We start from the raw sequence: 72,089 nt of genomic DNA on the forward strand, positions 1-72,089 counted from the left end.
ATTCTTTAGATTCTTTAGATTCTTTAGATTCTTTAGATTCTTTAGATTCTTTAGATTCTTTAGATTCTTTAGGTATTTTAGAGTCTTTAGATTCTTTAGATTCTTTAGATTTTTTAGATTCTTTAGATTCTTTAGATTCTTTAGATTCTTTAGATTCTTTAGATTCTTTAGATTCTTTAGATTCTTTAGATTCTTTAGATTCTTTAGATTCTTTAGATTATTTAGATTTTTTAGATTCTTTAGATTCTTTAGATTCTATAGATTCCTTAGATCCTTTAGATTCTTTAGATTTTTAGATTCTTTAGATACTTTAGATTATTTAGATTCCTTAGACTTTTTATATTCTTCAGATCCTTTAGATTCTTTAGATTAGTTAGATTCTTTAGATTCTTTAGATACTGTAGATTCTTTATATTCGTTAGATTCTTTAGATTCTTTAGATTCTTTAGATTATTTAGATTATTTAGATTCTTTAGATTCTTTAGATTCTTTAGATTCTTTAGATTCTTTAGATTCTTTAGATTCTTTAGATTCTTTAGATTCTTTAGATTCTTTAGATTCTTTAGATTCTTTAGATTCTTTATATTCTTTAGATTCTTTAGATTCTTTAGATTCTTTAGATTCTTTAGATTCTTTAGATTCTTTAGATTCTTTAGATTCTTTAGATTCTTTAGATTCTTTAGATTCTTTAGATTCTTTAGATTCTTTAGATTCTTTAGATTCTTTAGATTCTTTATATTCTTTAGATTCTTTAGATTCTTTTGATTCTTTAGATTCTTTAGATTCTTTAGATTCTTTAGATTTTTTAGATTCTTTAGATATTTTAGTTTCTTTAGATTCTTTAGATTCTTTAGATTCTTTAGATTATTTAGATTCTTTAGATTCTTTAGATTCTTTAGATTCTTTAGATTCTTTAGATTCTTTAGATTCTTTAGATTCTTTAGATTCTTTAGATTCTTTAGATTCTTTAGATTCTTTAGATTCTTTAGATTCTTTAGATTCTTTAGATTCTTTAAATTCTTTAGATTCTTTAGATTCTTTAGATTCTTTAGATTCTTTAGATTCTTTAGATTCTTTAGATTCTTTAGATTCTTTAGATTCTTTAGATTCTTTAGATTCTTTAGATTCTTTAGATTCTTTAGATTCTTTAGATTCTTTAGATTCTTTAGATTCTTTAGATTCTGTAGATTCTTTAGATTCTTTAGATTCTTTAGATTCTTTAGTTTCATTAGATTCTTTAGAATCTTTAGATTCTTTAGTTTCTTTAGATTCTTTAGATTCTTTAGATTCTTTAGATTCTTTAGATTCTTTAGATTCTTTAGATTCTTTAGATTCTTTAGATTCTTTAGATTCTTTAGATTCTTTAGATTCTTTAGATTCTTTAGATTCTTTAGATACTTTAGATTCTCTAGATACTTTAGATTCTTTAGATTCTTTAGATTCTTTAGATTCTTTAGATTCTTTAGATTCTTTAGATTTTTTAGATTCTTTTGATTCTTTAGTTTCTTTAGATTTTTTAGATTCTTTAGATTCTTTAGATTCTTTAGATTCTTTAGATTCTTTGGATTCTTTAGATTCTTTAGATTCTTTAGATTCTTTAGATTCTTTAGATTCTTTAGATTCTTTAGATTCTTTAGATTCTTTAGATTCTTTAGATTCTTTAGATTCTTTAGATTCTTTAGATTTTTTAGATTCTTTAGATTCTTTAGATTCTTTAGATTCTTTAGATTCTTTAGATTCTTTAGATTCTTTAGATTCTTTAGATTCTTTAGATTCTTTAGATTCTTTAGATTCTTTAGATTCTTTAGATTCTTTAGATTCTTTAGATTCTTTAGATTCTTTAGATTCTTTAGATTCTTTAGATTCTTTAGATTCTTTGGATTCTTTAGATTCTTTAGATTCTTTAGATTCTTTAGATTCTTTAGATTCTTTAGATTCTTTAGATTCTTTAGATTCTTTAGATTCTTTAGATTCTTTAGATTCTTTAGATTCTTTAGATTCTTTAGATTCTTTAGATTCTTTAGATTCTTTAAATTCTTTAGATTCTTTAGATTCTTTAGATTCTTTAGATTCTTTAGATTCTTTAGATTCTTTAGATTCTTTAGATTCTTTAGATTCTTTAGATTCTTTAGATTCTTTAGGTTCTTTAGATTCTTTAAATTCTTTAGATTCATTAGGTTCTTTAGATTCTTTATATTCTTTAGATTCTTTAGATTCTTTTGTTTTTTAGATTCTTTAGATTCTTTAGATTCTTTAGATTCTTTAGATTCTTTAGATCCTTTAGATTCTTTAGATTCTTTAGATTCTTTAGATTCTTTAGATTTTTTAGATTCTTTAAATTCTTTAGATTCTTTAGATTTTTAGATTCTTTAGATTCTTTAGATTCTTTAGATTCTTTACATTCTTTAGATTCTTTAGATTCTTTAGATTCTTTAGATTCTTTAGATTCTTTAGATTCTTTAGATTCTTTAGATTCTTTAGATTCTTTAGATTCTTTAGATTCTTTAGATTCTTTAGATTCTTTAGATACTTTAGATTCTCTAGATACTTTAGATTCTTTAGATTCTTTAGATTCTTTAGATTCTTTAGATTCTTTAGATTCTTTAGATTCTTTAGATTCTTTAGATTCTTTAGATTCTTTAGATTCTTTAGATACTTTAGATTCTTTAGATTCTTTAGATTCTTTTGATTCTTTAGATTTTTTAGATTCTTTAGATTCTTTAGATTTTTTAGATTCTTTAGATTCTTTAGATTCTTTAGATTCTTTAGATTCTTTATATTCTTTAGATTCTTTAGATTCTTTTGATTCTTTAGATTCTTTAGATTCTTTAGATTCTTTAGATTTTTTAGATTCTTTAGATATTTTAGTTTCTTTAGATTCTTTAGATTCTTTAGATTCTTTAGATTATTTAGATTCTTTAGATTCTTTAGATTCTTTAGATTCTTTAGATTCTTTAGATTCTTTAGATTCTTTAGATTCTTTAGATTCTTTAGATTCTTTAGATTCTTTAGATTCTTTAGATTCTTTAAATTCTTTAGATTCTTTAGATTCTTTAGATTCTTTAGATTCTTTAGATTCTTTAGATTCTTTAGATTCTTTAGATTCTTTAGATTCTTTAGATTCTTTAGATTCTTTAGATTCTTTAGATTCTTTAGATTCTTTAGATTCTTTAGATTCTTTAGATTCTTTAGATTCTTTAGGTATTTTAGAGTCTTTAGATTCTTTAGATTCTTTAGATTTTTTAGATTCTTTAGATTCTTTAGATTCTTTAGATTCTTTAGATTCTTTAGATTCTTTAGATTCTTTAGATTCTTTAGATTCTTTAGATTCTTTAGATTCTTTAGATTATTTAGATTTTTTAGATTCTTTAGATTCTTTAGATTCTATAGATTCCTTAGATCCTTTAGATTCTTTAGATTTTTAGATTCTTTAGATACTTTAGATTATTTAGATTCCTTAGACTTTTTATATTCTTCAGATCCTTTAGATTCTTTAGATTAGTTAGATTCTTTAGATTCTTTAGATACTGTAGATTCTTTATATTCGTTAGATTCTTTAGATTCTTTAGATTCTTTAGATTATTTAGATTATTTAGATTCTTTAGATTCTTTAGATTCTTTAGATTCTTTAGATTCTTTAGATTCTTTAGATTCTTTAGATTCTTTAGATTCTTTAGATTCTTTAGATTCTTTAGATTCTTTAGATTCTTTATATTCTTTAGATTCTTTAGATTCTTTAGATTCTTTAGATTCTTTAGATTCTTTAGATTCTTTAGATTCTTTAGATTCTTTAGATTCTTTAGATTCTTTAGATTCTTTAGATTCTTTAGATTCTTTAGATTCTTTAGATTCTTTAGATTCTTTAGATTCTTTATATTCTTTAGATTCTTTAGATTCTTTTGATTCTTTAGATTCTTTAGATTCTTTAGATTCTTTAGATTTTTTAGATTCTTTAGATATTTTAGTTTCTTTAGATTCTTTAGATTCTTTAGATTCTTTAGATTATTTAGATTCTTTAGATTCTTTAGATTCTTTAGATTCTTTAGATTCTTTAGATTCTTTAGATTCTTTAGATTCTTTAGATTCTTTAGATTCTTTAGATTCTTTAGATTCTTTAGATTCTTTAGATTCTTTAGATTCTTTAAATTCTTTAGATTCTTTAGATTCTTTAGATTCTTTAGATTCTTTAGATTCTTTAGATTCTTTAGATTCTTTAGATTCTTTAGATTCTTTAGATTCTTTAGATTCTTTAGATTCTTTAGATTCTTTAGATTCTTTAGATTCTTTAGATTCTTTAGATTCTTTAGATTCTTTAGATTCTTTAGATTCTTTAGATTCTTTAGATACTTTAGATTCTCTAGATACTTTAGATTCTTTAGATTCTTTAGATTCTTTAGATTCTTTAGATTCTTTAGATTCTTTAGATTATTTAGATTCTTTAGATTCTTTAGATTCTTTAGATTCTTTAGATATTTTAGTTTCTTTAGATTCTTTAGATTCTTTAGATTATTTAGATTCTTTAGATTCTTTAGATTATTTAGATTCTTTAGATTCTTTAGATTCTTTAGATTCTTTAGATTCTTTAGATTCTTTAGATTCTTTAGATTCTTTGGATTCTTTAGATTCTTTAGATTCTTTAGATTCTTTAGATTCTTTAGATTCTTTAGATTCTTTAGATCCTTTAGATTTTTTAGATTCTTTAGATTCTTTAGATTCTTTAGATATTTTAGTTTCTTTAGATTCTTTAGATTCTTTAGATTCTTTAGATTCTTTAGATTATTTAGATTCTTTAGATTCTTTAGATTCTTTAGATTCTTTAGATTCTTTAGATCCTTTAGATTCTTTAGATTCTTTAGATTCTTTAGATTTTTTAGATTCTTTAGATTCTTTAGATTCTTTAGATTCTTTAGATTCTTTAGATTCTTTAGATTCTTTAGATTCTTTAGATTCTTTAGATTCTTTAGATTCTTTAGATTTTTTAGATACTTTAGATTCTCTAGATACTTTAGATTCTTTAGATTCTTTAGATTCTTTAGATTCTTTAAATATATTAGTTTCTTTAGATTCTTTAAATTCTTTAGATCCTTTAGATTCTTTAGATTATTTAGATTCTTTAGATTCTTTAGATTCTTTAGATTCTTTAGATTCTTTAGATTCTTTAGATTTTTTTGATTCTTTAGGTTTTTTAGATTCCTTGGATTCGTTAGATTTTGTAGATTTTTTAAATACTTTAGATTCTTTAGATTCTTTATATTCTTTAGATTCTTCAGATTCTTTAGATTCTTTAGATTCTTTAGATATTTTAGATTCTTTAGATTCTTTAGATTCTTTAGATTCTTTAGATTTTTTAGATTCTTTAGATTCTTTATATTCTTTAGATTCTTTATATTCTTTAGATTATTTAGATTCTTTAGGTTATTTAGATTCTTTAGATTCTTTAGATTTTTTAGATTCTTTAGATTCTTTAGATTCTTTAGATCCTTTAGATTCTTTAGATTCTTTAGATTCTTTAGATTATTTAGATTCTTTAGATTCTTTAGATTATTTAGATTCTTTAGATTCTTTAGATTCTTTAGATTCTTTAGATTCTTTAGATTCTTTAGATTCTTTAGATTCTTTAGATTCTTTAGATTCTTTAGATTCTTTAGATTCTTTAGATTCTTTAGATTCTTTAGATTCTTTGGATTCTTTAGATTCTTTAGATTCTTTAGATTCTTTAGATTCTTTAGATTCTTTAGATTCTTTGGATTCTTTAGATTCTTTAGATTTTTTAGATTCTTTAGATTCTTTAGATTCTTTAGATTCTTTAGATTCTTTAGATTCTTTAGATTCTTTAGATTCTTTAGATTCTTTAGATTCTTTAGATTCTTTAGATTCTTTAGATTCTTTAGATTCTTTAGATTCTTTAGATTCTTTAGATTCTTTAGATTCTTTAGATTCTTTAGATTCTTTAGATTCTTTAGATTCTTTAGATTCTTTAGATTCTTTAGATTCTTTAGATTCTTTAGATTCTTTAGATTCTTTAGATTCTTTAGATTCTTTAGATTCTTTAGATTCTTTAGATTCTTTAGATTCTTTAGATTCTTTAGATTCTTTAGATTCTTTAGATTCTTTAGATTCTTTAGATTCTTTAGATTCTTTAGATTCTTTAGATTCTTTAGATTCTTTAGATTCTTTAGATTCTTTAGATTCTTTAGATTCTTTAGATTCTTTAGATTCTTTAGATTCTTTAGATTCTTTAGATTCTTTAGATTCTTTAGATTCTTTAGATTCTTTAGGTTCTTTAGATACTTTAGATTCTTTAGATTCTTTAGATTTTTTGATTCTTTAGATTTTTTAGATTCTTTAGATTCTTTAGATTTTTTAGATTCTTTAGATTCTTTAGATTCTTTAGAATCTTTAGATTCTTTAGATTCTTTAGATTCTTTAGATTCTTTAGATTTTTTAGAATCTTTAGATTCTTTAGATTCTTTAGATTCTTTAGATTCTTTAGATTCTTTAGATTCTTTAGATTCTTTAGATTCTTTAGATTCTTTATATTCTTTAGATTCTTTAAATTCTTTAGATTCTTTAGATTCTTTAGATTCTTTAGATTCTTTAGATTCTTTAGATTCTTTAGATTCTTTAGATTCTTTAGATTCTTTAGATTCTTTAGATTCTTTAGATTCTTTAGATTCTTTAGATTCTTTAGATTCTTTAGATTCTTTAGATTCTTTAGATTTTTTGATTCTTTAGATTTTTTAGATTCTTTAGATTCTTTAGATTCTTTAGATTCTTTAGATTCTTTAGATTCTTTAGATTCTTTAGATTCTTTAGATTCTTTAGATTCTTTAGATTCTTTAGATTCTTTAGATTCTTTAGATTCTTTAGATTCTTTAGATTCTTTAGATTCTTTAGATTCTTTAGATTCTTTAGATTCTTTAGATTCTTTAGATTCTTTAGATTCTTTAGATTCTTTAGATTCTTTAGATTCTTTAGATTCTTTAGATTCTTTAGATTATTTAGATTTTTTAGATTCTTTAGATTCTTTAGATTCTATAGATTCCTTAGATCCTTTAGATTCTTTAGATTTTTAGATTCTTTAGATACTTTAGATTATTTAGATTCCTTAGACTTTTTATATTCTTCAGATCCTTTAGATTCTTTAGATTAATTAGATTCTTTAGATTCTTTAGATACTGTAGATTCTTTATATTCGCTAGATTCTTTAGATTTTTTAGATTCTTTAGATTATTTAGATTATTTAGATTCTTTAGATTCTTTAGATACTTTAGATTCTTTAGATTCTTTAGATTCTTTAGATTCTTTAGATTCTTTAGATTCTTTAGATTTTTTAGATTCTTTAGATTCTTTAGATTCTTTAGATTCTTTAGATTCTTTAGATTCTTTAGATTCTTTAGATTTTTTAGATTCTTTAGATTCTTTAGATTCTTTAGATTCTTTAGATTTTTTAGATTCTTTAGATTCTTTAGATTCTTTAGATTCTTTAGATTCTTTAGATTCTTTAGATTCTTTATATTCTTTAGATTCTTTAGATTCTTTAGATTCTTTAGATTCTTTAGATTCTTTAGATTCTTTAGATTCTTTAGATTCTTTAGATTCTTTAGATTCTTTAGATTCTTTAGATTCTTTAGATTCTTTAGATTCTTTAGATTCTTTAGATTCTTTAGATTCTTTAGATTCTTTAGATTTTTTAGATTCTTTAGATTCATTAGATTCTTTAGATTTTTTAGATTCTTTAGATACTTTAGATTCTTTAGATTCTTTAGATTCTTTAGATTCTTTAGATTCTTTAGATTCTTTAGATTCTTTAGATTCTTTAGATTCTTTAGATTCTTTAGATTCTTTAGATTCTTTAGATTCTTTAGATTCTTTAGATTCTTTAGATTCTTTAGATTCTTTAGATTCTTTAGATTCTTTAGATTCTTTAGATTCTTTAGATTCTTTAGATTCTTTAGATTCTTTAGATTCTTTAGATTCTTTAGATTCTTTAGATTCTTTAGATTATTTAGATTATTTAGATTCTTTAGATTCTTTAGATTCTTTAGATTCTTTAGATTCTTTAGATTCTTTAGATTCTTTAGATTCTTTAGGTTCTTTAGATTCTTTAAATTCTTTAGATTCATTAGGTTCTTTAGATTCTTTATATTCTTTAGATTCTTTAGATTCTTTTGTTTTTTAGATTCTTTAGATTCTTTAGATTCTTTAGATTCTTTAGATTCTTTAGATTCTTTAGATTCTTTAGATTCTTTAGATTCTTTAGATTCTTTAGATTCTTTAGATTCTTTAGATTCTTTAGATTCTTTGGATTCTTTAGATTTTTTACATTCTTTAGATTCCTTAGATTTTTTAGATTCTTTAGATTTTTTAGATTCTTTAGATTCTTTAGGTTCTTTAGATTCTTTAGATTCTTTAGATTCTTTAGATTCTTTAGATTCTTTAGATTCTTTAGATTCTTTAGATTCTTTAGATTCTTTAGATTCTTTAGATTCTTTAGATTCTTTAGATTCTTTAGATTCTTTAGATTCTTTAGATTCTTTAGATTCTTTAGATTCTTTAGATTCTTTAGATTCTTTAGATTCTTTAGATTCTTTAGATTCTTTAGATTCTTTAGATTCTTTAGATTCTTTAGATTCTTTAGATTCTTTAGATTCTTTAGATTCTTTAGATTCTTTAGATTCTTTAGATTCTTTAGATTCTTTAGATTCTTTAGATTCTTTGGATTCTTTAGATTCTTTAGATTCTTTAGATTCTTTAGATTCTTTAGATTCTTTAGATTCTTTAGATTCTTTAGATTCTTTAGATTCTTTAAATTCTTTAGAATCTTTAAATTCTTTAGATTCATTAGATTTTTTAGATTTTTTAAATACTTTAGATTTTTTAGATTCTTTAGATTCTTCAGATTCTTCAGATTTTTTAGATTCTTTAGATTCTTTAGATTCTTTAGATTCTTTAGATTTTTAGATACTTTAGATACTTTAGATTTTTTAGATTCTTTAGATTCTTTAGATTATTTAGATTCCTTAGACTTTTTATATTTTTCAGAACCTTTAGATTCTTTAGATTCCTTAGATTCATTAGATTCTTTAGATTCTTTAGATACTTTAGATTCTTTAGATTCTTTAGATTTTTTAGATTCTTTAGATTCTTTAGATTCTTTAGATTCTTTAGATTTTTTAGATTCTTTAGATTCTTTAGATTCTTTAGATTTTTAGATTCTTTAGATTCTTTAGATTCTTTAGATTCTTTAGATTCTTTAGATTCTTTAGATTCTTTAGATTCTTTAGATTCTTTAGATTCTTTAGATTCTTTAGATTCTTTAGATTCTTTAGATTCTTTAGATTCTTTAGATTCTTTAGATTCTTTAGATTCTTTAGATTCTTTAGATTCTTTAGATTCTTTAGATTCTTTAGATTCTTTAGATTCTTTAGATTCTTTAGATTCTTTAGATTCTTTAGATTCTTTAGATTCTTTAGATTCTTTAGATTTTTTAGATTCTTTAGATTCTTTAGATTTTTTAGATTCTTTAGATTCTTTAGATTCTTTAGATTCTTTAGATTTTTTAGATTCTTTAGATTCTTTAGATTCTTTAGTTTCATTAGATTCTTTAGAATCTTTAGATTCTTTAGATTCTTTAGATTCTTTAGATTCTTTAGATTCTTTAGATTCTTTAGATTCTTTAGATTCTTTAGATTCTTTAGATTCTTTAGATTCTTTAGATTCTTTAGATTCTTTAGATTTTTTAGATTCTTTAGATTCTTTAGATTTTTTAGATTCTTTAGATTCTTTAGATTCTTTAGATTCTTTAGATTTTTTAGATTCTTTAGATTCTTTAGATTCATTAGGTTCTTTAAATTCTTTATATTCTTTAGATTCTTTAGATTCTTTTGTTTTTTAGATTCTTTAGATTCTTTAGATTCTTTAGATTCTTTAGATTCTTTAGATTCTTTAGATTCTTTAGATTCTTTAGATTTTTTAGATTCTTTAGATTCTTTAGATTCTTTAGATTTTTAGATTCTTTAGATTCTTTAGATTCTTTAGATTCTTTAGATTCTTTAGATTCTTTAGATTCTTTAGATTCTTTAGATTCTTTAGATTCTTTAGATTCTTTAGATTCTTTAGATTCTTTAGATTCTTTAGATTCTTTAGATTCTTTAGATTCTTTAGATTCTTTAGATTCTTTAGATTCTTTAGATTCTTTAGATTCTTTAGATTCTTTAGATTCTTTAGATTCTTTAGATTCTTTAGATTTTTTAGATTCTTTAGATTCTTTAGATTTTTTAGATTCTTTAGATTCTTTAGATTCTTTAGATTTTTTAGATTCTTTAGATTTTTTAGATTCTTTAGATTCTTTAGATTCTTTAGGTTCTTTAGATTCTTTAGATTCTTTAGATTCTTTAGATTCTTTAGTTTCTTTAGATTCTTTAGATTCTTTAGATTCTTTAGATTCTTTAGATTCTTTAGATTCTTTAGATTCTTTAGATTCTTTAGATTCTTTAGATTCTTTAGATTCTTTAGATACTTTAGATTCTCTAGATACTTTAGATTCTTTAGATTCTTTAGATTCTTTAGATTCTTTAGATTCTTTAGATTTTTTAGATTCTTTTGATTCTTTAGTTTCTTTAGATTTTTTAGATTCTTTAGATTTTTTAGATTCTTTAGATTCTTTAGATTCTTTAGATTCTTTAGATTCTTTGGATTCTTTAGATTCTTTAGATTCTTTAGATTCTTTAGATTCTTTAGATTCTTTAGATTCTTTAGATTCTTTAGATTCTTTAGATTCTTTAGATTCTTTAGATTCTTTAGATTCTTTAGATTCTTTAGATTCTTTGGATTCTTTAGATTCTTTAGATTCTTTAGATTCTTTAGATTCTTTAGATTCTTTAGATTCTTTAGATTCTTTAGATTCTTTAGATTCTTTAGATTCTTTAGATTCTTTAGATTCTTTAGATTCTTTAGATTCTTTAGATTCTTTAGATTCTTTAGATTCTTTAGATTCTTTAGATTCTTTAGATTCTTTAGATTCTTTAGATTCTTTAGATTCTTTAGATTCTTTAGATTCTTTAGATTCTTTAGATTCTTTAGATTCTTTAGATTCTTTAGATACTTTAGATTCTTTAGATTCTTTAGATTCTTTTGATTCTTTAGATTTTTTAGATTCTTTAGATTCTTTAGATTTTTTAGATTCTTTAGATTCTTTAGATTCTTTAGATTCTTTAGATTCTTTATATTCTTTAGATTCTTTAGATTCTTTTGATTCTTTAGATTCTTTAGATTCTTTAGATTCTTTAGATTTTTTAGATTCTTTAGATATTTTAGTTTCTTTAGATTCTTTAGATTCTTTAGATTCTTTAGATTATTTAGATTCTTTAGATTCTTTAGATTCTTTAGATTCTTTAGATTCTTTAGATTCTTTAGATTCTTTAGATTCTTTAGATTCTTTAGATTCTTTAGATTCTTTAGATTCTTTAGATTCTTTAGATTCTTTAGATTCTTTAGATTCTTTAGATTCTTTAGATTCTTTAAATTCTTTAGATTCTTTAGATTCTTTAGATTCTTTAGATTCTTTAGATTCTTTAGATTCTTTAGATTCTTTAGATTCTTTAGATTCTTTAGATTCTTTAGATTCTTTAGATTCTTTAGATTCTTTAGATTCTTTAGATTCTTTAGATTCTTTAGATTCTTTAGGTATTTTAGAGTCTTTAGATTCTTTAGATTCTTTAGATTTTTTAGATTCTTTAGATTCTTTAGATTCTTTAGATTCTTTAGATTCTTTAGATTCTTTAGATTCTTTAGATTCTTTAGATTCTTTAGATTCTTTAGATTCTTTAGATTATTTAGATTTTTTAGATTCTTTAGATTCTTTAGATTCTTTAGATTCTATAGATTCCTTAGATCCTTTAGATTCTTTAGATTTTTAGATTCTTTAGATACTTTAGATTATTTAGATTCCTTAGACTTTTTATATTCTTCAGATCCTTTAGATTCTTTAGATTAGTTAGATTCTTTAGATTCTTTAGATACTGTAGATTCTTTATATTCGTTAGATTCTTTAGATTCTTTAGATTCTTTAGATTATTTAGATTATTTAGATTCTTTAGATTCTTTAGATTCTTTAGATTCTTTAGATTCTTTAGATTCTTTAGATTCTTTATATTCTTTAGATTCTTTAGATTCTTTAGATTCTTTAGATTCTTTAGATTCTTTAGATTCTTTAGATTCTTTAGATTCTTTAGATTCTTTAGATTCTTTAGATTCTTTAGATTCTTTAGATTCTTTAGATTCTTTAGATTCTTTAGATTCTTTAGATTCTTTAGATTCTTTAGATTTTTTAGATTCTTTAGATTCTTTAGATTCTTTAGATTCTTTAGATTCTTTAGATTCTTTAGATTCTTTATATTCTTTAGATTCTTTAGATTCTTTAGATTCTTTAGATTCTTTAGATTCTTTAGATTCTTTAGATTCTTTAGATTCTTTAGATTCTTTAGATTCTTTAGATTCTTTAGATTCTTTAGATTCTTTAGATTCTTTAGATTCTTTAGATTCTTTAGAATCTTTAGATTTTTTAGATTCTTTAGATTCATTAGATTCTTTAGATTTTTTAGATTCTTTAGATACTTTAGATTCTTTAGATTCTTTAGATTCTTTAGATTCTTTAGATTCTTTAGATTCTTTAGATTCTTTAGATTCTTTAGATTCTTTAGATTCTTTAGATTCTTTAGATTCTTTAGATTCTTTAGATTCTTTAGATTATTTAGATTATTTAGATTCTTTAGATTCTTTAGATTCTTTAGATTCTTTAGATTCTTTAGATTCTTTAGATTCTTTAGATTCTTTAGATTCTTTAAATTCTTTAGATTCATTAGTTTCTTTAGATTCTTTAGATCCTTTATATTCTTTAGATTCTTTTGTTTCTTTAGATTCTTTAGATTCTTTAGATTCTTTAGATTCTTTAGATTCTTTAGATTCTTTAGATTCTTTAGATTCTTTAGATTCTTTAGATTCTTTAGATTCTTTAGATTCTTTTGATTCTTTAGATTCTTTAGATTCTTTAGATTCTTTAGATTCTTTAGATTCTTTAGATTCTTTAGATTCTTTAGATTTTTTAGATTCTTTAGATTCTTTAGATTTTTTGGATTCTTTAGATTTTTTAGATTCTTTAGATTCTTTAGGTTCTTTAGATTCTTTAGATTCTTTAGATTCTTTAGATTCTTTAGATTCTTTAGATTCTTTAGTTTCTTTAGATTCTTTAGATTCTTTAGATTCTTTAGATTCTTTAGATTCTTTAGATTCTTTGGATTTTTTAGATTATTTAGATTCTTTAGATTCTTTAGATTCTTTAGATTCTTTAGATTCTTTAGATTCTTTAGATTCTTTAGATTCTTTAGATTCTTTAGATTCTTTAGGTTCTTTAGATTCTTTAAATTCTTTAGATTCATTAGTTTCTTTAGATTCTTTATATTCTTTAGATTCTTTAGATTCTTTTGTTTCTTTAGATTCTTTAGATTCTTTAGATTCTTTAGATTCTTTGGATTCTTTAGATTCTTTAGATTCTTTAGATTCTTTAGATTCTTTAGATTCTTTAGATTCTTTAGATTCTTTAGATTCTTTAGATTCTTTAGATTCTTTAGATTCTTTAGATTCTTTAGATTCTTTAGATTCTTTAGATTCTTTAGATTCTTTAGATTCTTTAGATTCTTTAGGTATTTTAGAGTCTTTAGATTCTTTAGATTCTTTAGATTTTTTAGATTCTTTAGATTCTTTAGATTCTTTAGATTCTTTAGATTCTTTAGATTCTTTAGATTCTTTAGATTCTTTAGATACTTTAGATTCTTTAGATTCTTTAGATTATTTAGATTTTTTAGATTCTTTAGATTCTTTAGATTCTTTAGATTCTATAGATTCCTTAGATCCTTTAGATTCTTTAGATTTTTAGATTCTTTAGATACTTTAGATTATTTAGATTCCTTAGACTTTTTATATTCTTCAGATCCTTTAGATTCTTTAGATTAGTTAGATTCTTTAGATTCTTTAGATACTGTAGATTCTTTATATTCGTTAGATTCTTTAGATTCTTTAGATTCTTTAGATTATTTAGATTATTTAGATTCTTTAGATTCTTTAGATTCTTTAGATTCTTTAGATTCTTTAGATTCTTTAGATTCTTTAGATTCTTTATATTCTTTAGATTCTTTAGATTCTTTAGATTCTTTAGATTCTTTAGATTCTTTAGATTCTTTAGATTCTTTAGATTCTTTAGATTCTTTAGATTCTTTAGATTCTTTAGATTCTTTAGATTCTTTAGATTCTTTAGATTCTTTAGATTCTTTAGATTCTTTAGATTCTTTAGATTCTTTAGATTCTTTAGATTTTTTAGATTCTTTAGATTCTTTAGATTCTTTAGATTCTTTAGATTCTTTAGATTCTTTAGATTCTTTATATTCTTTAGATTCTTTAGATTCTTTAGATTCTTTAGATTCTTTAGATTCTTTAGATTCTTTAGATTCTTTAGATTCTTTAGATTCTTTAGAATCTTTAGATTTTTTAGATTCTTTAGATTCATTAGATTCTTTAGATTTTTTAGATTCTTTAGATACTTTAGATTCTTTAGATTCTTTAGATTCTTTAGATTCTTTAGATTCTTTAGATTCTTTAGATTCTTTAGATTCTTTAGATTCTTTAGATTCTTTAGATTCTTTAGATTCTTTAGATTCTTTAGATTATTTAGATTATTTAGATTCTTTAGATTCTTTAGATTCTTTAGATTCTTTAGATTCTTTAGATACTTTAGATTCTTTAGATTCTTTAGATTCTTTAGATTCTTTAAATTCTTTAGATTCATTAGTTTCTTTAGATTCTTTAGATCCTTTATATTCTTTAGATTCTTTTGTTTCTTTAGATTCTTTAGATTCTTTAGATTCTTTAGATTCTTTAGATTCTTTAGATTCTTTAGATTCTTTAGATTCTTTGGATTCTTTAGATTCTTTAGATTCTTTAGATTCTTTAGATTCTTTTGATTCTTTAGATTCTTTAGATTCTTTAGATTCTTTAGATTCTTTAGATTCTTTAGATTCTTTAGATTCTTTAGATTCTTTAGATTTTTTAGATTCTTTAGATTCTTTAGATTTTTTGGATTCTTTAGATTTTTTAGATTCTTTAGATTCTTTAGGTTCTTTAGATTCTTTAGATTCTTTAGATTCTTTAGATTCTTTAGATTCTTTAGATTCTTTAGATTCTTTAGATTCTTTAGATTCTTTAGATTCTTTAGATTCTTTAGATTCTTTAGATTCTTTAGATTCTTTGGATTTTTTAGATTATTTAGATTCTTTAGATTCTTTAGATTCTTTAGATTCTTTAGATTCTTTAGATTCTTTAGATTCTTTAGATTCTTTAGGTTCTTTAGATTCTTTAAATTCTTTAGATTCATTAGTTTCTTTAGATTCTTTATATTCTTTAGATTCTTTAGATTCTTTTGTTTCTTTAGATTCTTTAGATTCTTTAGATTCTTTAGATACTTTAGATTCTTTAGATTCTTTAGATTCTTTAGATTCTTTAGATTCTTTAGAATCTTTAAATTCTTTCGATTCATTAGATTTTTTAGATTTTTTAAATACTTTAGATTCTTTAGATTCTTTAGATTCTTCAGATTCTTTAGATTTTTTAGATTCTTTAGATTCTTTAGATTCTTTAGATTCTTTAGATTCTTTAGATTCTTTAGATTCTTTAGATTTTTAGATACTTTAGATACTTTAGATACTTTAGATTCTTTAGATTCTTTAGATTATTTAGATTCCTTAGACTTTTTATATTTTTCAGAACCTTTAGATTCTTTAGATTCATTAGATTCTTTAGATTCTTTAGATTCTTTAGATTCTTTAGATTCTTTAGATTCTTTAGATTCTTTAGATTCTTTAGATTCTTTAGATTCTTTAGATTCTTTAGATTCTTTAGATTCTTTAGATACTTTAGATTCTTTAGATTCTTTAGATTCTTTAGATTCTTTAGATTCTTTAGATTCTTTAGGTATTTTAGAGTCTTTAGATTCTTTAGATTCTTTAGATTTTTTAGATTCTTTAGATTCTTTAGATTCTTTAGATTCTTTAGATTCTTTAGATTCTTTAGATTCTTTAGATTCTTTAGATACTTTAGATTCTTTAGATTCTTTAGATTATTTAGATTTTTTAGATTCTTTAGATTCTTTAGATTCTTTAGATTCTATAGATTCCTTAGATCCTTTAGATTCTTTAGATTTTTAGATTCTTTAGATACTTTAGATTATTTAGATTCCTTAGACTTTTTATATTCTTCAGATCCTTTAGATTCTTTAGATTAGTTAGATTCTTTAGATTCTTTAGATACTGTAGATTCTTTATATTCGTTAGATTCTTTAGACTCTTTAGATTCTTTAGATTATTTAGATTATTTAGATTCTTTAGATTCTTTAGATTCTTTAGATTCTTTAGATTCTTTAGATTCTTTAGATTCTTTAGATTCTTTAGATTCTTTATATTCTTTAGATTCTTTAGATTCTTTAGATTCTTTAGATTCTTTAGATTCTTTAGATTCTTTAGATTCTTTTGATTCTTTAGATTCTTTAGATTCTTTAGATTCTTTAGATTCTTTAGATTCTTTAGATTCTTTAGATTCTTTAGATTCTTTAGATTCTTTAGATTCTTTAGATTCTTTAGATTCTTTAGATTCTTTAGATTTTTTAGATTCTTTAGATTCTTTAGATTCTTTAGATTCTTTAGATTCTTTAGATTCTTTAGATTCTTTATATTCTTTAGATTCTTTAGATTCTTTAGATTCTTTAGATTCTTTAGATTCTTTAGATTCTTTAGATTCTTTAGATTCTTTAGATTCTTTAGATTCTTTAGATTCTTTAGATTCTTTAGATTCTTTAGATTCTTTAGAATCTTTAGATTTTTTAGATTCTTTAGATTCATTAGATTCTTTAGATTTTTTAGATTCTTTAGATACTTTAGATTCTTTAGATTCTTTAGATTCTTTAGATTCTTTAGATTCTTTAGATTCTTTAGATTCTTTAGATTCTTTAGATTCTTTAGATTCTTTAGATTCTTTAGATTCTTTAGATTATTTAGATTATTTAGATTCTTTAGATTCTTTAGATTCTTTAGATTCTTTAGATTCTTTAGATACTTTAGATTCTTTAGATTCTTTAGATTCTTTAGATTCTTTAAATTCTTTAGATTCATTAGTTTCTTTAGATTCTTTAGATCCTTTATATTCTTTAGATTCTTTTGTTTCTTTAGATTCTTTAGATTCTTTAGATTCTTTAGATTCTTTAGATTCTTTAGATTCTTTAGATTCTTTAGATTCTTTAGATTCTTTAGATTCTTTAGATTCTTTAGATTCTTTAGATTCTTTTGATTCTTTAGATTCTTTAGATTCTTTAGATTCTTTAGATTCTTTAGATTCTTTAGATTCTTTAGATTCTTTAGATTTTTTAGATTCTTTAGATTCTTTAGATTTTTTGGATTCTTTAGATTTTTTAGATTCTTTAGATTCTTTAGGTTCTTTAGATTCTTTAGATTCTTTAGATTCTTTAGATTCTTTAGATTCTTTAGATTCTTTAGATTCTTTAGATTCTTTAGATTCTTTAGATTCTTTAGATTCTTTAGATTCTTTAGATTCTTTGGATTTTTTAGATTATTTAGATTCTTTAGATTCTTTAGATTCTTTAGATTCTTTAGATTCTTTAGATTCTTTAGATTCTTTAGATTCTTTAGGTTCTTTAGATTCTTTAAATTCTTTAGATTCATTAGTTTCTTTAGATTCTTTATATTCTTTAGATTCTTTAGATTCTTTTGTTTCTTTAGATTCTTTAGATTCTTTAGATTCTTTAGATTCTTTAGATTCTTTAGATTCTTTAGATTCTTTAGATTCTTTAGATTCTTTAGAATCTTTAAATTCTTTCGATTCATTAGATTTTTTAGATTTTTTAAATACTTTAGATTCTTTAGATTCTTTAGATTCTTCAGATTCTTTAGATTTTTTAGATTCTTTAGATTCTTTAGATTCTTTAGATTCTTTAGATTCTTTAGATTTTTTAGATTTTTAGATACTTTAGATACTTTAGATTCTTTAGATTCTTTAGATTATTTAGATTCCTTAGACTTTTTATATTTTTCAGAACCTTTAGATTCTTTAGATTCATTAGATTCTTTAGATTCTTTAGATTCTTTAGATTCTTTAGATTCTTTAGATTCTTTAGATTCTTTAGATTCTTTAGATTCTTTAGATTCTTTAGATTCTTTAGATTCTTTAGATTCTTTAGATTCTTTAGATTCTTTAGATACTTTAGATTCTTTAGATTCTTTAGATTCTTTAGATTCTTTAGATTCTTTAGATACTTTAGATTCTCTAGATACTTTAGATTCTTTAGATTCTTTAGATTCTTTAGATTCTTTAGATTCTTTAGATTCTTTGGATTCTTTAGATTCTTTAGATTCTTTAGATTCTTTAGATTCTTTAGATTCTTTAGATTCTTTAGATTCTTTAGATTCTTTAGATTCTTTAGATTCTTTAGATTCTTTAGATTCTTTAGATTCTTTAGATTCTTTAGATTCTTTGGATTCTTTAGATTCTTTAGATTCTTTAGATTCTTTAGATTCTTTAGATTCTTTAGATTCTTTAGATTCTTTAGATTCTTTAGATTCTTTAGATTCTTTAGATTCTTTAGATTCTTTAGATTCTTTAGATTCTTTAGATTCTTTAGATTCTTTAGATTCTTTAGATTCTTTAGATTCTTTAGATTCTTTAGATTCTTTAGATTCTTTAGATTCTTTAGATTCTTTAGATTCTTTAGATTCTTTAGATTCTTTAGATTCTTTAGATTCTTTAGATTCTTTAGATTCTTTAGATTCTTTAGATTCTTTAGATTCTTTAGATACTTTAGATTCTTTAGATTCTTTAGATTCTTTTGATTCTTTAGATTTTTTAGATTCTTTAGATTCTTTAGATTTTTTAGATTCTTTAGATTCTTTAGATTCTTTAGATTCTTTAGATTCTTTATATTCTTTAGATTCTTTAGATTCTTTTGATTCTTTAGATTCTTTAGATTCTTTAGATTCTTTAGATTTTTTAGATTCTTTAGATATTTTAGTTTCTTTAGATTCTTTAGATTCTTTAGATTCTTTAGATTATTTAGATTCTTTAGATTCTTTAGATTCTTTAGATTCTTTAGATTCTTTAGATTCTTTAGATTCTTTAGATTCTTTAGATTCTTTAGTTTCTTTAGATTCTTTAGATTCTTTAGATTCTTTAGATTCTTTAAATTCTTTAGATTCTTTAGATTCTTTAGATTCTTTAGATTCTTTAGATTCTTTAGATTCTTTAGATTCTTTAGATTCTTTAGATTCTTTAGATTCTTTAGATTCTTTAGATTCTTTAGATTCTTTAGATTCTTTAGATTCTTTAGATTCTTTAGGTATTTTAGAGTCTTTAGATTCTTTAGATTCTTTAGATTTTTTAGATTCTTTAGATTCTTTAGATTCTTTAGATTCTTTAGATTCTTTAGATTCTTTAGATTCTTTAGATTCTTTAGATTCTTTAGATTCTTTAGATTCTTTAGATTCTTTAGATTCTTTAGATTCTTTAGATTCTTTAGATTCTTTAGATTTTTTAGAATTTTTAGATTCTTTAGATTCTTTAGATTCTATAGATTCCTTAGATCCTTTAGATTCTTTACATTTTTAGATTCTTTAGATACTTTAGATTATTTAGATTCCTTAGACTTTTTATATTCTTCAGATCCTTTAGATTCTTTAGATTAGTTAGATTCTTTAGATTCTTTAGATACTGTAGATTCTTTATATTCGTTAGATTCTTTAGATTCTTTAGATTCTTTAGATTATTTAGATTATTTAGATTCTTTAGATTCTTTAGATTCTTTAGATTCTTTAGATTCTTTAGATTCTTTAGATTCTTTATATTCTTTAGATTCTTTAGATTCTTTAGATTCTTTAGATTCTTTAGATTCTTTAGATTCTTTAGATTCTTTAGATTCTTTAGATTCTTTAGATTCTTTAGATTCTTTAGATTCTTTAGATTCTTTAGATTCTTTAGATTCTTTAGATTCTTTAGATTTTTTAGATTCTTTAGATTCTTTAGATTCTTTAGATTCTTTAGATTCTTTAGATTCTTTAGATTCTTTATATTCTTTAGATTCTTTAGATTCTTTAGATTCTTTAGATTCTTTAGATTCTTTAGATTCTTTAGATTCTTTAGATTCTTTAGATTCTTTAGATTCTTTAGATTCTTTAGATTCTTTAGATTCTTTAGATTCTTTAGATTATTTAGATTATTTAGATTCTTTAGATTCTTTAGATTCTTTAGATTCTTTAGATTCTTTAGATTCTTTAAATTCTTTAGATTCATTAGTTTCTTTAGATTCTTTAGATTCTTTATATTCTTTAGATTCTTTTGTTTCTTTAGATTCTTTAGATTCTTTAGATTCTTTAGATTCTTTAGATTCTTTAGATTCTTTAGATTCTTTAGATTCTTTAGATTCTTTAGATTCTTTAGATTCTTTAGATTCTTTAGATTCTTTAGATTATTTAGATTATTTAGATTCTTTAGATTCTTTAGATTCTTTAGATTCTTTAGATTCTTTAGATTCTTTAGATTCTTTAGATTCTTTAGATTCTTTAGATTCTTTAAATTCTTTAGATTCATTAGTTTCTTTAGATTCTTTAGATTCTTTATATTCTTTAGATTCTTTTGTTTCTTTAGATTCTTTAGATTCTTTAGATTCTTTAGATTCTTTAGATTCTTTAGATTCTTTAGATTCTTTAGATTCTTTAGATTCTTTAGATTCTTTAGATTCTTTAGATTCTTTAAATTCTTTAGATTCATTAGTTTCTTTAGATTCTTTAGATTCTTTATATTCTTTAGATTCTTTTGTTTCTTTAGATTCTTTAGATTCTTTAGATTCTTTAGATTCTTTAGATTCTTTAGATTCTTTAGAATCTTTAGATTTTTTAGATTCTTTAGATTCATTAGATTCTTTAGATTTTTTAGATTCTTTAGATACTTTAGATTCTTTAGATTCTTTAGATTCTTTAGATTCTTTAGATTCTTTAGATTCTTTAGATTCTTTAGATTCTTTAGATTCTTTAGATTCTTTAGATTCTTTAGATTCTTTAGATTCTTTAGATTCTTTAGATTCTTTAGATTCTTTAGATTATTTAGATTATTTAGATTCTTTAGATTCTTTAGATTCTTTAGATTCTTTAGATTCTTTAGATTCTTTAGATTCTTTAGATTCTTTAGATTCTTTAGATTCTTTAAATTCTTTAGATTCATTAGTTTCTTTAGATTCTTTAGATTCTTTATATTCTTTAGATTCTTTTGTTTCTTTAGATTCTTTAGATTCTTTAGATTCTTTAGATTCTTTAGATTCTTTAGATTCTTTAGATTCTTTAGATTCTTTAGATTCTTTAGATTCTTTAGATTCTTTAGATTCTTTAGATTCTTTTGATTCTTTAGATTCTTTAGATTCTTTAGATTCTTTAGATTCTTTAGATTCTTTAGATTCTTTAGATTCTTTAGATTCTTTAGATTTTTTAGATTCTTTAGATTCTTTAGATTTTTTGGATTCTTTAGATTTTTTAGATTCTTTAGATTCTTTAGGTTCTTTAGATTCTTTAGATTCTTTAGATCCTTTAGATTCTTTAGATTCTTTAGATTCTTTAGATTCTTTAGATTCTTTAGATTCTTTAGATTCTTTAGATTCTTTAGATTCTTTGAATTTTTTAGATTATTTAGATTCTTTAGATTCTTTAGATTCTTTAGATTCTTTAGATTCTTTAGATTCTTTAGATTCTTTAGATTCTTTAGGTTCTTTAGATTCTTTATATTCTTTAGATTCATTAGTTTCTTTAGATTCTTTATATTTTTTAGATTCTTTAGATTCTTTTGTTTCTTTAGATTCTTTAGATTCTTTAGATTCTTTAGATTCTTTAGAATCTTTAAATTCTTTCGATTCATTAGATTTTTTAGATTTTTTAAATACTTTAGATTCTTTATATTCTTTAGATTCTTCAGATTCTTTAGATTTTTTAGATTCTTTAGATTCTTTAGATTCTTTAGATTCTTTAGATTCTTTAGATTTTTAGATACTTTAGATACTTTAGATTCTTTAGATTCTTTAGATTATTTAGATTCCTTAGACTTTTTATATTTTTCAGAACCTTTAGATTCTTTAGATTCATTAGATTCTTTAGATTCTTTAGATTCTTTAGATTCTTTAGATTCTTTAGATTCTTTAGATTCTTTAGATTCTTTAGATTCTTTAGATTCTTTATATTCTTTAGATTCTTTTGTTTCTTTAGATTCTTTAGATTCTTTAGATTCTTTAGATTCTTTAGATTCTTTAGATTCTTTAGATTCTTTAGATTCTTTAGATTCTTTAGATTCTTTAGATTCTTTAGATTCTTTAGATTCTTTAGATTATTTAGATTATTTAGATTCTTTAGATTCTTTAGATTCTTTAGATTCTTTAGATTCTTTAGGTATTTTAGAGTCTTTAGATTCTTTAGATTCTTTAGATTTTTTAGATTCTTTAGATTCTTTAGATTCTTTAGATTCTTTAGATTCTTTAGATTCTTTAGATTCTTTAGATTCTTTAGATTCTTTAGATTCTTTAGATTCTTTAGATTCTTTAGATTCTTTAGATTCTTTAGATTCTTTAGATTTTTTAGAATTTTTAGATTCTTTAGATTCTTTAGATTCTATAGATTCCTTAGATCCTTTAGATTCTTTAGATTTTTAGATTCTTTAGATACTTTAGATTATTTAGATTCCTTAGACTTTTTATATTCTTCAGATCCTTTAGATTCTTTAGATTAGTTAGATTCTTTAGATTCTTTAGATACTGTAGATTCTTTATATTCGTTAGATTCTTTAGATTCTTTAGATTCTTTAGATTATTTAGATTATTTAGATTCTTTAGATTCTTTAGATTCTTTAGATTCTTTAGATTCTTTAGATTCTTTAGATTCTTTATATTCTTTAGATTCTTTAGATTCTTTAGATTCTTTAGATTCTTTAGATTCTTTAGATTCTTTAGATTCTTTAGATTCTTTAGATTCTTTAGATTCTTTAGATTCTTTAGATTCTTTAGATTCTTTAGATTCTTTAGATTCTTTAGATTTTTTAGATTCTTTAGATTCTTTAGATTCTTTAGATTCTTTAGATTCTTTAGATTCTTTAGATTCTTTATATTCTTTAGATTCTTTAGATTCTTTAGATTCTTTAGATTCTTTAGATTCTTTAGATTCTTTAGATTCTTTAGATTCTTTAGATTCTTTAGATTCTTTAGATTCTTTAGATTCTTTAGATTCTTTAGATTCTTTAGATTATTTAGATTATTTAGATTCTTTAGATTCTTTAGATTCTTTAGATTCTTTAGATTCTTTAGATTCTTTAAATTCTTTAGATTCATTAGTTTCTTTAGATTCTTTAGATTCTTTATATTCTTTAGATTCTTTTGTTTCTTTAGATTCTTTAGATTCTTTAGATTCTTTAGATTCTTTAGATTCTTTAGATTCTTTAGATTCTTTAGATTCTTTAGATTCTTTAGATTCTTTAGATTCTTTAGATTCTTTAGATTCTTTAGATTCTTTAGATTCTTTAGATTATTTAGATTATTTAGATTCTTTAGATTCTTTAGATTCTTTAGATTCTTTAGATTCTTTAGATTCTTTAGATTCTTTAGATTCTTTAGATTCTTTAGATTCTTTAAATTCTTTAGATTCATTAGTTTCTTTAGATTCTTTAGATTCTTTATATTCTTTAGATTCTTTTGTTTCTTTAGATTCTTTAGATTCTTTAGATTCTTTAGATTCTTTAGATTCTTTAGATTCTTTAGATTCTTTAGATTCTTTAGATTCTTTAGATTCTTTAGATTCTTTAGATTCTTTAAATTCTTTAGATTCATTAGTTTCTTTAGATTCTTTAGATTCTTTATATTCTTTAGATTCTTTTGTTTCTTTAGATTCTTTAGATTCTTTAGATTCTTTAGATTCTTTAGATTCTTTAGATTCTTTAGAATCTTTAGATTTTTTAGATTCTTTAGATTCATTAGATTCTTTAGATTTTTTAGATTCTTTAGATACTTTAGATTCTTTAGATTCTTTAGATTCTTTAGATTCTTTAGATTCTTTAGATTCTTTAGATTCTTTAGATTCTTTAGATTCTTTAGATTCTTTAGATTCTTTAGATTCTTTAGATTCTTTAGATTCTTTAGATTCTTTAGATTCTTTAGATTATTTAGATTATTTAGATTCTTTAGATTCTTTAGATTCTTTAGATTCTTTAGATTCTTTAGATTCTTTAGATTCTTTAGATTCTTTAGATTCTTTAGATTCTTTAAATTCTTTAGATTCATTAGTTTCTTTAGATTCTTTAGATTCTTTATATTCTTTAGATTCTTTTGTTTCTTTAGATTCTTTAGATTCTTTAGATTCTTTAGATTCTTTAGATTCTTTAGATTCTTTAGATTCTTTAGATTCTTTAGATTCTTTAGATTCTTTAGATTCTTTAGATTCTTTAGATTCTTTAGATTCTTTTGATTCTTTAGATTCTTTAGATTCTTTAGATTCTTTAGATTCTTTAGATTCTTTAGATTCTTTAGATTCTTTAGATTCTTTAGATTCTTTAGATTTTTTAGATTCTTTAGATTCTTTAGATTTTTTGGATTCTTTAGATTTTTTAGATTCTTTAGATTCTTTAGGTTCTTTAGATTCTTTAGATTCTTTAGATCCTTTAGATTCTTTAGATTCTTTAGATTCTTTAGATTCTTTAGATTCTTTAGATTCTTTAGATTCTTTAGATTCTTTAGATTCTTTGAATTTTTTAGATTATTTAGATTCTTTAGATTCTTTAGATTCTTTAGATTCTTTAGATTCTTTAGATTCTTTAGATTCTTTAGGTTCTTTAGATTCTTTAAATTCTTTAGATTCATTAGTTTCTTTAGATTCTTTATATTTTTTAGATTCTTTAGATTCTTTTGTTTCTTTAGATTCTTTAGATTCTTTAGATTCTTTAGATTCTTTGAATTTTTTAGATTATTTAGATTCTTTAGATTCTTTAGATTCTTTAGATTCTTTAGATTCTTTAGATTCTTTAGATTCTTTAGATTCTTTAGATTTTTTAGAATTTTTAGATTCTTTAGATTCTTTAGATTCTATAGATTCCTTAGATCCTTTAGATTCTTTAGATTTTTAGATTCTTTAGATACTTTAGATTATTTAGATTCCTTAGACTTTTTATATTCTTCAGATCCTTTAGATTCTTTAGATTAGTTAGATTCTTTAGATTCTTTAGATACTGTAGATTCTTTATATTCGTTAGATTCTTTAGATTCTTTAGATTCTTTAGATTATTTAGATTATTTAGATTCTTTAGATTCTTTAGATTCTTTAGATTCTTTAGATTCTTTAGATTCTTTAGATTCTTTATATTCTTTAGATTCTTTAGATTCTTTAGATTCTTTAGATTCTTTAGATTCTTTAGATTCTTTAGATTCTTTAGATTCTTTAGATTCTTTAGATTCTTTAGATTCTTTAGATTCTTTAGATTCTTTAGATTCTTTAGATTCTTTAGATTTTTTAGATTCTTTAGATTCTTTAGATTCTTTAGATTCTTTAGATTCTTTAGATTCTTTAGATTCTTTATATTCTTTAGATTCTTTAGATTCTTTAGATTCTTTAGATTCTTTAGATTCTTTAGATTCTTTAGATTCTTTAGATTCTTTAGATTCTTTAGATTCTTTAGATTCTTTAGATTCTTTAGATTCTTTAGATTCTTTAGATTATTTAGATTATTTAGATTCTTTAGATTCTTTAGATTCTTTAGATTCTTTAGATTCTTTAGATTCTTTAAATTCTTTAGATTCATTAGTTTCTTTAGATTCTTTAGATTCTTTATATTCTTTAGATTCTTTTGTTTCTTTAGATTCTTTAGATTCTTTAGATTCTTTAGATTCTTTAGATTCTTTAGATTCTTTAGATTCTTTAGATTCTTTAGATTCTTTAGATTCTTTAGATTCTTTAGATTCTTTAGATTCTTTAGATTCTTTAGATTCTTTAGATTATTTAGATTATTTAGATTCTTTAGATTCTTTAGATTCTTTAGATTCTTTAGATTCTTTAGATTCTTTAGATTCTTTAGATTCTTTAGATTCTTTAGATTCTTTAAATTCTTTAGATTCATTAGTTTCTTTAGATTCTTTAGATTCTTTATATTCTTTAGATTCTTTTGTTTCTTTAGATTCTTTAGATTCTTTAGATTCTTTAGATTCTTTAGATTCTTTAGATTCTTTAGATTCTTTAGATTCTTTAGATTCTTTAGATTCTTTAGATTCTTTAGATTCTTTAAATTCTTTAGATTCATTAGTTTCTTTAGATTCTTTAGATTCTTTATATTCTTTAGATTCTTTTGTTTCTTTAGATTCTTTAGATTCTTTAGATTCTTTAGATTCTTTAGATTCTTTAGATTCTTTAGAATCTTTAGATTTTTTAGATTCTTTAGATTCATTAGATTCTTTAGATTTTTTAGATTCTTTAGATACTTTAGATTCTTTAGATTCTTTAGATTCTTTAGATTCTTTAGATTCTTTAGATTCTTTAGATTCTTTAGATTCTTTAGATTCTTTAGATTCTTTAGATTCTTTAGATTCTTTAGATTCTTTAGATTCTTTAGATTCTTTAGATTCTTTAGATTATTTAGATTATTTAGATTCTTTAGATTCTTTAGATTCTTTAGATTCTTTAGATTCTTTAGATTCTTTAGATTCTTTAGATTCTTTAGATTCTTTAGATTCTTTAAATTCTTTAGATTCATTAGTTTCTTTAGATTCTTTAGATTCTTTATATTCTTTAGATTCTTTTGTTTCTTTAGATTCTTTAGATTCTTTAGATTCTTTAGATTCTTTAGATTCTTTAGATTCTTTAGATTCTTTAGATTCTTTAGATTCTTTAGATTCTTTAGATTCTTTAGATTCTTTAGATTCTTTAGATTCTTTTGATTCTTTAGATTCTTTAGATTCTTTAGATTCTTTAGATTCTTTAGATTCTTTAGATTCTTTAGATTCTTTAGATTCTTTAGATTCTTTAGATTTTTTAGATTCTTTAGATTCTTTAGATTTTTTGGATTCTTTAGATTTTTTAGATTCTTTAGATTCTTTAGGTTCTTTAGATTCTTTAGATTCTTTAGATCCTTTAGATTCTTTAGATTCTTTAGATTCTTTAGATTCTTTAGATTCTTTAGATTCTTTAGATTCTTTAGATTCTTTAGATTCTTTGAATTTTTTAGATTATTTAGATTCTTTAGATTCTTTAGATTCTTTAGATTCTTTAGATTCTTTAGATTCTTTAGATTCTTTAGGTTCTTTAGATTCTTTAAATTCTTTAGATTCATTAGTTTCTTTAGATTCTTTATATTTTTTAGATTCTTTAGATTCTTTTGTTTCTTTAGATTCTTTAGATTCTTTAGATTCTTTAGATTCTTTAGAATCTTTAAATTCTTTCGATTCATTAGATTTTTTAGATTTTTTAAATACTTTAGATTCTTTATATTCTTTAGATTCTTCAGATTCTTTAGATTTTTTAGATTCTTTAGATTCTTTAGATTCTTTAGATTCTTTAGATTCTTTAGATTTTTAGATACTTTAGATACTTTAGATTCTTTAGATTCTTTAGATTATTTAGATTCCTTAGACTTTTTATATTTTTCAGAACCTTTAGATTCTTTAGATTCATTAGATTCTTTAGATTCTTTAGATTCTTTAGATTCTTTAGATTCTTTAGATTCTTTAGATTCTTTAGATTCTTTAGATTCTTTAGATTCTTTAGATTCTTTAGATTCTTTAGATTTTTTAGATTCTTTAGATTCTTTAGATTCTTTAGATTTTTAGATTCTTTAGATTCTTTAGATTCTTTAGATTCTTTAGATTCTTTAGATTCTTTAGATTCTTTAGATTCTTTAGATTCTTTAGATTCTTTAGATTCTTTAGATTCTTTAGATTCTTTAGATTCTTTAGATTCTTTAGATTCTTTAGATTCTTTAGATTCTTTAGATTCTTTAGATTCTTTAGATTCTTTAGATTCTTTAGATTCTTTAGATTCTTTAGATTTTTTAGATTCTTTAGATTCTTTAGATTTTTTAGATTCTTTAGATTCTTTAGATTCTTTAGATTTTTTAGATTCTTTAGATTTTTTAGATTCTTTAGATTCTTTAGATTCTTTAGGTTCTTTAGATTCTTTAGATTCTTTAGATTCTTTAGATTCTTTAGTTTCTTTAGATTCTTTAGATTCTTTAGATTCTTTAGATTCTTTAGATTCTTTAGATTCTTTAGATTCTTTAGATTCTTTAGATTCTTTAGATTCTTTAGATTCTTTAGATTCTTTAGATACTTTAGATTCTCTAGATACTTTAGATTCTTTAGATTCTTTAGATTCTTTAGATTCTTTAGATTCTTTAGATTCTTTAGATTCTTTAGATTCTTTAGATTCTTTAGATTCTTTGGATTCTTTAGATTCTTTAGATTCTTTAGATTCTTTAGATTCTTTAGATTCTTTAGATTCTTTAGATTCTTTAGATTCTTTAGATTCTTTAGATTCTTTAGATTCTTTAGATTTTTTAGATTCTTTGGATTCTTTAGATTCTTTAGATTCTTTAGATTCTTTAGATTCTTTAGATTCTTTAGATTCTTTAGATTCTTTAGATTCTTTAGATTCTTTAGATTCTTTAGATTCTTTAGATTCTTTAGATTCTTTAGATTCTTTAGATTCTTTAGATTCTTTAGATTCTTTAGATTCTTTAGATTCTTTAGATTCTTTAGATTCTTTAGATTCTTTAGATTCTTTAGATTCTTTAGATTCTTTAGATTCTTTAGATTCTTTAGATTCTTTAGATTCTTTAGATTCTTTAGATACTTTAGATTCTTTAGATTCTTTAGATTCTTTTGATTCTTTAGATTTTTTAGATTCTTTAGATTCTTTAGATTTTTTAGATTCTTTAGATTCTTTAGATTCTTTAGATTCTTTAGATTCTTTACATTCTTTAGATTCTTTAGATTCTTTTGATTCTTTAGATTCTTTAGATTCTTTAGATTCTTTAGATTTTTTAGATTCTTTAGATATTTTAGTTTCTTTAGATTCTTTAGATTCTTTAGATTCTTTAGATTATTTAGATTCTTTAGATTCTTTAGATTCTTTAGATTCTTTAGATTCTTTAGATTCTTTAGATTCTTTAGATTCTTTAGATTCTTTAGATTCTTTAGATTCTTTAGATTCTTTAAATTCTTTAGATTCTTTAGATTCTTTAAATTCTTTAGATTCTTTAGATTCTTTAGATTCTTTAGATTCTTTAGATTCTTTAGATTCTTTAGATTCTTTAGATTCTTTAGATTCTTTAGATTCTTTAGATTCTTTAGATTCTTTAGATTCTTTAGATTCTTTAGATTCTTTAGATTCTTTAGATTCTTTAGATTCTTTAGATTCTTTAGATTCTTTAGATTCTTTAGATTCTTTAGATTCTTTAGATTCTTTAGATTCTTTAGATTCTTTAGATTCTTTAGATTCTTTAGATTCTTTAGATACTTTAGATTCTCTAGATACTTTAGATTCTTTAGATTCTTTAGATTCTTTAGATTCTTTAGATTCTTTAGATTCTTTAGATTCTTTAGATTCTTTAGATTCTTTAGATTCTTTAGATTCTTTAGATTCTTTAGATATTTTAGTTTCTTTAGATTCTTTAGATTCTTTAGATTATTTAGATTCTTTAGATTCTTTAGATTATTTAGATTCTTTAGATTCTTTAGATTCTTTAGATTCTTTAGATTCTTTAGATTCTTTAGATTCTTTGGATTCTTTAGATTCTTTAGATTCTTTAGATTCTTTAGATTCTTTAGATTCTTTAGATTCTTTAGATCCTTTAGATTTTTTAGATTCTTTAGATTCTTTAGATTCTTTAGATATTTTAGTTTCTTTAGATTCTTTAGATTCTTTAGATTCTTTAGATTCTTTAGATTATTTAGATTCTTTAGATTCTTTAGATTCTTTAGATTCTTTAGATTCTTTAGATCCTTTAGATTCTTTAGATTCTTTAGATTCTTTAGATTTTTTAGATTCTTTAGATTCTTTAGATTCTTTAGATTCTTTAGATTCTTTAGATTCTTTAGATTCTTTAGATTCTTTAGATTCTTTAGATTTTTTAGATACTTTAGATTCTCTAGATACTTTAGATTCTTTAGATTCTTTAGATTCTTTAGATTCTTTAAATATATTAGTTTCTTTAGATTCTTTAGATTCTTTAGATTCTTTAGATTATTTAGATTCTTTAGATTCTTTAGATTCTTTAGATTCTTTAGATTCTTTAGATTTTTTTGATTCTTTAGGTTTTTTAGATTCCTTGGATTCGTTAGATTTTGTAGATTTTTTAAATACTTTAGATTCTTTAGATTCTTTATATTCTTTAGATTCTTCAGATTCTTTAGATTCTTTAGATTCTTTAGATTTTTTAGATTCTTTAGATTCTTTAGATTCTTTAGATTCTTTAGATTTTTTAGATTCTTTAGATTCTTTATATTCTTTAGATTCTTTATATTCTTTAGATTATTTAGATTCTTTAGGTTATTTAGATTCTTTAGATTCTTTAGATTTTTTAGATTCTTTAGATTCTTTAGATTCTTTAGATCCTTTAGATTCTTTAGATTCTTTAGATTCTTTAGTTTATTTAGATTCTTTAGATTCTTTAGATTATTTAGATTCTTTAGATTCTTTAGATTCTTTAGATTCTTTAGATTCTTTAGATTCTTTAGATTCTTTAGATTCTTTAGATTCTTTAGATTCTTTAGATTCTTTAGATTCTTTGGATTCTTTAGATTCTTTAGATTCTTTAGATTCTTTAGATTCTTTAGATTCTTTGGATTCTTTAGATTCTTTAGATTTTTTAGATTCTTTAGATTCTTTAGATTCTTTAGATTCTTTAGATTCTTTAGATTCTTTAGATTCTTTAGATTCTTTAGATTCTTTAGATTCTTTAGATTCTTTAGATTCTTTAGATTCTTTAGATTCTTTAGATTCTTTAGATTCTTTAGATTCTTTAGATTCTTTAGATTCTTTAGATTCTTTAGATTCTTTAGATTCTTTAGATTCTTTAGATTCTTTAGATTCTTTAGATTCTTTAGATTCTTTAGATTCTTTAGATTCTTTAGATTCTTTAGATTCTTTAGATTCTTTAGATTCTTTAGATTCTTTAGATTCTTTAGATTCTTTAGATTCTTTAGATTCTTTAGATTCTTTAGATTCTTTAGATTCTTTAGATTCTTTAGATTCTTTAGATTCTTTAGATTCTTTAGATTCTTTAGATACTTTAGATTCTTTAGATTCTTTAGATTTTTTGATTCTTTAGATTTTTTAGATTCTTTAGATTCTTTAGATTTTTTAGATTCTTTAGATTCTTTAGATTCTTTAGAATCTTTAGATTCTTTAGATTCTTTAGATTCTTTAGATTTTTTAGAATCTTTAGATTCTTTAGATTCTTTAGATTCTTTAGATTCTTTAGATTCTTTAGATTCTTTAGATTCTTTATATTCTTTAGATTCTTTAGATTCTTTAGATTCTTTAGATTCTTTAGATTCTTTAGATTCTTTAGATTCTTTAGATTCTTTAGATTCTTTAGATTCTTTAGATTCTTTAGATTCTTTAGATTCTTTAGATTCTTTAGATTCTTTAGATTCTTTAGATTCTTTAGATTCTTTAGATTCTTTAGATTCTTTAGATTCTTTAGATTCTTTAGATTCTTTAGATTCTTTAGATTCTTTAGATTCTTTAGATTCTTTAGATTCTTTAGATTCTTTAGATTCTTTAGATTCTTTAGATTCTTTAGATTCTTTAGATTCTTTAGATTCTTTAGATTCTTTAGATTCTTTAGATTCTTTAGATTCTTTAGATTCTTTAGATTCTTTAGATTCTTTAGATTCTTTAGATTCTTTAGATTCTTTAGATTCTTTAGATTCTTTAGATTATTTAGATTTTTTAGATTCTTTAGATTCTTTAGATTCTATAGATTCCTTAGATCCTTTAGATTCTTTAGATTTTTAGATTCTTTAGATACTTTAGATTATTTAGATTCCTTAGACTTTTTAAATTCTTCAGATCCTTTAGATTCTTTAGATTAATTAGATTCTTTAGATTCTTTAGATACTGTAGATTCTTTATATTCGCTAGATTCTTTAGATTTTTTAGATTCTTTAGATTATTTAGATTATTTAGATTCTTTAGATTCTTTAGATTCTTTAGATTCTTTAGATTCTTTAGATTCTTTAGATTCTTTAGATTCTTTAGATTCTTTAGATTTTTTAGATTCTTTAGATTCTTTAGATTCTTTAGATTCTTTAGATTCTTTAGATTCTTTAGATTCTTTAGATTTTTTAGATTCTTTAGATTCTTTAGATTCTTTAGATTCTTTAGATTTTTTAGATTCTTTAGATTCTTTAGATTCTTTAGATTCTTTAGATTCTTTAGATTCTTTATATTCTTTAGATTCTTTAGATTCTTTAGATTCTTTAGATTTTTTAGATTCTTTAGATTCTTTAGATTCTTTAGATTCTTTAGATTCTTTAGATTCTTTAGATTCTTTAGATTCTTTAGATTCTTTAGATTCTTTAGATTCTTTAGATTCTTTAGATTCTTTAGATTCTTTAGATTCTTTAGATTCTTTAGATTCTTTAGATTCTTTAGATTATTTAGATTATTTAGATTCTTTAGATTCTTTAGATTCTTTAGATTCTTTAGATTCTTTAGATTCTTTAGATTCTTTAGATTCTTTAGATTCTTTAGGTTCTTTAGATTCTTTAAATTCTTTAGATTCATTAGGTTCTTTAGATTCTTTATATTCTTTAGATTCTTTAGATTCTTTTGTTTTTTAGATTCTTTAGATTCTTTAGATTCTTTAGATTCTTTAGATTCTTTAGATTCTTTAGATTCTTTAGATTCTTTAGATTCTTTAGATTCTTTAGATTCTTTAGATTCTTTAGATTCTTTAGATTCTTTGGATTCTTTAGATTTTTTACATTCTTTAGATTCCTTAGATTTTTTAGATTCTTTAGATTTTTTAGATTCTTTAGATTCTTTAGGTTCTTTAGATTCTTTAGATTCTTTAGATTCTTTAGATTCTTTAGATTCTTTAGATTCTTTAGATTCTTTAGATTCTTTAGATTCTTTAGATTCTTTAGATTCTTTAGATTCTTTAGATTCTTTAGATTCTTTAGATTCTTTAGATTCTTTAGATTCTTTAGGTTCTTTAGATTCTTTAGATTCTTTAGATTCTTTAGATTCTTTAGATTCTTTAGATTCTTTAGATTCTTTAGATTCTTTAGATTCTTTAGATTCTTTAGATTCTTTAGATTCTTTAGATTCTTTAGATTCTTTAGATTCTTTAGATTCTTTAGATTCTTTAGATTCTTTAGATACTTTAGATTCTTTAGATTCTTTAGATTCTTTAGATTCTTTAGATTCTTTAGATTCTTTAGATTCTTTAGATTCTTTAGATTCTTTAGATTCTTTAGATTCTTTAGATTCTTTAAATTCTTTAGAATCTTTAAATTCTTTAGATTCATTAGATTTTTTAGATTTTTTAAATACTTTAGATTTTTTAGATTCTTTAGATTCTTCAGATTCTTTAGATTTTTTAGATTCTTTAGATTCTTTAGATTCTTTAGATTCTTTAGATTTTTAGATACTTTAGATACTTTAGATTTTTTAGATTCTTTAGATTCTTTAGATTATTTAGATTCCTTAGACTTTTTATATTTTTCAGAACCTTTAGATTCTTTAGATTCCTTAGATTCATTAGATTCTTTAGATTCTTTAGATACTTTAGTTTCTTTAGATTCTTTAGATTTTTTAGATTCTTTAGATTCTTTAGATTCTTTAGATTCTTTAGATTTTTTAGATTCTTTAGATTCTTTAGATTCTTTAGATTTTTAGATTCTTTAGATTCTTTAGATTCTTTAGATTCTTTAGATTCTTTAGATTCTTTAGATTCTTTAGATTCTTTAGATTCTTTAGATTCTTTAGATTCTTTAGATTCTTTAGATTCTTTAGATTCTTTAGATTCTTTAGATTCTTTAGATTCTTTAGATTCTTTAGATTCTTTAGATTCTTTAGATTCTTTAGATTCTTTAGATTCTTTAGATTCTTTAGATTCTTTAGATTCTTTAGATTCTTTAGATTCTTTAGATTCTTTAGATTCTTTAGATTCTTTAGATTCTTTAGATTCTTTAGATTCTTTAGATTCTTTAGATTCTTTAGATTCTTTAGATTCTTTAGATTCTTTAGATTCTTTAGATTCTTTAGATTCTTTAGATTCTTTAGATTTTTTAGATTCTTTAGATTCTTTAGATTTTTTAGATTCTTTAGATTCTTTAGATTCTTTAGATTCTTTAGATTTTTTAGATTCTTTAGATTCTTTAGATTCTTTAGTTTCATTAGATTCTTTAGAATCTTTAGATTCTTTAGATTCTTTAGTTTCTTTAGATTCTTTAGATTCTTTAGATTCTTTAGATTCTTTAGATTCTTTAGATTCTTTAGATTCTTTAGATTCTTTAGATTCTTTAGATTCTTTAGATTCTTTAGATTCTTTAGATTCTTTAGATTCTTTAGATTCTTTAGATTCTTTAGATTCTTTAGATTCTTTAGATTCTTTAGATTTTTTAGATTCTTTAGATTCTTTAGATTTTTTAGATTCTTTAGATTCTTTAGATTCTTTAGATTCTTTAGATTTTTTAGATTCTTTAGATTCTTTAGATTCTTTAGTTTCATTAGATTCTTTAGATTCTTTAGATTCTTTAGATTCTTTAGATTTTTTAGATTCTTTAGATTCCTTAGATTCTTTAGATTCTTTAGATTTTTTAGATTCTTTAGATTCTTTAGATTCTTTAGTTTCATTAGATTCTTTAGAATCTTTAGATTCTTTAGATTCTTTAGTTTCTTTAGATTCTTTAGATTCTTTAGATTCTTTAGATTCTTTAGATTCTTTAGATTCTTTAGATTCTTTAGATTCTTTAGATTCTTTAGATTCTTTAGATTCTTTAGATTCTTTAGATTCTTTAGATTCTTTAGATTCTTTAGATACTTTAGATTCTCTAGATACTTTAGATTCTTTAGATTCTTTAGATTCTTTAGATTCTTTAGATTCTTTAGATTTTTTAGATTCTTTTGATTCTTTAGTTTCTTTAGATTTTTTAGATTCTTTAGATTCTTTAGATTCTTTAGATTCTTTAGATTCTTTAGATTCTTTAGATTCTTTGGATTCTTTAGATTCTTTAGATTCTTTAGATTCTTTAGATTCTTTAGATTCTTTAGATTCTTTAGATTCTTTAGATTCTTTAGATTCTTTAGATTCTTTAGATTTTTTAGATTCTTTAGATTCTTTAGATTCTTTAGATTCTTTAGATTCTTTAGATTCTTTAGATTTTTTAGATTCTTTAGATTCTTTAGATTCTTTAGATTCTTTAGATACTTTAGATTCTTTAGATTCTTTAGATTTTTAGATTCTTTAGATACTTTAGATTCTTTAGATACTTTAGATTATTTAGATTCCTTAGACTTTTTATATTCTTCAGATCCTTTAGATTCTTTAGATTAATTAGATTCTTTAGATTCTTTAGATTCTTTAGATTCTTTAGATTCTTTAGATTCTTTAGATTCTTTAGATTCTTTAGATTCTTTAGATTCTTTAGATTCTTTAGATTATTTAGATTATTTAGATTCTTTAGATTCTTTAGATTCTTTAGATTCGTTAGATTCTTTAGATTCTTTAGATTCTTTAGATTCTTTAGATTCTTTAGATTCTTTAGATTCTTTAGATTCTTTAGATTCTTTAGATTCTTTAGATTCTTTAGATTCTTTAGATTCTTTAGATTCTTTAGATTCTTTAGATTCTTTAGATTCTTTAGATTCTTTAGATTCTTTAGATTCTTTAGATTCTTTAGATTCTTTAGATTCTTTAGATTCTTTAGATTCTTTAGATTCTTTAGATTCTTTAGATTCTTTAGATTTTTTAGATTCTTTAGATTCTTTAGATTCTTTAGATTCTTTAGATTCTTTAGATTCTTTAGATTCCTTAGATTCTTTAGATTCTTTAGATTCTTTAGATTCTTTAGATTCTTTAGATTCTTTAGATTCTTTAGATTCTTTAGATTCTTTAGATTCTTTAGATTCTTTAGATTCTTTAGATTCTTTAGATTCTTTAGATTTTTTAGATTCTTTAGATTCATTAGATTCTTTAGATTTTTTAGATTCTTTAGATACTTTAGATTCTTTAGATTCTTTAGATTCTTTAGATTCTTTAGATTCTTTAGATTCTTTAGATTCTTTAGATTCTTTAGATTCTTTAGATTCTTTAGATTCTTTAGATTATTTAGATTATTTAGATTCTTTAGATTCTTTAGATTCTTTAGATTCTTTAGATTATTTAGATTCTTTAGATTCTTTAGATTCTTTAGATTCTTTAGGTTCTTTAGATTCTTTAAATTCTTTAGATTCATTAGTTTCTTTAGATTCTTTATATTCTTTAGATTCTTTAGATTCTTTTGATTCTTTAGATTCTTTAGATTCTTTAGATTCTTTAGATTCTTTAGATTCTTTAGATTCTTTAGATTCTTTAGATTCTTTAGATTCTTTAGATTATTTAGATTCTTTAGATTCTTTAGATTCTTTAGATATTTTAGTTTCTTTAGATTCTTTAGATTCTTTAGATTCTTTAGATTCTTTAGATTATTTAGATTCTTTAGATTCTTTAGATTCTTTAGATTCTTTAGATTCTTTAGATTCTTTAGATTCTTTAGATTCTTTAGATTCTTTAGATTCTTTAGATTCTTTAGATTCTTTAGATTCTTTAGATTCTTTAGATTCTTTAGATTCTTTAGATTCTTTAGATTCTTTAGATTCTTTAGATTCTTTAGATTCTTTAGATTCTTTAGATTCTTTAGATTCTTTAGATTCTTTAGATTCTTTAGATACTTTAGATTCTCTAGATACTTTAGATTCTTTAGATTCTTTAGATTCTTTAGATTCTTTAGATTCTTTAGATTCTTTAGATATTTTAGTTTCTTTAGATTCTTTAGATTCTTTAGATTCTTTAGATTCTTTAGATTATTTAGATTCTTTAGATTCTTTAGATTATTTAGATTCTTTAGATTCTTTAGATTCTTTAGATTCTTTAGATTCTTTAGATTCTTTAGATTCTTTAGATTCTTTAGATTCTTTAGATTCTTTAGATTCTTTAGATTCTTTAGATTCTTTAGATTCTTTAGATTCTTTAGATTCTTTAGATTCTTTAGATTCTTTAGATTCTTTAGATTCTTTAGATCCTTTAGATTTTTTAGATTCTTTAGATTCTTTAGATTCTTTAGATATTTCAGTTTCTTTAGATTCTTTAGATTCTTTAGATTCTTTAGATTCTTTAGATTATTTAGATTCTTTAGATTCTTTAGATTCTTTAGATTCTTTAGATTCTTTAGATTCTTTAGATTCTTCAGATTCTTTAGATTCTTTAGATTCTTTAGATTCTTTAGATTCTTTAGATTCTTTAGATTCTTTAGATTCTTTAGATACTTTAGATTCTCTAGATACTTTAGATTCTTTAGATTCTTTAGATTCTTTAGATTCTTTAGATTCTTTAGATATTTTAGTTTCTTTAGATTCTTTAGATTCTTTAGATTCTTTAGATTCTTTAGATTATTTAGATTCTTTAGATTCTTTAGATTCTTTAGATTCTTTAGATTCTTTAGATTTTTTTGATTCTTTAGGTTTTTTAGATTCCTTGGATTCGTTAGATTTTGTAGATTTTTTAAATACTTTAGATTCTTTAGATTCTTTATATTCTTTAGATTCTTCAGATTCTTTAGATTCTTTAGATTATTTAGATTTTTTAGATTCTTTAGATTCTTTAGATTCTTTAGATTCTTTAGATTTTTTAGATTCTTTAGATTCTTTATATTCTTTAGATTCTTTATATTCTTTAGATTATTTAGATTCTTTAGGTTATTTAGATTCTTTAGATTCTTTAGATTTTTTAGATTCTTTAGATTCTTTAGATTCTTTCGATCCTTTAGATTCTTTAGATTCTTTAGATTCTTTAGATTTTTTAGATTCTTTAGATTCTTTATATTCTTTAGATTCTTTAGATTCTTTAGATTCTTTAGATTCTTTAGATTCTTTAGATTCTTTAGATTCTTTAGATTCTTTAGATTCATTAGATTCTTTAGATTCTTTAGATTCTTTAGATTCTTTAGATTCTTTAGATTCTTTAGATATTTTAGTTTCTTTAGATTCTTTAGATTCTTTAGATTCTTTAGATTCTTTAGATTATTTAGATTCTTTAGATTCTTTAGATTCTTTAGATTCTTTAGATTCTTTAGATTCTTTAGATTCTTTAGATTCTTTAGTTTCTTTAGATTCTTTAGATTCTTTAGATTCTTTAGATTCTTTAGATTCTTTAGATTCTTTAGATTCTTTAGATTCTTTAGATTCTTTAGATTCTTTAGATTCTTTAGATTCTTTAGATTCTTTAGATTCTTTAGATTCTTTAGATATTTTAATTTCTTTAGATTCTTTAGATTCTTTAGATTCTTTTGATTCTTTAGATTTTTTAGATTCTTTAGATTTTTTAGATTCTTTAGATTCTTTAGATTCTTTAGATTCTTTAGATACTTTAGATTCTCTAGATACTTTAGATTCTTTAAATTCTTTAGATTCTTTAGATTCTTTAGATTCTTTAGATTCTTTAGATTTTTTAGATTCTTTAGATTCTTTAGTTTCTTTAGATTTTTTAGATTCTTTAGATTCTTTAGATTCTTTAGATTCTTTAGATTTTTTAGATTCTTTGGATTCTTTAGATTTTTTAGATTCTTTAGATTCTTTAGATTCTTTAGATTCTTTAGATTCTTTAGATTCTTTAGATTCTTTAGATTCCTTAGATTCTTTAGATTCTTTAGATTCTTTAGATTCTTTAGATTCTTTAGATTCTTTAGATTCTTTAGATTCTTTAGATTCTTTAGATTCTTTAGATTCTTTAGATTCTTTAGATCCTTTAGATTCTTTAGATTCTTTAGATTCTTTAGATTCTTTAGATTCTTTAGATTCTTTAGATTCTTTAGATTCTTTAGATTCATTAGATACTTTAGATTCTTTAGATTCTTTAGATTCTTTTGATTCTTTATATTTTTTTTAAATTCTTTAGATTCTTTAGATTTTTTAGATTCTTTAGATTCTTTAGATTCTTTAGATTCTTTAGATTCTTTAGATTCTTTAGATTCTTTAGATTCTTTAGATTCTTTAGATTCTTTAGATTTTTTAGATTCTTTAGATTCTTTAGATTCTTTAGATTCTTTAGATTCTTTAGATTCTTTAGATATTTCAGTTTCTTTAGATTCTTTAGATTCTTTAGATTCTTTTGATTCTTTAGATTTTTTAGATTCTTTAGATTCTTTAGATTCTTTAGATTCTTTAGATTCTTTAGATTCTTTAGATACTTTAGATTCTCTAGATACTTTAGATTCTTTAGATTCTTTAGATTCTTTAGATTCTTTAGATTCTTTAGATTCTTTAGATTCTTTAGATTTTTTAGATTCTTTAGATTCTTTAGTTTCTTTAGATTTTTTAGATTCTTTAGATTCTTTAGATTCTTTAGATTCTTTAGATTCTTTAGATTCTTTAGATTCTTTGGATTCTTTAGATTCTTTAGATTCTTTAGATTCTTTAGATTCTTTAGATTCTTTAGATTCTTTAGATTCTTTAGATTCTTTAGATTCTTTAGATTCCTTAGATTCTTTAGATTCTTTAGATTCTTTATATTCTTTAGATTCTTTAGATTCTTTAGATTCTTTAGATTCTTTAGATTCTTTAGATTCTTTAGATTCTTTAGATCCTTTAGATTCTTTAGATTCTTTAGATTCTTTAGATTCTTTAGATTCTTTAGATTCTTTAGATTCTTTAGATTCATTAGATACTTTAGATTCTTTAGATTCTTTAGATTCTTTTGATTCTTTAGATTTTTTAGATTCTTTAGATTCTTTAGATTTTTTAGATTCTTTAGATTCTTTAGATTCTTTAGATTCTTTAGATTCTTTAGATTCTTTAGATTCTTTAGATTCTTTAGATTCTTTAGATTCTTTAGATTCTTTAGATTCTTTAGATTCTTTAGATTCTTTAGATTTTTTAGATTCTTTAGATTCTTTAGATTCTTTAGATTCTTTAGATTCTTTAGATTCTTTAGATTCTTTAGATTCTTTAGATTCTTTAGATTCTTTAGATTCTTTAGATTCTTTAGATTCTTTAGATTCTTTAGATTCTTTAGATTCTTTAGATTCTTTAGATTCTTTAGATTCTTTAGATTCTTTAGATTCTTTAGATTCTTTAGATTCTTTAGATTCTTTAGATTCTTTAGATTCTTTAGATTCTTTAGATTCTTTAGATTCTTTAGATACTGTAGATTCTTTATATTCGTTAGATTCTTTAGATTCTTTAGATTCTTTAGATTCTTTAGATTATTTAGATTATTTAGATTCTTTAGATTCTTTAGATTCTTTAGATTCTTTAGATTCTTAAGATTCTTTAGATTCTTTAGATTCTTTAGATTCTTTAGATCCTTTAGATTCTTTAGATTCTTTAGATTCTTTAGATTCTTTAGTTTCTTTAGATTCTTTAGATTCTTTAGATTTTTTAGATTCTTTAGATTCTTTAGATTCTTTAGATTCTTTAGATTCTTTAGATTCTTTAGATTCTTTAGATTCTTTAGATTCTTTAGATTCTTTAGATTCTTTAGATTCTTTAGATTCTTTAGATTCTTTAGATTCTTTAGATTCTTTAGATTCTTTAGATTCTTTAGATTCTTTAGATTCTTTAGATTCTTTAGATTTTTTAGATTCTTTAGATTCATTAGATTCTTTAGATTTTTTAGATTCTTTAGATACTTTAGATTCTTTAGATTCTTTAGATTCTTTAGATTCTTTAGATTCTTTAGATTCTTTAGATTCTTTAGATTCTTTAGATTCTATAGATTCTTTAGATTCTTTAGATTCTTTAGATTCTTTAGATTCTTTAGATTCTTTAGATTCTTTAGATTCTTTAGATTCTTTAGATTCTTTAGATTCTTTAGATTCTTTAGATTATTTAGATTATTTAGATTCTTTAGATTCTTTAGATTCTTTAGATTCTTTAGATTCTTTAGATTCTTTAGATTCTTTAGATTCTTTAGGTTCTTTAGATTCTTTAAATTCTTTAGATTCATCAGTTTCTTTAGATTCTTTATATTCTTTAGATTCTTTAGATTCTTTTGATTTTTTAGATTCTTTAGATTCTTTAGATTCTTTAGATTCTTTAGATTCTTTAGATTCTTTAGATTATTTAGATTATTTAGATTCTTTAGATTCTTTAGATTCTTTAGATATTTTAGTTTCTTTAGATTCTTTAGATTCTTTAGATTCTTTAGATTCTTTAGATTCTTTAGATTATTTAGATTCTTTAGATTCTTTAGATTCTTTAGATTCTTTAGATTCTTTAGATTCTTTAGATTCTTTAGATTCTTTAGATTCTTTAGATTCTTTAGATTCTTTAGATTCTTTAGATTCTTTAGATTCTTTAGATTCTTTAGATTCTTTAGATTCTTTAGATTCTTTAGATACTTTAGATTCTCTAGATGCTTTAGATTCTTTAGATTCTTTAGATTCTTTAGATTCTTTAGATTCTTTAGATTCTTTAGATATTTTAGTTTCTTTAGATTCTTTAGATTCTTTAGATTCTTTTGATTCTTTAGATTTTTTAGATTCTTTAGATTCTTTAGATTCTTTAGATTCTTTAGATTCTTTAGATTCTTTAGATTCTTTAGATACTTTAGATTCTCTAGATACTTTAGATTCTTTAAATTCTTTAGATTCTTTAGATTCTTTAGATTCTTTAGATTCTTTAGATTCTTTAGATTTTTTAGATTCTTTAGATTCTTTAGTTTCTTTAGATTTTTTAGATTCTTTAGATTCTTTAGATTCTTTAGATTCTTTAGATTCTTTAGATTCTTTAGATTCTTTAGATTCTTTGGATTCTTTAGATTCTTTAGATTCTTTAGATTCTTTAGATTCTTTAGATTCTTTAGATTCTTTAGATTCTTTAGATTCTTTAGATTCTTTAGATTCTTTAGATTCTTTAGATTCCTTAGATTCTTTAGGTTCTTTAGATTCTTTAGATTCTTTAGATTCTTTAGATTCTTTAGATTCTTTAGATTCTTTAGATTCTTTAGATTCTTTAGATTCTTTAGATTCTTTAGATTCTTTAGATTCTTTAGATCCTTTAGATTCTTTAGATTCTTTAGATTCTTTAGATTCTTTAGATTCTTTAGATTCTTTAGAATCTTTAGATTCCTTAGATTCTTTAGATTCTTTAGATTTTTTAGATTCTTTAGATTCTTTAGATTCTTTAGATTCTTTAGATTCTTTAGATTCTTTAGATTCTTTAGATTCTTTAGATTCTTTAGATACTTTAGATTCTCTAGATACATTAGATTCTTTAGATTCTTTAGATTCTTTAGATTCTTTAGATTCTTTAGATATTTTAGTTTCTTTAGATTCTTTAGATTCTTTAGATTCTTTAGATTCTTTAGATTATTTAGATTCTTTAGATTCTTTAGATTATTTAGATTCTTTAGATTCTTTAGATTCTTTAGATTCTTTAGATTCTTTAGATTCTTTAGATTCTTTAGATTCTTTAGATTCTTTAGATTCTTTAGATTCTTTAGATTCTTTAGATTCTTTAGATTCTTTAGATTCTTTAGATTCTTTAGATTCTTTAGATTCTTTAGATTCTTTAGATTCTTTAGATTCTTTAGATTCTTTAGATATTTTAGTTTCTTTAGATTCTTTAGATTCTTTAGATTCTTTAGATTCTTTAGATTCTTTAGATTCTTTAGATTCTTTAGATTCTTTAGATATTTTAGATTCTTTGGATTCTTTAGATTCTTTAGATTCTTTAGATTCTTTAGATTATTTAGATTCTTTAGATTCTTTAGATTATTTAGATTCTTTAGATTCTTTAGATTCTTTAGATTCTTTAGATTCTTTAGATTCTTTAGATTCTTTAGATTCTTTAGATTCTTTAGATTCTTTAGATTCTTTAGATTCTTTAGATTCTTTAGATTCTTTAGATTCTTTAGATTATTTAGATTCTTTAGATTCTTTAGATTATTTAGATTCTTTAGATTCTTTAGATTCTTTAGATTCTTTAGATTCTTTAGATTCTTTAGATTCTTTAGATTCTTTAGATTCTTTAGATTCTTTAGATTCTTTAGATTCTTTAGATCCTTTAGATTCTTTAGATTCTTTAGATTCTTTAGATTCTTTAGATTCTTTAGATTCTTTAGATTCTTTAGATTCTTTAGATTCTTTAGATTCTTTAGAATCTTTAGATTCTTTAGATTCTTTAGATTCTTTAGATTCTTTAGATTCTTTAGATTCTTTAGATTCTTTAGATTCTTTAGATTCTTTAGATTCTTTAGATTCTTTAGATTCTTTAGTTTCTTTAGATTCTTTAGATACTTTAGATTCTCTAGATACTTTAGATTCTTTAGATTTTTTAGATTCTTTAGATTCTTTAGATATTTTAGTTTCTTTAGATTCTTTAGATTCTTTAGATTCTTTAGATTCTTTAGATTATTTAGATTCTTTAGATTCTTTAGATTATTTAGATTCTTTAGATTCTTTAGATTCTTTAGATTCTTTAGATTCTTTAGATTCTTTAGATTCTTTAGATTCTTTAGATTCTTTAGATTCTTTAGATTCTTTAGATTCTTTAGATTCTTTAGATTCTTTAGATTCTTTAGATTCTTTAGATTCTTTAGATTCTTTAGATTCTTTAGATTCTTTAGATCCTTTAGATTTTTTAGATTCTTTAGATTCTTTAGATTCTTTAGATATTTTAGTTTCTTTAGATTCTTTAGATTCTTTAGATTCTTTAGATTCTTTAGATTATTTAGATTCTTTAGATTCTTTAGATTCTTTAGATTCTTTAGATTCTTTAGATTCTTTAGATTCTTTAGATTCTTTAGATTCTTTAGATTCTTTAGATTCTTTAGATTCTTTAGATTCTTTAGATTCTTTAGATTCTTTAGATTCTTTAGATTCTTTAGATTCTTTAGATTCTTTAGATTCTTTAGATTCTTTAGATTCTTTAGATTCTTTAGATTCTTTAGATTCTTTAGATTCTTTAGATTCTTTAGATTTTTTAGATACTTTAGATTCTCTAGATACTTTAGATTCTTTAGATTCTTTAGATTCTTTAGATTCTTTAGATTCTTTAGATTCTTTAGATATTTTAGTTTCTTTAGATTCTTTAGATTCTTTAGATTCTTTAGATTATTTAGATTCTTTAGATTCTTTAGATTCTTTAGATTCTTTAGATTCTTTAGATTTTTTTGATTCTTTAGGTTTTTTAGATTCCTTGGATTCGTTAGATTTTGTAGATTTTTTAAATACTTTAGATTCTTTAGATTCTTTATATTCTTTAGATTCTTCAGATTCTTTAGATTCTTTAGATTCTTTAGATTTTTTAGATTCTTTAGATTCTTTAGATTCTTTAGATTCTTTAGATTCTTTAGATTCTTTAGATTTTTTAGATTCTTTAGATTCTTTATATTCTTTAGATTCTTTATATTCTTTAGATTATTTAGATTCTTTAGGTTATTTAGATACTTTAGATTCTTTAGATTTTTTAGATTCTTTAGATTCTTTAGATATTTTAGTTTCTTTAGATTCTTTAGATTCTTTAGATTCTTTAGATTCTTTAGATTATTTAGATTCTTTAGATTCTTTAGATTATTTAGATTCTTTAGATTCTTTAGATTATTTAGATTCTTTAGGTTATTTAGATTCTTTAGATTCTTTAGATTCTTTAGATTCTTTAGATTCTTTAGATTCTTTAAATTCTTTATATTCTTTAGATTCTTTATATTCTTTAGATTATTTAGATTCTTTAGGTTATTTAGATTCTTTAGATTCTTTAAATTTTTTAGATTCTTTAGATTCTTTAGATCCTTTAGATTTTTTAGATTCTTTAGATTCTTTAGATTCTTTAGATTCTTTAGATTCTTTAGATTCTTTAGATTCTTTAGATTCTTTAGATTCTTTAGATTCTTTGGATTCTTTAGATTCTTTAGATTCTTTAGATTCTTTAGATCCTTTAGATTTTTTAGATTCTTTAGATTCTTTAGATTCTTTAGATATTTTAGTTTCTTTAGATTCTTTAGATTCTTTAGATTCTTTAGATTCTTTAGATTATTTAGATTCTTTAGATTCTTTAGATTCTTTAGATTCTTTAGATTCTTTAGATTCTTTAGATTCTTTAGATTCTTTAGATTCTTTAGATTCTTTAGATTCTTTAGATTCTTTAGATTCTTTAGATTCTTTAGATTCTTTAGAATCTTTAGATTCTTTAGATTCTTTAGATTCTTTAGATTCTTTAGATTCTTTAGATTCTTTAGATTCTTTAGATTCTTTAGATTCTTTAGATTCTTTAGATTCTTTAGATTCTTTAGTTTCTTTAGATTCTTTAGATACTTTAGATTCTCTAGATACTTTAGATTCTTTAGATTTTTTAGATTCTTTAGATTCTTTAGATATTTTAGTTTCTTTAGATTCTTTAGATTCTTTAGATTCTTTAGATTCTTTAGATTCTTTAGATTATTTAGATTCTTTAGATTCTTTAGATTATTTAGATTCTTTAGATTCTTTAGATTCTTTAGATTCTTTAGATTCTTTAGATTCTTTAGATTCTTTAGATTCTTTAGATTCTTTAGATTCTTTAGATTCTTTAGATTCTTTAGATTCTTTAGATTCTTTAGATTCTTTAGATTCTTTAGATTCTTTAGATTCTTTAGATTCTTTAGATTCTTTAGATTCTTTAGATTCTTTAGATTCTTTAGATTCTTTAGATCCTTTAGATTTTTTAGATTCTTTAGATTCTTTAGATTCTTTAGATATTTTAGTTTCTTTAGATTCTTTAGATTCTTTAGATTCTTTAGATTCTTTAGATTATTTAGATTCTTTAGATTCTTTAGATTCTTTAGATTCTTTAGATTCTTTAGATTCTTTAGATTCTTTAGATTCTTTAGATTCTTTAGATTCTTTAGATTCTTTAGATTCTTTAGATTCTTTAGATTCTTTAGATTCTTTAGATTCTTTAGATTCTTTAGATTTTTTAGATTCTTTAGATTCTTTAGATTCTTTAGATTTTTTAGATACTTTAGATTCTCTAGATACTTTAGATTCTTTAGATTCTTTAGATTCTTTAGATTCTTTAGATTCTTTAGATATTTTAGTTTCTTTAGATTCTTTAGATTCTTTAGATTCTTTAGATTCTTTAGATTTTTTTGATTCTTTAGGTTTTTTAGATTCCTTGGATTCGTTAGATTTTGTAGATTTTTTAAATACTTTAGATTCTTTAGATTCTTTATATTCTTTAGATTCTTCAGATTCTTTAGATTCTTTAGATTCTTTAGATTTTTTAGATTCTTTAGATTCTTTAGATTCTTTAGATTCTTTAGATTCTTTAGATTCTTTAGATTTTTTAGATTCTTTAGATTCTATATATTCTTTAGATTCTTTATATTCTTTAGATTATTTAGATTCTTTAGGTTATTTAGATTCTTTAGATTCTTTAGATTTTTTAGATTCTTTAGATTCTTTAGATTCTTTAGATCCTTTAGATTCTTTAGATTCTTTAGATTCTTTAGATTTTTTAGATTCTTTAGATTCTTTATATTCTTTAGATTCTTTAGATTCTTTAAATTCTTTATATTCTTTAGATTCTTTATATTCTTTAGATTATTTAGATTCTTTAGGTTATTTAGATTCTTTAGATTCTTTAGATTCTTTAGATTTTTTTGATTCTTTAGATTCTTTAGATCCTTTAGATTCTTTAGATTCTTTAGATTCTTTAGATTCTTTAGATTCTTTAGATTCTTTAGATTCTTTAGATTCTTTAGATTCTTTAGATTCTTTAGATTCTTTAGATTCTTTAGATTCTTTAGATTCTTTAGATTCTTTGGATTCTTTAGATTCTTTAGATTCTTTAGATTCTTTAGATCCTTTAAATTTTTTAGATTCTTTAGATTCTTTAGATTCTTTAGATATTTTAGTTTCTTTAGATTCTTTAGATTCTTTAGATTCTTTAGATTCTTTAGATTATTTAGATTCTTTAGATTCTTTAGATTCTTTAGATTCTTTAGATTCTTTAGATTCTTTAGATTCTTTAGATTCTTTAGATTCTTTAGATTCTTTAGATTCTTTAGATCCTTTAGATTTTTTAGATCTTTAGATTCTTTAGTTTCTTTAGATTTTTTAGATTCTTTAGATTCTTTAGATTCTTTAGATTCTTTGGATTCTTTAGATTCTTTAGATTCTTTAGATTCTTTAGATTCTTTAGATTCTTTAGATTCTTTAGATTATTTAGATTCTTTAGATTCTTTAGATTCTTTAGATCCTTTAGATTCTTTAGATTCTTTAGATTCTTTAGATTCTTTAGATTCTTTAGAATCTTTAGATTCTTTAGATTCTTTAGATTCTTTAGATTCTTTAGATTCTTTAGATTCTTTAGATTCTTTAGATTCTTTAGATTCTTTAGATTCTTTAGATTCTTTAGATTCTTTAGATTCTTTAGATTCTTTAGATTCTTTAGATTCTTTAGATTCTTTAGATTCTTTAGATTCTTTAGATTCTTTAGATTCTTTAGATTCTTTAGATTCTTTAGATTCTTTAGATTCTTTAGATTCTTTAGATTCTTTAGATACTTTAGATTCATTAGATTCTTTAGATTCTTTTGATTCTTTAGATTTTTTAGATTCTTTAGATTCTTTAGATTTTTTAGATTCTTTAGATTCTTTAGATTCTTTAGATTCTTTAGATTCTTTAGATTCTTTAGATTCTTTAGATTCTTTAGATTCTTTAGATTCTTTAGATTCTTTAGATTCTTTAGATTCTTTAGATTCTTTAGATTCTTTAGATTCTTTAGATTCTTTAGATTCTTTAGATTCTTTAGATTCTTTGGATTCTTTAGATTCTTTAGATTCTTTAGATTCTTTAGATTCTTTAGATTCTTTAGATTCTTTAGATTCTTTAGATTCTTTAGATTCTTTAGATTCTTTAGATTCTTTAGATTCTTTAGATTCTTTAGATTCTTTAGATTCTTTAGATTCTTTAGATTCTTTAGATTCTTTAGATTCTTTAGATTCTTTAGATTCTTTAGATTCTTTAGATTCTTTAGATTCTTTAGATTCTTTAGATTCTTTAGATTCTTTAGATTCTTTGGATTCTTTAGATTCTTTAGATTCTTTAGATTCTTTAGATTCTTTAGATTCTTTAGATTCTTTAGATTCTTTAGATTCTTTAGATTCTTTAGATTCTTTAGATTCTTTAGATTCTTTAGATTCTTTAGATTCTTTAGATTCTTTAGATTCTTTAGATTCTTTAGATTCTTTAGATTCTTTAGATTCTTTAAATTCTTTATATTCTTTAGATTCTTTATATTCTTTAGATTATTTAGATTCTTTAGGTTATTTAGATTCTTTAGATTCTTTAAATTTTTTAGATTCTTTAGATTCTTTAGATCCTTTAGATTTTTTAGATTCTTTAGATTCTTTAGATTCTTTAGATTCTTTAGATTCTTTAGATTCTTTAGATTCTTTAGATTCTTTAGATTCTTTAGATTCTTTAGATTCTTTGGATTCTTTAGATTCTTTAGATTCTTTAGATTCTTTAGATCCTTTAGATTTTTTAGATTCTTTAGATTCTTTAGATTCTTTAGATATTTTAGTTTCTTTAGATTCTTTAGATTCTTTAGATTCTTTAGATTCTTTAGATTATTTAGATTCTTTAGATTCTTTAGATTCTTTAGATTCTTTAGATTCTTTAGATTCTTTAGATTCTTTAGATTCTTTAGATTCTTTAGATTCTTTAGATTCTTTAGATTCTTTAGATTCTTTAGATTCTTTAGATTCTTTAGAATCTTTAGATTCTTTAGATTCTTTAGATTCTTTAGATTCTTTAGATTCTTTAGATTCTTTAGATTCTTTAGATTCTTTAGATTCTTTAGATTCTTTAGATTCTTTAGATTCTTTAGTTTCTTTAGATTCTTTAGATACTTTAGATTCTCTAGATACTTTAGATTCTTTAGATTTTTTAGATTCTTTAGATTCTTTAGATATTTTAGTTTCTTTAGATTCTTTAGATTCTTTAGATTCTTTAGATTCTTTAGATTCTTTAGATTATTTAGATTCTTTAGATTCTTTAGATTATTTAGATTCTTTAGATTCTTTAGATTCTTTAGATTCTTTAGATTCTTTAGATTCTTTAGATTCTTTAGATTCTTTAGATTCTTTAGATTCTTTAGATTCTTTAGATTCTTTAGATTCTTTAGATTCTTTAGATTCTTTAGATTCTTTAGATTCTTTAGATTCTTTAGATTCTTTAGATTCTTTAGATTCTTTAGATTCTTTAGATTCTTTAGATCCTTTAGATTTTTTAGATTCTTTAGATTCTTTAGATTCTTTAGATATTTTAGTTTCTTTAGATTCTTTAGATTCTTTAGATTCTTTAGATTCTTTAGATTCTTTAGATTCTTTAGATTCTTTAGATTCTTTAGATTCTTTAGATTCTTTAGATACTTTAGATTCATTAGATTCTTTAGATTCTTTTGATTCTTTAGATTTTTTAGATTCTTTAGATTCTTTAGATTTTTTAGATTCTTTAGATTCTTTAGATTCTTTAGATTCTTTAGATTCTTTAAATTCTTTAGATTCTTTAGATTCTTTAGATTCTTTAGATTCTTTAGATTCTTTAGATTCTTTAGATTCTTTGGATTCTTTAGATTCTTTAGATTCTTTAGATTCTTTAGATTCTATAGATTCTTTAGATTCTTTAGATTCTTTAGATTCTTTAGATTCTTTAGATTCTTTAGATTCTTTAGATTCTTTAGATTCTTTAGATTCTTTAGATTCTTTAGATTCTTTAGATTCTTTAGATTCTTTAGATTCTTTAGATTCTTTAGATTCTTTAGATTCTTTAGATTCTTTAGATTATTTAGATTTTTTAGATTCTTTAGATTATTTAGATTCTATAGATTCCTTAGATCCTTTAGATTCTTTAGATTCTTTAGATTCTTTAGATTATTTATATTATTTAGATTCTTTAGATTCTTTAGATTCTTTAGATTCTTTAGATTCTTTAGATTCTTTAGATTCTTTAGATTCTTTAGATTCTTTAGATTCTTTAGATTTTTTATATTCTTTAGATTCTTTAGATTCTTTAGATTCTTTAGATTCTTTAGATTCTTTAGATTCTTTAGATTCTTTAGATTCTTTAGATTCTTTAGATTCTTTAGATTCTTTAGATTCTTTAGATTCTTTAGATTCTTTAGATTCTTTAGATTCTTTAGATTCTTTAGATTCTTTAGATTCCTTAGATTCTTTAGATTCTTTAGATTTTTTAGATTCTTTAGATTCTTTAGATTCTTTAGATTCTTTAGATTCTTTAGATTCTTTAGATTCTTTAGATTCTTTAGATTCTTTAGATTCTTTAGATTCTTTAGATTCTTTGGATTCTTTATATTCTTTAGATTCTTTAGATTCTTTAGATTCTTTAGATTCTTTAGATTCTTTAGATTCTTTAGATTCTTTAGATTCTTTAGATTCTTTAGATTCTTTAGATTCTTTAGATTTTTTAGATTCTTTAGATTCATTAGATTCTTTAGAGTTTTTATATTGTTTAGATTCTTCAGATTCTTTAGATTCTTTAGATTCTTTAGATTCTTTAGATTTTTTAGATTCTTTAGATTCTTTAGATTTTTTAGATTCTTTAGATTTTTTAGATTCTTTAGATTCTTTAGGTTCTTTAGATTCTTTAGATTCTTTAGATTCTTTAGATTCTTTAGATTCTTTAGATTCTTTAGATTCTTTAGATTCTTTAGATTCTTTAGATTCTTTAGATTCTTTAGATTCTTTAGATTCTTTAGATTCTTTAGATTCTTTAGATTCTTTAGATTCTTTAGATTCTTTAGATTCTTTAGATTCTTTAGATTCTTTAGATTCTTTAGATTCTTTAGATTCTTTAGATTCTTTAGATTCTTTAGATTCTTTAGATTCTTTAGATTCTTTAGATTCTTTAGATTCTTTAGATTCTTTAGATTCTTTAGATTCTTTAGATTCTTTAGATTCTTTAGATTCTTTAGATTCTTTAGATTCTTTAGATTCTTTAGATTCTTTAGATTCTTTAGATTCTTTAGATTCTTTAGATTCTTTAGATTCTTTAGATTCTTTAGATTCTTTAGAATCTTTAGATTCTTTAGATTCATTAGATTTTTTAGATTTTTTAAATACTTTAGATTCTTTAGATTCTTTAGATTCTTCAGATTCTTTAGATTTTTTAGATTCTTTAGATTCTTTAGATTCTTTAGATTCTTTAGATTTTTAGATACTTTAGATACTTTAGATTCTTTAGATTCTTTAGATTATTTAGATTTCTTAGACTTTTTATATTTTTCAGAACCTTTAGATTCTTTAGATTCTTTAGATTCATTAGATTCTTTAGATTCTTTAGATACTTTAGATTCTTTAGATTCTTTAGATTTTTTAGATTCTTTAGATTCTTTAGATTCTTTAGATTCTTTAGATTTTTTAGATTCTTTAGATTCTTTAGATTTTTAGATTCTTTAGATTCTTTAGATTCTTTAGATTCTTTAGATTCTTTAGATTCTTTAGATTCTTTAGATTCTTTAGATTCTTTAGATTCTTTAGATTCTTTAGATTCTTTAGATTCTTTAGATTCTTTAGATTCTTTAGATTCTTTAGATTCTTTAGATTCTTTAGATTCTTTAGAATCTTTAGATTCTTTAGATTCTTTAGATTCTTTAGATTCTTTAGATTCTTTAGATTCTTTAGATTCTTTAGATACTTTAGATTCTTTAGATTTTTTAGATTCTTTAGATTCTTTAGATTCTTTAGATTCCTTAGATCCTTTAGATTCTTTAGATTTTTAGATTATTTAGATACTTTAGATTCTTTAGATACTTTAGATTATTTAGATTCCTTAGACTTTTTATATTCTTCAGATCCTTTAGATTCTTTAGATTCTTTAGATTAATTAGATTCTTTAGATTCTTTAGATACTTTAGATTCTTTATATTCGTTAGATTCTTTAGATTCTTTAGATTCTTTAGATTATTTAGATTATTTAGATTCTTTAGATTCTTTAAATTTTTTAGATTCTTTAGATTCTTTAGATTCTTTAGATTCTTTAGATTCTTTAGATTCTTTAGATTCTTTAGATTCTTTAGATTCTTTAGATTCTTTTCTTTAGATTCTTTAGATTCTTTAGATTCTTTAGATTCTTTAGATTCTTTAGATTCTTTAGATTCTTTAGATTCTTTAGATTCTTTAGATTCTTTAGATTCTTTAGATTCTTTAGATTCTTTAGATTCTTTAGATTCTTTAGATTCTTTAGATTCTTTAGATTCTTTAGATTCTTTAGATTCTTTAGATTCTTTAGATTCTTTAGATTCTTTAGATTCTTTAGATTCTTTAGATTCTTTAGATTCTTTAGATTCTTTAGATTCTTTAGATTCTTTAGATTTTTTAGATTCTTTAGATTCTTTAGATTCTTTAGATTCTTTAGATTCTTTAGATTCTTTAGATTCTTTAGATTCTTTAGATTCTTTAGATTCTTTAGATTCTTTAGATTCTTTAGATTCTTTAGATTCTTTAGATTCTTTAGTTTCTTTAGATTCTTTAGATTCTTTAGATTCTTTAGATTCTTTAGATTCTTTAGATTCTTTAGATTCTTTAGATTCTTTAGATTCTTTAGATTCTTTAGATTCTTTAGATTCTTTAGATTCTTTAGATTCTTTAGATTCTTTAGATTCTTTAGATTCTTTAGATTCTTTAGATTCTTTAGATTCTTTAGATTCTTTAGATTCTTTAGATTCTTTAGATTCTTTAGATTCTTTAGATTCTTTAGATTCTTTAGATTCTTTAGATTCTTTAGATTCTTTAGATCTTTTAGATTCTTTAGATACTTTAGATTCTTTAGATTCTTTAGATTCTTTAGATACTTTAGATTCTTTAGATTCTTTAGATTATTTAGATTCCTTAGACTTTTTATATTCTTCAGATCCTTTAGATTCTTTAGATTCTTTAGATTCTTTAGATTCTTTAGATTCTTTAGATTCTTTAGATTCTTTAGATTCTTTAGATTCTTTAGATTCTTTAGATTCTTTAGATTCTTTAGATTCTTTAGATTCTTTAGATTCTTTAGATTCTTTAGATTCTTTAGATTATTTAGATTTTTTAGATTCTTTAGATTCTTTAGATTCTATAGATTCCTTAGATCCTTTAGATTCTTTAGATTCTTTAGATTATTTATATTATTTAGATTCTTTAGATTCTTTAGATTTTTTAGATTCTTTAGATTCTTTAGATTCTTTAGATTCTTTAGATTCTTTAGATTCTTTAGATTCTTTAGATTCTTTAGATTCTTTAGATTCTTTAGATTCTTTAGATTCTTTAGATTCTTTAGATTCTTTAGATTCTTTAGATTCTTTAGATTCTTTAGATTCTTTAGATTCTTTAGATTCTTTAGATTCTTTAGATTCTTTAGATTCTTTAGATTCTTTAGATTCTTTAGATTCTTTAGATTCATTAGATTCTTTAGATTCTTTAGATTTTTTAGATTCTTTAGATTCTTTAGATTCTTTAGATTCTTTAGATTCTTTAGATTCTTTAGATTCTTTATATTCTTTAGATTCTTTAGATTCTTTAGATTCTTTAGATTCTTTAGATTCTTTAGATTCTTTAGATTCTTTAGATTCTTTAGATTCTTTAGATTCTTTAGATTCTTTAGATTCTTTAGATTCTTTAGATTCTTTAGATTTTTTAGATTCTTTAGATTCATTAGATTCTTTAGATTTTTTATGTTCTTTAGATATTTTAGATTCTTTAGATTCTTTAGATTCTTTAGATTCTTTAGATTCTTTAGTTTCTTTAGATTTTTTAGATTCTTTAGATTCTTTAGATTTTTTAGATTCTTTAGATTTTTTAGATTCTTTAGATTCTTTAGGTTCTTTAGATTCTTTAGATTCTTTAGATTCTTTAGATTCTTTAGATTCTTTAGATTCTTTAGATTCTTTAGATTCTTTAGATTCTTTAGATTCTTTAGATTCTTTAGATTCTTTAGATTCTTTAGATTCTTTAGATTCTTTAGATTCTTTAGATTCTTTAGATTCTTTAGATTCTTTAGATTCTTTAGATTCTTTAGATTCTTTAGATTCTTTAGATTCTTTAGATTCTTTAGATTCTTTAGATTCTTTAGATTCTTTAGATTCTTTAGATTCTTTAGATTCTTTAGATTCTTTAGATTCTTTAGATTCTTTAGATTCTTTAGATTCTTTAGAATCTTTAGATTCTTTAGATTCATTAGATTTTTTAGATTTTTTAAATACTTTAGATTCTTTAGATTCTTTAGATTCTTTAGATACTTTAGATTCTCTAGATACTTTAGATTCTTTAGATTCTTTAGATTCTTTAGATATTTTAGTTTCTTTAGATTCTTTAGATTCTTTAGATTCTTTAGATTCTTTAGATTATTTAGATTCTTTAGATTCTTTAGATTATTTAGATTCTTTAGATTCTTTAGATTCTTTAGATTCTTTAGATTCTTTAGATTCTTTAGATTCTTTAGATTCTTTAGATTCTTTAGATTCTTTAGATTCTTTAGATTCTTTAGATTCTTTAGATTCTTTAGATTCTTTAGATTCTTTAGATTCTTTAGATTCTTTAGATTCTTTAGATTCTTTAGATTCTTTAGATCCTTTAGATTTTTTAGATTCTTTAGATTCTTTAGATTCTTTAGATATTTTAGTTTCTTTAGATTCTTTAGATTCTTTAGATTCTTTAGATTATTTAGATTCTTTAGATTCTTTAGATTCTTTAGATTTTTAGATTCTTTAGATTCTTTAGATTCTTTAGATTCTTTAGATTCTTTAGATTCTTTAGATTCTTTAGATTTTTTAGATACTTTAGATTCTTTAGATTCTTTAGATTTTTTTGATTCTTTAGGTTTTTTAGATTCCTTGGATTCGTTAGATTTTGTAGATTTTTTAAATACTTTAGATTCTTTAGATTCTTTATATTCTTTAGATTCTTCAGATTCTTTAGATTCTTTAGATTCTTTAGATTTTTTAGATTCTTTAGATTCTTTAGATTCTTTAGATTCTTTAGATTTTTTAGATTCTTTAGATTCTTTATATTCTTTAGATTCTTTATATTCTTTAGATTATTTTGATTCTTTAGGTTATTTAGATTCTTTAGATTCTTTAGATTTTTTAGATTCTTTAGATTCTTTAGATTCTTTAGATCCTTTAGATTCTTTGGATTCTTTAGATTCTTTAGATTTTTTAGATTCTTTAGATTCTTTATATTCTTTAGATTCTTTAGATTCTTTAAATTCTTTATATTCTTTAGATTCTTTATATTCTTTAGATTATTTAGATTCTTTAGGTTATTTAGATTCTTTAGATTCTTTAGATTCTTTAGATTTTTTAGATTCTTTAGATTCTTTAGATCCTTTAGATTCTTTGGATTCTTTAGATTCTTTAGATTCTTTAGATTCTTTAGATTCTTTAGATTCTTTAGATTCTTTAGATTCTTTAGATTCTTTAGATTCTTTAGATTCTTTAGATTCTTTAGATTCTTTAGATTCTTTAGATTCTTTAGATTCTTTAGATTCTTTAGATTCTTTAGATCCTTTAAATTTTTTAGATTCTTTAGATTCTTTAGATTCTTTAGATATTTTAGTTTCTTTAGATTCTTTAGATTCTTTAGATTCTTTAGAATCTTTAGATTAATTAGATTCTTTAGATTCTTTAGATTCTTTAGATTCTTTAGATTCTTTAGATTCTTTAGATTCTTTAGATTCTTTAGATTCTTTAGATTCTTTAGATTCTTTAGATTCTTTAGATTCTTTAGATTCTTTAGATTCTTTAGATTCTTTAGATTCTTTAGATTCTTTAGATTCTTTAGATTCTTTAGATTCTTTAGATTCTTTAGATTCTTTAGATTCTTTAGATTCTTTAGATACTTTATATTCTCTAGATACTTTAGATTCTTTAGATTCTTTAGATTCTTTAGATTCTTTAGATTCTTTAGATTCTTTAGATTTTTTAGATCCTTTAGATTCTTTAGTTTCTTTAGATTTTTTAGATTCTTTAGATTCTTTAGATTCTTTAGATTCTTTAGATTCTTTGGATTCTTTAGATTCTTTAGATTCTTTAGATTCTTTAGATTCTTTAGATTCTTTAGATTCTTTAGATTCTTTAGATTCTTTAGATTCTTTAGATTATTTAGATTCTTTAGATTCTTTAGATTCTTTAGATTCTTTAGATTCTTTAGATTCTTTAGATTCTTTAGATTCTTTAGATTCTTTAGAATCTTTAGATTCTTTAGATTCTTTAGATTCTTTAGATTCTTTAGATTCTTTAGATTCTTTAGATTCTTTAGATTCTCTAGATTCTTTAGATTCTTTAGATTCTTTAGATTCTTTAGATTCTTTAGATTCTTTAGATTCTTTAGATTCTTTAGATTCTTTAGATTCTTTAGATTCTTTAGATTCTTTAGATACTTTAGATTCATTAGATTCTTTAGATTCTTTTGATTCTTTAGATTTTTTAGATTCTTTAGATTCTTTAGATTTTTTAGATTCTTTAGATTCTTTAGATTCTTTAGATTCTTTAGATTCTTTAAATTCTTTAGATTCTTTAGATTCTTTAGATTCTTTAGATTCTTTAGATTCTTTAGATTCTTTAGATTCTTTGGATTCTTTAGATTCTTTAGATTCTTTAGATTCTTTAGATTCTATAGATTCTTTAGATTCTTTAGATTCTTTAGATTCTTTAGATTCTTTAGATTCTTTAGATTCTTTAGATTCTTTAGATTCTTTAGATTCTTTAGATTCTTTAGATTCTTTAGATTCTTTAGATTCTTTAGATTCTTTAGATTCTTTAGATTCTTTAGATTCTTTAGATTCTTTAGATTATTTAGATTTTTTAGATTCTTTAGATTATTTAGATTCTATAGATTCCTTAGATCCTTTAGATTCTTTAGATTCTTTAGATTCTTTAGATTATTTATATTATTTAGATTCTTTAGATTCTTTAGATTCTTTAGATTCTTTAGATTCTTTAGATTCTTTAGATTCTTTAGATTCTTTAGATTCTTTAGATTCTTTAGATTTTTTATATTCTTTAGATTCTTTAGATTCTTTAGATTCTTTAGATTCTTTAGATTCTTTAGATTCTTTAGATTCTTTAGATTCTTTAGATTCTTTAGATTCTTTAGATTCTTTAGATTCTTTAGATTCTTTAGATTCTTTAGATTCTTTAGATTCTTTAGATTCTTTAGATTCTTTAGATTCCTTAGATTCTTTAGATTCTTTAGATTTTTTAGATTCTTTAGATTCTTTAGATTCTTTAGATTCTTTAGATTCTTTAGATTCTTTAGATTCTTTAGATTCTTTAGATTCTTTAGATTCTTTAGATTCTTTAGATTCTTTGGATTCTTTATATTCTTTAGATTCTTTAGATTCTTTAGATTCTTTAGATTCTTTAGATTCTTTAGATTCTTTAGATTCTTTAGATTCTTTAGATTCTTTAGATTCTTTAGATTCTTTAGATTCTTTAGATTTTTTAGATTCTTTAGATTCATTAGATTCTTTAGATTTTTTATATTGTTTAGATTCTTCAGATTCTTTAGATTCTTTAGATTCTTTAGATTCTTTAGATTTTTTAGATTCTTTAGATTCTTTAGATTTTTTAGATTCTTTAGATTTTTTAGATTCTTTAGATTCTTTAGGTTCTTTAGATTCTTTAGATTCTTTAGATTCTTTAGATTCTTTAGATTCTTTAGATTCTTTAGATTCTTTAGATTCTTTAGATTCTTTAGATTCTTTAGATTCTTTAGATTCTTTAGATTCTTTAGATTCTTTAGATTCTTTAGATTCTTTAGATTCTTTAGATTCTTTAGATTCTTTAGATTCTTTAGATTCTTTAGATTCTTTAGATTCTTTAGATTCTTTAGATTCTTTAGATTCTTTAGATTCTTTAGATTCTTTAGATTCTTTAGATTCTTTAGATTCTTTAGATTCTTTAGATTCTTTAGATTCTTTAGATTCTTTAGATTCTTTAGATTCTTTAGATTCTTTAGATTCTTTAGATTCTTTAGATTCTTTAGATTCTTTAGATTCTTTAGATTCTTTAGATTCTTTAGAATCTTTAGATTCTTTAGATTCATTAGATTTTTTAGATTTTTTAAATACTTTAGATTCTTTAGATTCTTTAGATTCTTCAGATTCTTTAGATTTTTTAGATTCTTTAGATTCTTTAGATTCTTTAGATTCTTTAGATTTTTAGATACTTTAGATACTTTAGATTCTTTAGATTCTTTAGATTATTTAGATTTCTTAGACTTTTTATATTTTTCAGAACCTTTAGATTCTTTAGATTCTTTAGATTCATTAGATTCTTTAGATTCTTTAGATACTTTAGATTCTTTAGATTCTTTAGATTTTTTAGATTCTTTAGATTCTTTAGATTCTTTAGATTCTTTAGATTTTTTAGATTCTTTAGATTCTTTAGATTTTTAGATTCTTTAGATTCTTTAGATTCTTTAGATTCTTTAGATTCTTTAGATTCTTTAGATTCTTTAGATTCTTTAGATTCTTTAGATTCTTTAGATTCTTTAGATTCTTTAGATTCTTTAGATTCTTTAGATTCTTTAGATTCTTTAGATTCTTTAGATTCTTTAGATTCTTTAGATTCTTTACATTCTTTAGATTTTTTAGATTTTTTAGATTCTTTAGATTCTTTAGATTTTTTAGATTCTTTAGATTCTTTAGATTCTTTAGATTCTTTAGATTATTTAGATTCCTTAGACTTTTTATATTTTTCAGAACCTTTAGATTCTTTAGATTCTTTAGATTCATTAGATTCTTTAGATTCTTTAGATACTTTAGATTCTTTAGATTCTTTAGATTTTTTAGATTCTTTAGATTCTTTAGATTCTTTAGATTCTTTAGATTTTTTAGATTCTTTAGATTCTTTAGATTTTTAGATTCTTTAGATTCTTTAGATTCTTTAGATTCTTTAGATTCTTTAGATTCTTTAGATTCTTTAGATTCTTTAGATTCTTTAGATTCTTTAGATTCTTTAGATTCTTTAGATTCTTTAGATTCTTTAGATTCTTTAGATTCTTTAGATTCTTTAGATTCTTTAGATTCTTTAGATTCTTTAGATTCTTTAGATTCTTTAGATTCTTTACATTCTTTAGATTTTTTAGATTTTTTAGATTCTTTAGATTCTTTAGATTTTTTAGATTCTTTAGATTCTTTAGATTCTTTAGATTCTTTAGATTTTTTAGATTCTTTAGATTCTTTAGATTCTTTAGATTCTTTAGATTCTTTAGATTCTTTAGATTCTTTAGATTCTTTAGATTCTTTAGATTCTTTAGATTCTTTAGATTCTTTAGATTCTTTAGATTCTTTAGATTCTTTAGATTCTTTAGATTCTTTAGATTCTTTAGATTCTTTAGATTCTTTAGATTCTTTAGATTCTTTAGATACTTTAGATTCATTAGATTCTTTAGATTCTTTTGATTCTTTAGATTTTTTAGATTCTTTAGATTCTTTAGATTTTTTAGATTCTTTAGATTCTTTAGATTCTTTAGATTCTTTAGATTCTTTAAATTCTTTAGATTCTTTAGATTCTTTAGATTCTTTAGATTCTTTAGATTCTTTAGATTCTTTGGATTCTCTAGATTTTTTAGATTCTTTAGATTCTTTAGATTCTATAGATTCTTTAGATTCTTTAGATTCTTTAGATTCTTTAGATTCTTTAGATTCTTTAGATTCTTTAGATTCTTTAGATTCTTTAGATTCTTTAGATTCTTTAGATTCTTTAGATTCTTTAGATTCTTTAGATTCTTTAGATTATTTAGATTCTTTAGATTCTTTAGATTCTTTAGATTCTTTAGATTCTTTAGATTCTTTAGATTCTTTAGATTCTTTAGATTCTTTAGATTCTTTAGATTATTTAGATTTTTTAGATTCTTTAGATTCTTTAGATTCTATAGATTCCTTAGATCCTTTAGATTCTTTAGATTCTTTAGATTCTTTAGATTATTTATATTATTTAGATTCTTTAGATTCTTTAGATTCTTTAGATTCTTTAGATTCTTTAGATTCTTTAGATTCTTTAGATTCTTTAGATTCTTTAGATTCTTTAGATTCTTTAGATTCTTTAGATTCTTTAGATTCTTTAGATTCTTTAGATTCTTGAGATTCTTTAGATTCTTTAGATTCTTTAGATTCTTTAGATTCTTTAGATTCTTTGGATTCTTTAGATTCTTTAGATTCTTTAGATTTTTTAGATTCTTTAGATTCTTTAGATTCTTTAGATTCTTTAGATTCTTTAGATTCTTTAGATTCTTTAGATTCTTTAGATTCTTTGGATTCTTTATATTCTTTAGATTCTTTAGATTTTTTAGATTCTTTAGATTCTTTAGATTTTTTAGATTCTTTAGATTTTTTAGATTCTTTAGATTCTTTAGGTTCTTTAGATTCTTTAGATTCTTTAGATTCTTTAGATTCTTTAGATTCTTTAGATTCTTTAGATTCTTTAGATTCTTTAGATTCTTTAGATTCTTTAGATTCTTTAGATTCTTTAGATTCTTTAGATTCTTTAGATTCTTTAGATCCTTTAGATTCTTTAGATTCTTTAGATTCTTTAGATTCTTTAGATTCTTTAGATTCTTTAGATTCTTTAGATTCTTTAGATTCTTTAGATTCTTTAGATTCTTTAGATTCTTTAGATTCTTTAGATTCTTTAGATTCTTTAGATTCTTTAGATTCTTTAGATTCTTTAGATTCTTTAGATTCTTTAGATTCTTTAGATTCTTTAGATTCTTTAGATTCTTTAGATTCTTTAGATTCTTTAGATTCTTTAGATTCTTTAGATTCTTTAGATTCTTTAGATTCTTTAGATTCTTTAGATTCTTTAGATTCTTTAGATTCTTTAGATTCTTTAGAATCTTTAGATTCTTTAGATTCATTAGATTTTTTAGATTTTTTAAATACTTTAGATTCTTTAGATTCTTTAGATTCTTCAGATTCTTTAGATTTTTTAGATTCTTTAGATTCTTTAGATTTTTTAGATTCTTTAGATTTTTAGATACTTTAGATACTTTAGATTCTTTAGATTCTTTAGATTATTTAGATTCCTTAGACTTTTTATATTTTTCAGAACCTTTAGATTCTTTAGATTCTTTAGATTCATTAGATTCTTTAGATTCTTTAGATACTTTAGATTCTTTAGATTCTTTAGATTTTTTAGATTCTTTAGATTCTTTAGATTCTTTAGATTCTTTAGATTTTTTAGATTCTTTAGATTCTTTAGATTCTTTAGATTTTTAGATTCTTTAGATTCTTTAGATTCTTTAGATTCTTTAGATTCTTTAGATTCTTTAGATTCTTTAGATTCTTTAGATTCTTTAGATTCTTTAGATTCTTTAGATTCTTTAGATTCTTTAGATTCTTTAGATTCTTTAGATTCTTTAGATTCTTTAGATTCTTTAGATTCTTTAGATTCTTTAGATTCTTTAGATTCTTTAGATTCTTTAGATTCTTTAGATTCTTTAGATTCTTTAGATTCTTTAGATTCTTTAGATTCTTTAGATTCTTTAGATTCTTTAGATTCTTTAGATTCTTTAGATTCTTTAGATTCTTTAGATTCTTTAGATTCTTTAGATTCTTTAGATTCTTTAGATTCTTTAGATTCTTTAGATTTTTTAGATTCTTTAGATTCTTTAGATTTTTTAGATTCTTTAGATTCTTTAGATTCTTTAGATTCTTTAGATTCTTTAGATTCTTTAGATTCTTTAGATTCTTTAGATTCTTTGAATTCTTTAGATTCTTTAGATTCTTTAGATTCTTTAGATTCTTTAGATTCTTTAGATTCTTTAGATTCTTTAGATTCTTTAGATTCTTTAGATTCTTTAGATTCTTTAGATTCTTTAGATTCTTTAGATTCTTTAGATTCTTTAGATTCTTTAGATTCTTTAGATTCTTTAGATTCTTTAGATTCTTTAGATTCTTTAGATTCTTTAGATTCTTTAGATTCTTTAGATTCTTTAGATTCTTTAGATTCTTTAGATTCTTTAGATTCTTTAGATTCTTTAGATTCTTTAGATACTTTAGATTCTTTAGATTTTTTAGATTCTTTAGATTCTTTAGATTCTTTAGATTCTTTAGATTCTTTAGATTCTTTAGATTCTTTAGATTTTTTAGATTCTTTAGATTCTTTAGATTCTTTAGATTCTTTAGATACTTTAGATTCTTTAGATTTTTTAGATCCTTTAGATTCTTTAGATTCTTTAGATTCCTTAGATCCTTTAGATTCTTTAGATTTTTAGATTATTTAGATACTTTAGATTCTTTAGATACTTTAGATTATTTAGATTCCTTAGACTTTTTATATTCTTCAGATCCTTTAGATTCTTTAGATTCTTTAGATTAATTAGATTCTTTAGATTCTTTAGATACTTTAGATTGTTTATATTCGTTAGATTCTTTAGATTCTTTAGATTCTTTAGATTATTTAGATTATTTAGATTCTTTAGATTCTTTAGATTTTTCAGATTCTTTAGATTCTTTAGATTCTTTAGATTCTTTAGATTCTTTAGATTCTTTAGATTCTTTAGATTCTTTAGATTCTTTAGATTCTTTTCTTTAGATTCTTTAGATTCTTTAGATTCTTTAGATTCTTTAGATTCTTTAGATTCTTTAGATTCTTTAGATTCTTTAGATTCTTTAGATTCTTTAGATTCTTTAGATTCTTTAGATTCTTTAGATTCTTTAGATTCTTTAGATTCTTTAGATTCTTTAGATTCTTTAGATTCTTTAGATTCTTTAGATTCTTTAGATTCTTTAGATTCTTTAGATTCTTTAGATTTTTTAGATTCTTTAGATTTTTTAGATTCTTTAGATTCTTTAGATTCTTTAGATTCTTTAGATTCTTTAGATTCTTTAGATTCTTTAGATTCTTTAGATTCTTTAGATTCTTTAGATTCTTTAGATTCTTTAGATTCTTTAGATTCTTTAGATTCTTTAGATTCTTTAGATTCTTTAGATTCTTTAGATTCTTTAGATTCTTTAGATTCTTTAGATTCTTTAGATTCTTTAGATTCTTTAGATTCTTTAGATTCTTTAGATTCTTTAGATTCTTTAGATTCTTTAGATTCTTTAGATTCTTTAGATTCTTTAGATTTTTTAGATTCTTTAGATTCTTTAGATTCTTTAGATTCTTTAGATTCTTTAGATTCTTTAGATTCTTTAGATCTTTTAGATTCTTTAGATACTTTAGATTCTTTAGATTCTTTAGATTCTTTAGATTTTTAGATTCTTTAGATACTTTAGATTCTTTAGATTCTTTAGATTATTTAGATTCCTTAGACTTTTTATATTCTTCAGATCCTTTAGATTCTTTAGATTCTTTAGATTCTTTAGATTCTTTAGATTCTTTAGATTCTTTAGATTCTTTAGATTCTTTAGATTCTTTAGATTCTTTAGATTCTTTAGATTCTTTAGATTCTTTAGATTCTTTAGATTCTTTAGATTCTTTAGATTCTTTAGATTCTTTAGATTCTTTAGATACTTTAGATTCTTTAGATTTTTTAGATTCTTTAGATTCTTTAGATTCTTTAGATTCTTTAGATTCTTTAGATTCTTTAGATTCTTTAGATTCTTTAGATTATTTAGATTATTTAGATTATTTAGATTCTTTAGATTCTTTAGATTTTTTAGATTCTTTAGATTCTTTAGATTCTTTAAATTCTTTAGGTTATTTAGATTCTTTAAATTCTTTAGATTCTTTAGTTTCTTTGGATTCTTTAGATCATTTAGATTCTTTAGATTCTTTTGATTCCTTAGATTCTTTAGATTCTTTAGATTCTTTAGATTCTTTAGATTCTTTAGATTCTTTAGTTCCTTTAGATTCTTTAGATTCTTTAGATTCTTTAGATTCTTTAGATTCATTAGATTTTTTAGATTTTTTAAATACTTTAGATTCTTTAGATTCTTTAGATTCTTCAGATTCTTTAGATTTTTTAGATTCTTTAGATTCTTTAGATTCTTTAGATTCTTTAGATTTTTAGATTCTTTAGATACTTTAGATTCTTTAGATTCTTTAGATTCTTTAGATTCTTTAGATTTTTTAGATCCTTTAGATTCTTTAGTTTCTTTAGATTTTTTAGATTCTTTAGATTCTTTAGATTCTTTAGATTCTTTAGATTCTTTAGATTCTTTGGATTCTTTAGATTCTTTAGATTCTTTAGATTCTTTAGATTCTTTAGATTCTTTAGATTCTTTAGATTCTTTAGATTCTTTAGATTATTTAGATTCTTTAGATTCTTTAGATTCTTTAGATTCTTTAGATTCTTTAGATTCTTTAGATTCTTTAGAATCTTTAGATTCTTTAGATTCTTTAGATTCTTTAGATTCTTTAGATTCTTTAGATTCTTTAGATTCTTTAGATTCTTTAGATTCTCTAGATTCTTTAGATTCTTTAGATTCTTTAGATTCTTTAGATTCTTTAGATTCTTTAGATTCTTTAGATTCTTTAGATTCTTTAGATTCTTTAGATTCTTTAGATACTTTAGATTCATTAGATTCTTTAGATTCTTTTGATTCTTTAGATTTTTTAGATTCTTTAGATTCTTTAGATTTTTTAGATTCTTTAGATTCTTTAGATTCTTTAGATTCTTTAGATTCTTTAAATTCTTTAGATTCTTTAGATTCTTTAGATTCTTTAGATTCTTTAGATTCTTTAGATTCTTTAGATTCTTTGGATTCTTTAGATTCTTTAGATTTTTTAGATTCTTTAGATTCTATAGATTCTTTAGATTCTTTAGATTCTTTAGATTCTTTAGATTCTTTAGATTCTTTAGATTCTTTAGATTCTTTAGATTCTTTAGATTCTTTAGATTCTTTAGATTCTTTAGATTCTTTAGATTTTTTATATTCTTTAGATTCTTTAGATTCTTTAGATTCTTTAGATTCTTTAGATTCTTTAGATTCTTTAGATTCTTTAGATTCTTTAGATTCTTTAGATTCTTTAGATTCTTTAGATTCTTTAGATTCTTTAGATTCTTTAGATTCTTTAGATTCTTTAGATTCTTTAGATTCTTTAGATTCTTTAGATTTTTTAGATTCTTTAGATTCTTTAGATTCTTTAGATTCTTTAGATTCTTTAGATTCTTTAGATTCTTTAGATTCTTTAGATTCTTTAGATTCTTTAGATTCTTTAGATTCTTTAGATTCTTTGGATTCTTTATATTCTTTAGATTCTTTAGATTCTTTAGATTCTTTAGATTCTTTAGATTCTTTAGATTCTTTAGATTCTTTAGATTCTTTAGATTCTTTAGATTCTTTAGATTCTTTAGATTCTTTAGATTCTTTAGATTTTTTAGATTCTTTAGATTCATTAGATTCTTTAGATTTTTTATATTGTTTAGATTCTTCAGATTCTTTAGATTCTTTAGATTCTTTAGATTCTTTAGATTTTTTAGATTCTTTAGATTCTTTAGATTTTTTAGATTCTTTAGATTTTTTAGATTCTTTAGATTCTTTAGGTTCTTTAGATTCTTTAGATTCTTTAGATTCTTTAGATTCTTTAGATTCTTTAGATTCTTTAGATTCTTTAGATTCTTTAGATTCTTTAGATTCTTTAGATTCTTTAGATTCTTTAGATTCTTTAGATTCTTTAAATTCTTTAGATTCTTTAGATTATTTAGATTTTTTAGATTCTTTAGATTATTTAGATTCTATAGATTCCTTAGATCCTTTAGATTCTTTAGATTCTTTAGATTCTTTAGATTATTTATATTATTTAGATTCTTTAGATTCTTTAGATTCTTTAGATTCTTTAGATTCTTTAGATTCTTTAGATTCTTTAGATTCTTTAGATTCTTTAGATTCTTTAGATTCTTTAGATTCTTTAGATTTTTTATATTCTTTAGATTCTTTAGATTCTTTAGATTCTTTAGATTCTTTAGATTCTTTAGATTCTTTAGATTCTTTATATTCTTTAGATTCTTTAGATTCTTTAGATTCTTTAGATTCTTTAGATTCTTTAGATTCTTTAGATTCTTTAGATTCTTTAGATTCTTTAGATTCTTTAGATTCTTTAGATTTTTTAGATTCTTTAGATTCATTAGATTCTTTAGATTTTTTATATTGTTTAGATTCTTCAGATTCTTTAGATTCTTTAGATTCTTTAGATTCTTTAGATTTTTTAGATTCTTTAGATTCTTTAGATTTTTTAGATTCTTTAGATTTTTTAGATTCTTTAGATTCTTTAGGTTCTTTAGATTCTTTAGATTCTTTAGATTCTTTAGATTCTTTAGATTCTTTAGATTCTTTAGATTCTTTAGATTCTTTAGATTCTTTAGATTCTTTAGATTCTTTAGATTCTTTAGATTCTTTAGATTCTTTAGATTCTTTAGATTCTTTAGATTCTTTAGATTCTTTAGATTCTTTAGATTCTTTAGATTCTTTAGATTCTTTAGATTCTTTAGATTCTTTAGATTCTTTAGATTCTTTAGATTCTTTAGATTCTTTAGATTCTTTAGATTCTTTAGATTCTTTAGATTCTTTAGATTCTTTAGATTCTTTAGATTCTTTAGATTCTTTAGATTCTTTAGATTCTTTAGATTCTTTAGATTCTTTAGATTCTTTAGATTCTTTAGATTCTTTAGATTCTTTAGATTCTTTAGATTCTTTAGATTCTTTAGATTCTTTAGAATCTTTAGATTCTTTAGATTCATTAGATTTTTTAGATTTTTTAAATACTTTAGATTCTTTAGATTCTTTAGATTCTTCAGATTCTTTAGATTTTTTAGATTCTTTAGATTCTTTAGATTCTTTAGATTCTTTAGATTTTTAGATACTTTAGATACTTTAGATTCTTTAGATTCTTTAGATTATTTAGATTCCTTAGACTTTTTATATTTTTCAGAACCTTTAGATTCTTTAGATTCTTTAGATTCATTAGATTCTTTAGATTCTTTAGATACTTTAGATTCTTTAGATTCTTTAGATTTTTTAGATTCTTTAGATTCTTTAGATCCTTTAGATTCTTTAGATTTTTTAGATTCTTTAGATTCTTTAGATTTTTAGATTCTTTAGATTCTTTAGATTCTTTAGATTCTTTAGATTCTTTAGATTCTTTAGATTCTTTAGATTCTTTAGATTCTTTAGATTCTTTAGATTCTTTAGATTCTTTAGATTCTTTAGATTCTTTAGATTCTTTAGATTCTTTAGATTCTTTAGATTCTTTAGATTCTTTACATTCTTTAGATTTTTTAGATTTTTTAGATTCTTTAGATTCTTTAGATTTTTTAGATTCTTTAGATTCTTTAGATTCTTTAGATTCTTTAGATTATTTAGATTCCTTAGACTTTTTATATTTTTCAGAACCTTTAGATTCTTTAGATTCTTTAGATTCATTAGATTCTTTAGATTCTTTAGATACTTTAGATTCTTTAGATTCTTTAGATTTTTTAGATTCTTTAGATTCTTTAGATTCTTTAGATTCTTTAGATTTTTTAGATTCTTTAGATTCTTTAGATTTTTAGATTCTTTAGATTCTTTAGATTCTTTAGATTCTTTAGATTCTTTAGATTCTTTAGATTCTTTAGATTCTTTAGATTCTTTAGATTCTTTAGATTCTTTAGATTCTTTAGATTCTTTAGATTCTTTAGATTCTTTAGATTCTTTAGATTCTTTAGATTCTTTAGATTCTTTAGATTCTTTACATTCTTTAGATTTTTTAGATTTTTTAGATTCTTTAGATTCTTTAGATTTTTTAGATTCTTTAGATTCTTTAGATTCTTTAGATTCTTTAGATTTTTTAGATTCTTTAGATTCTTTAGATTCTTTAGATTCTTTAGATTCTTTAGATTCTTTAGATTCTTTAGATTCTTTAGATTCTTTAGATTCTTTAGATTCTTTAGATTCTTTAGATTCTTTAGATTCTTTAGTTTCTTTAGATTCTTTAGATTCTTTAGATTCTTTAGATTCTTTAGATTCTTTAGATTCTTTAGATTCTTTAGATTCTTTAGATTCTTTAGATTCTTTAGATTCTTTAGATTCTTTAGATTCTTTAGATTCTTTAGATTCTTTAGATTCTTTAGATTCTTTAGATTCTTTAGATTCTTTAGATTCTTTAGATTCTTTAGATTCTTTAGATTCTTTAGATTCTTTAGATTCTTTAGATACTTTAGATTCATTAGATTCTTTAGATTCTTTTGATTCTTTAGATTTTTTAGATTCTTTAGATTCTTTAGATTTTTTAGATTCTTTAGATTCTTTAGATTCTTTAGATTCTTTAGATTCTTTAAATTCTTTAGATTCTTTAGATTCTTTAGATTCTTTAGATTCTTTAGATTCTTTAGATTCTTTGGATTCTCTAGATTCTTTAGATTCTTTAGATTCTTTAGATTCTATAGATTCTTTAGATTCTTTAGATTCTTTAGATTCTTTAGATTCTTTAGATTCTTTAGATTCTTTAGATTCTTTAGATTCTTTAGATTCTTTAGATTCTTTAGATTCTTTAGATTCTTTAGATTCTTTAGATTCTTTAGATTCTTTAGATTCTTTAGATTCTTTAGATTCTTTAGATTCTTTAGATTCTTTAGATTCTTTAGATTATTTAGATTTTTTAGATTCTTTAGATTCTTTAGATTCTATAGATTCCTTAGATCCTTTAGATTCTTTAGATTCTTTAGATTCTTTAGATTATTTATATTATTTAGATTCTTTAGATTCTTTAGATTCTTTAGATTCTTTAGATTCTTTAGATTCTTTAGATTCTTTAGATTCTTTAGATTCTTTAGATTCTTTAGATTCTTTAGATTCTTTAGATTCTTTAGATTCTTTAGATTCTCTAGATTCTTTAGATTCTTGAGATTCTTTAGATTCTTTAGATTCTTTAGATTCTTTAGATTCTTTAGATTCTTTGGATTCTTTAGATTCTTTAGATTCTTTAGATTTTTTAGATTCTTTAGATTCTTTAGATTCTTTAGATTCTTTAGATTCTTTAGATTCTTTAGATTCTTTAGATTCTTTAGATTCTTTAGATTCTTTGGATTCTTTATATTCTTTAGATTCTTTAGATTCTTTAGATTCTTTAGATTCTTTAGATTCTTTAGATTCTTTAGATTCTTTAGATTCTTTAGATTTTTTAGATTCTTTAGATTCATTAGATTCTTTAGATTCATTAGATTCTTTAGATTTTTTATATTCTTTAGATTCTTCAGATTCTTTAGATTCTTTAGATTCTTTAGATTCTTTAGATTTTTTAGATTCTTTAGATTCTTTAGATTTTTTAGATTCTTTAGATTTTTTAGATTCTTTAGATTCTTTAGGTTCTTTAGATTCTTTAGATTCTTTAGATTCTTTAGATTCTTTAGATTCTTTAGATTCTTTAGATTCTTTAGATTCTTTAGATTCTTTAGATTCTTTAGATTCTTTAGATTCTTTAGATTCTTTAGATTCTTTAGATTCTTTAGATTCTTTAGATTCTTTAGATTCTTTAGATTCTTTAGATTCTTTAGATTCTTTAGATTCTTTAGATTCTTTAGATTCTTTAGATTCTTTAGATTCTTTAGATTCTTTAGATTCTTTAGATTCTTTAGATTCTTTAGATTCTTTAGATTCTTTAGATTCTTTAGATTCTTTAGATTCTTTAGATTCTTTAGATTCTTTAGATTCTTTAGATTCTTTAGATTCTTTAGATTCTTTAGATTCTTTAGATTCTTTAGATTCTTTAGATTCTTTAGATTCTTTAGATTCTTTAGATTCTTTAGATTCTTTAGATTCTTTAGATTCTTTAGAATCTTTAGATTCTTTAGATTCATTAGATTTTTTAGATTTTTTAAATACTTTAGATTCTTTAGATTCTTTAGATTCTTCAGATTCTTTAGATTTTTTAGATTCTTTAGGTTCTTTAGATTTTTTAGATTCTTTAGATTTTTAGATACTTTAGATACTTTAGATTCTTTAGATTCTTTAGATTATTTAGATTCCTTAGACTTTTTATATTTTTCAGAACCTTTAGATTCTTTAGATTCTTTAGATTCATTAGATTCTTTAGATTCTTTAGATACTTTAGATTCTTTAGATTCTTTAGATTTTTTAGATTCTTTAGATTCTTTAGATTCTTTAGATTCTTTAGATTTTTTAGATTCTTTAGATTCTTTAGATTCTTTAGATTTTTAGATTCTTTAGATTCTTTAGATTCTTTAGATTCTTTAGATTCTTTAGATTCTTTAGATTCTTTAGATTCTTTAGATTCTTTAGATTCTTTAGATTCTTTAGATTCTTTAGATTCTTTAGATTCTTTAGATTCTTTAGATTCTTTAGATTCTTTAGATTCTTTAGATTCTTTAGATTCTTTAGATTCTTTAGATTCTTTAGATTCTTTAGATTCTTTAGATTCTTTAGATTCTTTAGATTCTTTAGATTCTTTAGATTCTTTAGATTCTTTAGATTCTTTAGATTCTTTAGATTCTTTAGATTCTTTAGATTCTTTAGATTCTTTAGATTCTTTAGATTTTTTAGATTCTTTAGATTCTTTAGATTTTTTAGATTCTTTAGATTCTTTAGATTCTTTAGATTCTTTAGATTCTTTAGATTCTTTAGATTCTTTAGATTCTTTAGATTCTTTAGATTCTTTGAATTCTTTAGATTCTTTAGATTCTTTAGATTCTTTAGATTCTTTAGATACTTTAGATTCTTTAGATTCTTTAGATTCTTTAGATTCTTTAGATTCTTTAGATTCTTTAGATTCTTTAGATTCTTTAGATTCTTTAGATTCTTTAGATTCTTTAGATTCTTTAGATTCTTTAGATTCTTTAGATTCTTTAGATTCTTTAGATTCTTTAGATTCTTTAGATTCTTTAGATTCTTTAGATTCTTTAGATTCTTTAGATTCTTTAGATTCTTTAGATTCTTTAGATTCTTTAGATTCTTTAGATACTTTAGATTCTTTAGATTTTTTAGATTCTTTAGATTCTTTAGATTCTTTAGATTCTTTAGATCCTTTAGATTCTTTAGATTTTTTAGATTCTTTAGATTCTTTAGATTCTTTAGATTCTTTAGATACTTTAGATTCTTTAGATTTTTTAGATTCTTTAGATTCTTTAGATTCTTTAGATTCCTTAGATCCTTTAGATTCTTTAGATTTTTAGATTATTTAGATACTTTAGATTCTTTACATACTTTAGATTATTTAGATTCCTTAGACTTTTTATATTCTTCAGATCCTTTAGATTCTTTAGATTCTTTAGATTAATTAGATTCTTTAGATTCTTTAGATACTTTAGATTGTTTATATTCGTTAGATTCTTTAGATTCTTTAGATTCTTTAGATTATTTAGATTATTTAGATTCTTTAGATTCTTTAGATTTTTTAGATTCTTTAGATTCTTTAGATTCTTTAGATTCTTTAGATTCTTTAGATTCTTTAGATTCTTTAGATTCTTTTCTTTAGATTCTTTAGATTCTTTAGATTCTTTAGATTCTTTAGATTCTTTAGATTCTTTAGATTCTTTAGATTCTTTAGATTCTTTAGATTCTTTAGATTCTTTAGATTCTTTAGATTCTTTAGATTCTTTAGATTCTTTAGATTCTTTAGATTCTTTAGATTCTTTAGATTCTTTAGATTCTTTAGATTCTTTAGATTCTTTAGATTCTTTAGATTCTTTAGATTCTTTAGATTCTTTAGATTCTTTAGATTCTTTAGATTCTTTAGATTCTTTAGATTCTTTAGATTTTTTAGATTCTTTAGATTTTTTAGATTCTTTAGATTCTTTAGATTCTTTAGATTCTTTAGATTCTTTAGATTCTTTAGATTCTTTAGATT

This window comes from Aethina tumida, chromosome 5 (genome assembly GCF_024364675.1).
Source record: "Aethina tumida isolate Nest 87 chromosome 5, icAetTumi1.1, whole genome shotgun sequence".
Classification (NCBI taxonomy): domain Eukaryota; kingdom Metazoa; phylum Arthropoda; class Insecta; order Coleoptera; family Nitidulidae; genus Aethina; species Aethina tumida.